General features: G+C 36.6%; 6 protein-coding genes, 1 long non-coding RNA gene and 1 other non-coding gene across 17 annotated transcripts; 4 read left to right on the top strand and 4 right to left on the bottom strand.

Annotated features, from left to right (window-relative positions):
- Positions 1–10350: 10350 nt before the first annotated feature.
- Positions 10351–16180, top strand: LOC110665867 (uncharacterized). 4 transcript variants are annotated; one of them, XM_058145272.1, is made up of 9 exons: positions 10351–11110; positions 12700–13206; positions 13311–13460; positions 13563–13703; positions 13854–13958; positions 14094–14198; positions 14354–14467; positions 14683–15212; positions 15360–16180. In XM_058145272.1, exons 2-9 carry the CDS (start codon positions 12702–12704, stop codon positions 15969–15971), a joined length of 2262 nt encoding a protein of 753 aa, XP_058001255.1. In that variant the 5' UTR covers positions 10351–11110; positions 12700–12701; the 3' UTR covers positions 15972–16180. The 4 variants fall into 4 exon arrangements, with proteins under 4 accessions (XP_058001255.1, XP_021681848.2, XP_021681846.2 ...); XM_021826156.2 differs by lacking the exon at positions 10351–11110 and having other exon boundaries at positions 12191–13206; positions 15360–15717; positions 15799–16180; XM_021826154.2 differs by lacking the exon at positions 10351–11110 and having other exon boundaries at positions 12196–13206.
- Positions 16181–17228: 1048 nt separating this feature from the next.
- LOC110665868 (uncharacterized) lies at positions 17229–21701 on the top strand. The gene is made up of 8 exons (XM_058145265.1): positions 17229–18010; positions 18095–18244; positions 18425–18574; positions 18710–18829; positions 19340–19456; positions 19673–19948; positions 20230–20702; positions 20899–21701. Exons 1-8 carry the CDS (start codon positions 17398–17400, stop codon positions 21529–21531), a joined length of 2532 nt encoding a protein of 843 aa, XP_058001248.1. The 5' UTR covers positions 17229–17397; the 3' UTR covers positions 21532–21701.
- Positions 21702–22410: 709 nt separating this feature from the next.
- Positions 22411–26655, bottom strand: LOC110665866 (uncharacterized). Of its 6 annotated transcripts, none has more exons than XM_058145268.1 (4): positions 26516–26655; positions 25541–26267; positions 23576–24978; positions 22411–22867 (listed from the first exon to the last, which is right to left on the bottom strand). In XM_058145268.1, the coding sequence occupies exons 2-4, from the start codon at positions 26190–26192 to the stop codon at positions 22808–22810; spliced, it is 2115 nt and encodes a 704-aa protein (XP_058001251.1). In that variant the 5' UTR covers positions 26193–26267; positions 26516–26655; the 3' UTR covers positions 22411–22807. The 6 variants fall into 6 exon arrangements, with proteins under 6 accessions (XP_058001251.1, XP_058001253.1, XP_058001249.1 ...); XM_058145270.1 differs by having other exon boundaries at positions 25541–26223; positions 26516–26621; XM_058145266.1 differs by having other exon boundaries at positions 25541–26223; positions 26432–26614.
- A 2031-nt stretch (positions 26656–28686) lies between these two features.
- LOC110665865 (myosin-binding protein 3) lies at positions 28687–35890 on the bottom strand. 2 transcript variants are annotated; one of them, XM_058145264.1, is made up of 4 exons: positions 35040–35890; positions 33725–34868; positions 29077–29212; positions 28687–28983 (listed from the first exon to the last, which is right to left on the bottom strand). In XM_058145264.1, the coding sequence occupies exons 1-4, from the start codon at positions 35746–35748 to the stop codon at positions 28924–28926; spliced, it is 2049 nt and encodes a 682-aa protein (XP_058001247.1). In that variant the 5' UTR covers positions 35749–35890; the 3' UTR covers positions 28687–28923. The 2 variants fall into 2 exon arrangements, with proteins under 2 accessions (XP_058001247.1, XP_058001246.1); XM_058145263.1 differs by having other exon boundaries at positions 35031–35889.
- Positions 35891–42979: 7089 nt separating this feature from the next.
- On the top strand, positions 42980–45855 carry LOC110665864 (receptor like protein kinase S.2). Its single transcript, XM_058145262.1, has one exon. It carries the CDS (start codon positions 43202–43204, stop codon positions 45704–45706), a length of 2505 nt encoding a protein of 834 aa, XP_058001245.1. The 5' UTR covers positions 42980–43201; the 3' UTR covers positions 45707–45855.
- Positions 45856–46201: 346 nt separating this feature from the next.
- LOC110665907 (probable calcium-binding protein CML22) lies at positions 46202–61845 on the bottom strand. Its single transcript, XM_058146198.1, has 5 exons — positions 61830–61845; positions 61426–61669; positions 61152–61335; positions 46531–46702; positions 46202–46432 (listed from the first exon to the last, which is right to left on the bottom strand). Exons 1-5 carry the CDS (start codon positions 61843–61845, stop codon positions 46320–46322), a joined length of 729 nt encoding a protein of 242 aa, XP_058002181.1. The 3' UTR covers positions 46202–46319.
- Positions 47496–53489, bottom strand: LOC131179187 (uncharacterized). Its single transcript, XR_009148162.1, has 2 exons — positions 53360–53489; positions 47496–48357 (listed from the first exon to the last, which is right to left on the bottom strand). It is a non-coding gene; the product is annotated as an uncharacterized LOC131179187 (long non-coding RNA).
- On the top strand, positions 58595–58701 carry LOC131179575 (small nucleolar RNA R71). Its single transcript, XR_009148466.1, has one exon. It is a non-coding gene; the product is annotated as a small nucleolar RNA R71 (small nucleolar RNA).
- Positions 61846–70881: the final 9036 nt, after the last annotated feature.

Raw genomic sequence — 70881 nt, 5'->3', positions numbered from 1 at the left:
AAAATCCATAAAATCTACTATGTTCCAATTTAGTTTAATTTCACTATTTTAAAATATTTTGCCATAAAAATAAACTAAAATAACTAAAATAAATCTAAAATCTAATTAAACCATGCAACTACTATAAGTTCGAACTCATATGAAAATAAACTTAATAATTGTTAAATTAAATATTTAGATTTAGATTCATGCAGTACTTATATATATTTTAATTAATTATGTATAAAACTTGATACAAATATTAAATCTAATAGTTATTAAATATATTCTTATATAAGTTTAAATTTATATTAAATGCATCAAAAAAAAAATATATGTAAATAAAATATTAAAGTTTTCTCCATGCTTTTTTTTTTGTTAGAATTCTCCATGCTTAATGTTATTGGTTTTTTTTTTCTCTATTGATTTTAGTCAAATGTTAATTGTTGTCCTTTAGAAAATGTTAAATTCTATTATTTAATTCACATATTTTAATAAAACTAACTATTTGATTACTGTATTTTAAAAAATATACTTTTTAATCTATATATTTTACTTCCTTAAACTATTTAGTTTTTCGTCATTTTTTTCGCTAGTCAATATTGATTATATTACTATTTAGTCTCTCTATTTTAATGAAACTAATTAGTTAGTTACTATATTTTAAAAAAATACATAAGTAGTCTATGTAAATTGACTCCATTAATTATTTAATCTTATAATTATTTTTTTATAACTAAACTATCTTCTTATTTCTCTCTTTCTCTTTGTTTCTTCTCCTCTACACATGCATCATTCTTCCCTTCATTCTTCTTTGACGCATGCACCCTTCTTACCTTAATTCTTCTTTGTTTTCATCTATTAATAGAAATGGTATAAACTGTTTGTACAAAAAAGTTAATTAGTTTCCTTAAATTTATAAGTAATCAAAGCAAATTATTTCCTAGTAAAAAAAAATGATGTCCAAGAAATTAGATTTTTTTAAAAAAATATAAATTTAGATTTAGTCTTTATATAGTAAAATTTATATTTTTATTTAATAATATATTTTTCAAAATACAAGGTTAAATTAATTAGTTTCACTAAGACAGAGAGATTAAATATTAGTGCTTTTTAAAATATATGGATCAACTAATTAGTTTCTTAAAATAGAGAGACTAAATAGTAATTTAAATAGCATGAATAATATAAAATTTGACAAAATGACTAATAATTTAATGAAAGCAAAATATAAGGACTAAAAAGTGTATTTTTCAAAATATAGGAACTAAATATTTAATTTCATTAAAATACTGTCACGACCCAACCTATGGGCCGGACCGGCACTAGGACCTGGGCCAGCCTAAAGCCCCCGAGGCCCGTAGTAAGCCTAACTGTTCATTAACCCAACTCTAAGGCCCATTTGGGCCCAATATCAAGAAAACAAACGGACAGAGTCCAGCCATAAAATGGACTTACCAACGGGGAGTTTTCGACTCACCCGACCTGTAAACACAATATATAATCAATTGGGGAGCTCAGCTCACCCTCCACATACTCATCAACATAATAATAAATGGGAGCTCAGCTCCCTCATCCAATCCATCAAACATGCATAGCATATTAAGTTTACAGATCCCAAAATAATAATTTAGTTTACAAACCCAAATCAAATAACATTTCTAACACATGCGGAAATTCTAAGATTTAACAAGTTTATACAAACAGTAATAATTGACCTGCGAGGGAGAAAAGCAGGTTAACCAAAATAAAATCCTCCTATAGCCTGAAAAAATATTGAACAGGAGTGAGTGTTCGACTCAGAGAGTAAAATATCAATTTTAACCATAATCTCTATAACTATCTAGAACTAATGCACCCTGTAGAGTGAAATGCAACATCAACAACATTTTCACATCATAACATCAAAAAGGTAATTTGGAGCACTCACACACCCTGTAGTATCAATCATAACATATGGGAGCTGATCCCCTATACAGCTCTCTTAAATCCAACCTGGTGCCAGCGAATTACTCAAGCTCGGACTTCCACTTAATAACCAAATCGAGGGTCCCAGCGAATTACTCAAGCCGTGACTACCCCTCGAAGGATCGGGTCCCAGCGAATTACTCAAGCCGTGGATCGCCTGGCCCTATCCATAGTCCACACCACATCACACGCACGCCAACGCACGCACACTGCTCCAAATTACCACAACAACAACCATGGCACATCAACAGTTATGAATGCAACATAAATCGTGCCTAGAGTTTAACTACATAAATATATGCATATAAGTGATGCATGGGCATGCTGAACATATAATAATATCGAAATTACAATTAAAATTAATATTCTACTCACAGACTTGACGACAATCACTGTGGCGGCTGGGCGGAGGAAGAAGGCTGTCCCGGCTCACCTGACAATTATATTACAATTATTTAATACAATTTGACTCAATACAAACAAAGAAAAGACCAATTACGTCCTAAGTCGTGCCGAAAATCCGGCAGAGTCCCCCCTATACCTAGGACCTACCCAACCTGCAAAAGGGCTAAAAACGCACTTCTATATTCACAATCCATATATCAGCTCAATCATATCACACAGCCCTCCCGCCCATCAAATCAGTCATCCATCACAATATGTAAAATTTCAATTTAGTCCTTATTATTGATCATTTTTGCAAAAACTGCCCAAACAAGCTCTAAAAATTGTAAAACTTTGCCCCGCGGTCCTTAGCAATATTACTAAGCTATTGCAAAAAGAATCGTAATTTTCTAAGCTACCATGAATATTTTATGGATTTTTAATCCTATTTAAGCACTAGAAAATTACGAAAAAGCAAGGTTCGGGTTTACCTTTGCCGATTCTGACTTTCGAACGCGCCGACGTCGACAATGGGGGCTAGCCAAAACCTCGGTCCCACCGGAGACTTTTCCAGAACGGTCCGTTCGCCCGAAATTTGCGCATCTTGGCCAATCGTCGAATTTCTGCGAATCGAGGATACCTACACGAAGCCCATAACACGGGGGTTAGTACATAAATTTTTCAGAATTTTCTAAGCTCATTAAATGCTCGGAAAAACACTGCGAAGTTTCGTGGGACCCACCGAAAAACGGTGTCGAAAAAATTCGAAATTTATGTCGTTGCGAAGCTCTCGACGAATGGAGCGTCGGTGGCCTCGGTTTTCGTGGGATTCACTTGCCGAGAAATCTAGCCCAAAAGTCGAAATGGGCTAAAATCTTCCCGAGCAAAAATCGGACAATCCGCTTGATGGATTTCGGCGTTCTTGGTGTCTATGGAAAGCTCTCGCCGAGTAGATGATTTTGGACACAAGACCCGGTCCAATTGGTGGCCGGACGGCCGGATTGGCCGGAAGCTAGAGCGGCGCGCAGTAGCGGCGTTGCGACGCGCTTTTTCCGGCCGTTGGCGGCTGGCATACCGGGCTGGCGCGGCGCACGGCTGGCTGGCGGCGCCGGCCGGGGGGTGGAGAGGAGAGAGAAACGAGAGAGAAAAGGGAGAGGGACGACGCGCGCGGGGAAGGGAAGAAGAAAAAGGAAAAGGCCGGTCCGATCCGGTCCGGTTCGATTCGGCCGGTTCGATTCAGAATACAAAATTTTGAATTTTTACTCTGCCTCGGGACCGAAAACGAGGTCCAAAAATTCCGAAAAAAATTCCAGAAAACTCGGAAAAATTCGTAAATTCCAAATATATTTTTAGTTTTGCCACGTGGTCGTTAAATTAATTTTTTAAAAATCATCAAAGTTTATATTTTCGGAAAATCGAACCCGATTTTTAAAATCCGAAAAATCTCAAAAATTTCCTAAAATTTAAATAAAATTAAAATACCAATAATGCTCATAAAATAATAAAATTTCTGGTGTTACATTCTTCCCCTTACGTAAAATTCGTCCTCAAATTTTTACACAAGGCGTAATAAAGCACATGATTATACATTGAGCAGATAAGGGTACTTGCTACGCATGTCCCGCTCGACTCCAGTGCATTCTTCCACCGATCGACTCCTCCACAAAACCTTAACCATAGGGATCTGCTTGGATCTTAGCCGCCTTACTTGGTAGTCCACTATGGCTACAAAGTTGCTCCTCAAATGTCAAGTTCTCTTTATCTCTATCACATCCTATGCAAAGACATGAAAAGGATCGGGAATGTATTTCCTGAGCATGGAGGTGTGAAACACGGGATGAACGTGAGAAAGGTTGGGTGGTAGCTCCAACCGGTAGGCAACTGCTCCAACTCTATCCGTGACCTCAAAAGGTCCAATATACCGAGGTGCTAACTTGCCCTTCTTTCCAAATCTCATGACTCCCTTCATTGGAGAAACCTTCAGGAATACATAATCGCCCACTGCAAACTCCACATCCCTCCGTCTGGGGTCTGCATAACTCTTCGCCATCGAAAGTCAAGCTGCTCTCGATTAAGGGAACCATCACTGAAGTGTACTGCACCAGGTCTACATCATGCACCTTCGCTTCCCCCATTTCTGTCCAACACAGAGGAGACCTACACCTTCTTCCATATAATGCCTCATAGGGTGCCATCCCTATGCTGGAATGGTAACTGTTGTTGTAGGCAAACTCCACCAAAGCTAACTGCTCATCCCATTGACCTCCAAAATCCAAGACACTCATGCGAAGCATGTCTTCTAGTGTTTGGATTGTCCTTTCGCCCGTCTGGTTCGAGGGTGGAAAGTCAGATCAAGTTCAATCAGGTGCCAAGTGCCTCCGCAACTTTCTCCAAAACCGAGAAGTGAATCAGGCCCTCTCGCCGATATTATGGAAGCCGAAACTCCATGCAATCGACTATTTCTCGAATGTAGAGCCGCATACCGTGCTACGCAGTATGTAGTCTTTACAGGTAAGAAGTGAGCTAATTTGGTCAAGCGGTCTACAATTACCCATATCGAATCATATCCTCACGTGGTACTATGCAACCCAGTCACAAAATCCATAGTGATCATTTCACACTTCCATTCTGGGATAGGAGCTTGCAGCTTCCTTGACGGTCTCTGGTGTTCAAACTTCACCTTCTGACAAGTCAAGCACTTGGACACAAAGTCCGCTATGTCTCTCTTCATGCCATTCCACCAATAGCTATCTTTCACATCATAGTACATCTTGGTGGAACCTGGGTGGACACTGTACAGTGTGTAGTGTGCCTCTCGCATGATTTCATTCCTGAGGTTGTCTACATCGGGCACACATATCCTAGAACCTTGTACTAGGGCACCATCATTGACAAATCCAAACTCACCACCTTCACCTTGTCAGACTCTTTCTATGATCTTCATCAATTGTTGGTCTCTCAGGCCGGGAAACTCTAACTCTGTCCCTTAAGTCCGGCCTCACCGAAAAGTGAGCCAACAATACCCCTCATCCGAAAGATCTAGGATTAAACCTTGATCCATCAACTCATGTACCTCCCGAATCAATGGTCTCTTCTCTCTTTAAATGTGCGCCAAATCGCTGTAAGATTTTCTCGCCAAGGCATCTGCTACAACATTGGCCTTTCAGGTGGTACCGAATGGTGCAATCATAGTCTTTCGTAAGCTCCATCCATCTCCTCTGCCTCAAGTTTAAATCCCTCTCATGGAAGATGTACTTCAAACTTTTGTGGTCGGTGTATATCTCGCACACTTCACCATACAGTAGTGTCTCCGATTTTAAGTGCAAAGATTACAAACGCCATTTCCAAATCATGGGTGGGGTAGTTCTGCTCATGCCTCTTCAAATTGCCTTGAAGCATAAGCCACTACTTTTCCATTCTCGCATCAAAACACACCCTAGGCCAACTCGAGGCGTCACAATACACGGTGTATCCTTCACCACTCACAGTAGTGTCAACACAGGCGGTGGTTAGACACTCCTTAAGCTTCGAAACTCACCTCACAATCATCCGTCCAAATGAATGGAACATTCTTCCCGGTCAACTTAGTTAGGAGCCGCTATCCTGGAGAAATCTTGTACAAAACGCCTATAGTAGCCACTAAACCCGTAAAACTTCGCACCTCGTTGATCGCTGTAGGCCTAAGCCAATCGCCATTCTGACTTCAATTTTCTTGGGATCCACTTGAATGCCGCCACTAGAAACCATGTGTCCCAAGAATGAGATGCTTTCTAGCCAAAATTCACATTTTGAAAATTTGGCATATACCGGTGCTCCTCAACGCTTGCAACACCATCCTCAAGTGCCACACGTGTTCTTCCTCGGTCCGAGAGTATACCGAATGTCATCTATGAATACGATGATAAAACGGTCCAAAATGGCTTGAACACCTGCTCATCAAGTCCATGAAGGTCTTTGGTGCATTAGTGAGTCCAAAAGACATCACCAAGAACTCATAATGACCATATCTTGTCCTCGAAGCCGCTTTGGACACGTCCTCATTCCCGATTCTCAATCGATGGTAGCCTGATCGCAGTCTATCTTGGAAAAGAATCTAGCTCCTTGAGCCGATCAAACAGATCATCGATCCGAGGAAGTGGATACTTGTTCTTCATCACACCTTGTTCACCGTCGTAGTCAATGCACAACCTCAATGACCCATCCTTCTTTCTCACAAATAGAACAGAGCACCCCAGGTGAAGTGCTCTGACGTATGAAACCCTTGTCCAAAAGCTCCTGTAGTTGCTCCTTCACTCTTTCACTCACTGGTGCCATCCTGTAAGGTGGCATGGATATGGGGTTTGTACCCTGACAACATCAATACAAAACTCTATTTCCTTCCCGTGGCAACCCCGAAGCTCTTCAGGGAAGACATCAATAAATTCTCTGACAACAGGAACATTTTCCATGCTGACACCTTCTACAGATGTATCTCTCACCAATGCCAAATACCCTTGGCATCCACGCCTCAACATTTTTCTAGCACTAATTGCTGACACCAAATTATATGGAGCCACGCTCCTGTCACCATCAAAGCTAAACTCTTCCACACCAGGTATGTGGAAATACACCTTTTTGTTCCTGCAGTCTAAAGTGGCATAGTGAGTTGCCAACCAATCCATCCCCAAGATTACATCGAAATCCATTACTGGTAGAGGAACCAAGTCTGCTGGGAGGATCTTTCCATCCACTACTACTGGGCTACCCGGAAAAACCATATCTACATCTATGTTGTCACTAAGTGGGGTAGCTACAGACAAAGGGCATTCTAAAGTTGTAGGGTTTCTACCCAACCTCATGGCAAACACAGGGGAGACAAATGAGTGCGTAGCACCCGGATCTATCAAAACACGAGCCTCATAAGAATGTACGGAAGAATACCTGCCACAACTGCATTTGAAGCTTGAGCATCCTGGTGGGTCAGGGTGAAAACTCGAGCTTGACCCCTACCCTGAGTGGCGTAACCCTCGACATCGACTTCTACCTCTGACCGCCTCCAAATCCACGCCCCTTGTCCTCGGCCTGTTGGCCATCGAATCGATCGCCGCCATGTTGGAAGTACCAGATACAATCAAGCGAGGAACATTTGCAATGTAACTCGTGACCCCATCTCGTGGCTCGCCGAACATGGGGCATTCTCTAGCAAAGTGACTCGTTGGCTACACTGAAGCATACTCGATCCCATCAAACAAGGTCTGAATGTCCTCTTCCTCACTGTGCACAAGGTGCCAAGGAGGATCTCAACTGCACCTAATCGCCAGATCTCGAATCGTGACCACCGCTGGATCCGCACTCGGTCCAATCCTCGTGGTCCGTGTCTAAAACCACTTCTCTTGCTCCTACCCTTTCCTCTGTAATTACTCGCCACCACTATCCGGAGTACCCATTTGGGGAACACCAAGAACCCTCTCGCTTTTCTTTGCTCTTCCATGTCATCCACAAAGATAGCTAATCTCAATGCCTCGCTCGATCAACCACCACATCAAAAGATCGATCCGACATCATGGCTGTGTTCGCATACCTCCCGTCAAGCCCCTTTAGGAACCTCTTCACCTTCATAGTTTATGTAGCTATCTGTAGGGGCATATCTGCTCAATTCTAGAAATTGCAGAGCATATTCATCTACTGCACTGCCATTCTCGCCTTAAGGCCTCAAAGGCCCACGCTTCGATCTCAAGCTTTACGCACAAACCGATTGATAAAAGTTCCACAACCGAGCCCATGTCAAACCCTCCATCCGAGGCAACACGTAGTCATTCATCCATTGTCAGGCATAGGCCCCATGACATGTCGATACACTCTATCGCCTCCTATCACCAATCAGAATTCTATTCCTCGCCGCTTGCGTGAATCCAAAACCGATATGCATCGCCCGACACATCATAAGTTCCGTGCACCAACTTCTTGAAATTGATGATTTGTTTGTAAGGTTCCCCTCTTGGTGCGGTGGATCGCCGCTGTGGAGGGTGGACCATATCTCGCGCCATCATGTCGATGGTTCTCTCGCACACCTAGAGTAGTCGCCATGGGGTCCATGGGACCTGTGCCATGAAAGACGTTTCTCGACCGTGGGTAGTCGCTTCTTCTACTTGAGCAGCTCTAGGCCTCCTACCCCGCCTCCTGGGCAGCGCTCATCCTGCGCCGATACCTCGTCAGCACATCCGTTCTCGTGCAAGGCGCCTCTCCGCTTCTACGCATTTTCTCAAATTCAAAGATTAGCCCACAAAATTCAAAACTGCACATTGCACAGCTCTATAGACTCATATTTACACACAATATATGAAGCAGAAACTAGAAGCAAAGATGACAATGCAAGACGAATATGGACCCTATTTTTCCGCATGTGACTCCTATTAGACTTTTCCCAACACTTTAGACAACATTCCCTAAGAATCTGGAGCCTAAGCTCTGATACCACATTTGTCACGACCCAACCTATGGGCCGGACCGGCACTAGGACCTGGGCCAGCCTAAAGCCCCCGAGGCCCGTAGTAAGCCTAACTGTTCATTAACCCAACTCTAAGGCCCATTTAGGCCCAATATCAAGAAAACAAACGGACAAAGTTCGGCCATAAAATGGACTTACCAACGGGGAGTTTTCGACTCACCCGACCTGTAAACACAATATATAGTCAATTGGGGAGCTCAGCTCACCCTCCACATACTCATCAACATAATAATAAATGGGAGCTCAGCTCCCTCATCCAATCCATCAAACAGGCATAGCATATTAAGTTTACAGGTCCCAAAATAATAATTTAGTTTACAAACCCAAATCAAATAACATTTCTAACACATGCGGAAATTCTAAGATTTAACAAGTTTATACAAACAGTAATAATTGACCTGCGAGGGAGAAAAGCAGGTTAACCAAAATAAAATCCTCCTATAGCCTGAAAAAATATTGAACAGGAGTGAGCGTTCGACTCAGAGAGTAAAATATCAATTTTAACCATAATCTCTATAACTATCTAGAACTAATGCACCCTGTAGAGTGAAATGCAACATCAACAACATTTTCACATCATAACATCAAAAAGGTAATTTGGAGCACTCACACACCCTGTAGTATCAATCATAACATATGGGAGCTGATCCCCTATATAGCTCTCTTAAATCCAACTTGGTGCCAGCGAATTACTCAAGCTCGGACTTCCACTTAATAACCAAATCGAGGGTCCCAGCGAATTACTCAAGTCGTGACTACCCCTCGAAGGATCCCAGGACGGTAATCGAAATACCAAAAAAGAGACACCCATTTTAACAGCAGCAAGGATGGGAGTGACTGAAGTGGTGAAAAAGATCCTTGATACGTTTCCAGTGGCCTCTTGGACTTGGACTCTGAAAGCAAAAATATGGTGCTGTTAGCAGCTGAGAACAAACAAGCCGAAGTTTTTAAGCTTTTACTAAAGATGAAACCGCTAAAGGAAAGCATGTTCAGCCAACTTGACTATCAGGAAACAGTGCTTTGCACCTTACCGCAACATTCACTGAGAACCTGCCTTCCCATTTTCCAGAGGCCGCAACACAAAATGCGATGGGCAGTTGAGTGGTACCAGGTGCTTGTACTCTTTCTCCATCTTATTATTAGGGCCGACTGATTAAAAAAGTAAAAATTTTTTGGCACATTAGCAATTTTTTTTCTAAATTGTTTTTTGAAATTGCAATTTTATCTAATCTAATTATGCAGTTTGTTAAGCACTCTATGCCACCGCATTTTTTCCCCTCCACAACAATAAGGGCAAGACGCCAGAGGAAATCTTCACAAATACACACAAAGAACTTGTCAAAAGTGGTAGTGCATGGCTTGTCAAGACCTCTGAATCATGCTCTGTTGTTGCAGCACTCATTGCAACAGTAGCCTTTGCCAAATCGGCAACTGTCCCTGGTGGTAACGATCAATTCAACGGTCTACCAATCTTTGTGCACATGATCATATTTGATGTTTTCGCCATCTCATCACTCCTCGCCCTCTGTTTCTCTGTAGTGGCCCTGCCATATTTCCTTGCTATTCTTACCTCAGGTTTCAAGGAAAAAGATTTTGCTGGGGACTTGCCTAAGAAACTTTTTGTTCACTTGACATAGCTCTTCGCATCTATGGCTTCTATATCGGCCTCCTTCTGTTCCAGACATTCTTTAATGCTTGATGCTAAATTGAAGTCCATATCCCTCCCGATATAGTATGTTTGATAAGGCGTTGGTTTGGTCGGTCGAGGTCGCTCTTCGCGAAAAATAAAGTAGGGTACGGACATTTAGCGTAGATAAGGAGTCCGGCGATCGGCAGTGAGGTGAGGCGAACGACGAAGAGCTAGTGAGTGGATAAGACAAAGCGTAGCGCAGGCTGGTCAGCGCATCTGTCATTGGCTAAATGGCTCAGTAAAGTAGCTACTGGATTGGTAGCTTCGTTTTTGCTGATTCGTGGGACCCAAGAGAAACAGAACAGGGACTCGACGGGCAGAAAGTAAGCAGGCGGAGCCAGTTGGAGAAATAGCTATGAGCAAGTCAAATGGGCACATGAGCTCAGTTTAGTTCATAAGTAACAACCAGCACTCACGTAGCTTAGAAGAGGTGCTGGTTCTCTTCCTCCTAATTCGAGGTGAGCTTCAGCTCAATTTTTAAAGCGTAGAACAAGCCTTTCTGATCCCAAACCCGGCCCCAAGGGGGCCATTTCCCTAACCAAGATCTGGCCATAGTTTTCAAGGCTTTTCCCTTTGTCTGCTCAAAAGCGAAGCATTGAGAGGTAATCTTTCATTCTTCTTGCCTCGGCTTCACCTAAGTACACCCTAGAAAGGGGTTTAAACAAAAGAAGGCATATTCAACTTTTAATTTATGGGATGATTTTCGTTCATTCAAGTGTCCATTTTGTAATGCTTTTAATTCGTATCTTTATTTCACTGTTTATTTACTTGTTTGCTATGTGATCGAGAACCACATATTGTGTAGTTCTGTGGACGATTCTGTTCAATCCAATTAGTCCTATTAAAGTGTCATCAAATCCTGAATCTTGATGATGGGGCAGGTTGGTTAGTTCCAATGAAATTTAACAGTGCACAAGATTCTTAAAATCTTTCATCACAAAATTTAGTGAGGTACTGCAGTGGTTTCAGACATGAGAAATTTCTTGAATCTGTAACTAAGTTACTGATTTAGTACTTCTAATCCAAATGCTTGAATGTGAATAAATCTTGCAGATAAGGGGTTGTTGCAATAGCTTGGTGATATGCAGAGTTCTTAGAGATGAAGAGAGGAAGGGATACCATACCCCATTAATTTAAAAACTATTTTAGATAGATCTCTGAATTTCCAATGAATATTCCAGGTCTTTCAATTGCTTTCGTTTACTATTATAGACGTTGCTTTTGGACCATCATGACCATTTTCTTCAAACATACAATGCCAAGAAGAAGTCCTTGGAACAAACATAGATGATGGATTAAGAAAAAGATTAAGCAAGGAAGAAAGAAATTCCATCGCGAATCAATAGTACAAAAGTAGATAGATTGCTTCTGCTTCTTTATTTACAGTAAAAGATACCGTAATGATGGTGTTTACTAGTTGGCAACATTATCTGCAATGCCTTCTTTAGGAAAAGAAACATTAAAAAAATTACAAAACCTTTACAATTGAGACATTTAGGGGCTAAAAGGAAAAGAAATTATTCTATTGTATATTAATTTACTTACTGCAGAAGGAAAGTGCAGTAATTAAGCAAGGTATATTAATTAATTAATATTATTCACTAACGCCCACGAATGATGGCTTAACGGTTAATGATTCAACTCTGAATGCATCCTATCTCCAATTCAAATCCAATTATTAGAGCTTCTCGTAGTTGAGCGACTATAAATCCCCAGTGTAGGCTCTCCCTGGCCTGGGGTGGGAATTTACTACTCCTAAACTTTTTCCTACCAAAAATAAATTATTCAATAACAATGTGTTTTGTGATACTGGAAGTATTTAATTGACGAAAATGCTTGGTTCATAATAGATCAGAATTAGATAAATTTTTCCTTAACGGACATGCCTTTCTTCACTTCTTCCCCCTCCAATTAGAGGCAAACATGGTCTTAGAAGTGAATCAACCGACAAGTGATGATGATGGATGGAACAAAAGTAAAGAAACAAAGATAATTTCCACGCTGATTAGGCAAGAATTTAAACGATGAGGAAGAATTAGATGCTGGAAAAATGGGAGATAAAGAGTGAAAAGATAAAGAAAAGGAACGATTAATTATTCTCTCTGCAGTGAAAGCTCAATCTTTATCAGTATATATTGATCATTAACACTTCAACTTGAAATCTCATAAACATCCCAAGCCTTTTGAACAGATATGATGAGTTCATCAGAAGTAAATACAGATGAATTATTTGAATATGCCATGAATGGGCAGTGGAGTAAAATAGTTGAAGCCTATCAGAATAATCCCAGAAATCAAACAACCAAGATCACAGATTCAGAGGACACAGCTCTGCACATAGCTGTTGAAACTGGTCAAACGGAAATTGTATCCCAACTTGTGGAAACAATAAGAGAAAATGCATCAACCGTCCTGGGTTTAAAGAATAAGAGAGGCAACACCGCTCTCCACATAGCAGCGGAGATTGGGAACGTAAAAGTGTGTGATTGCATGGCTTCCAAGTCCGCGCAGCTTATTAGTGATCGGAATGAGGAGGGTAGGACTCCTCTCTTCTTGGCAGTCTCTCGTGGAAAGATGGAAGCCTTCATTTGTCTACAGGAATTTAGCAAGGGAATTGTGGGTTTTAATACAGCATTCAGAATTAGAGACAACGATGGTAATACCATCCTTCACTCTGCCATCATTGGAGAAAACTTTGGTAAGTTCAGAACATTATTGTAATGTAGCAGAATAGAGTTCTTGGATGTATGTATGTATATATAATAAACGTTAATTGATTTGAATAATTTTGGTTGTTGATAGACTTGGCGTTGAAGATAATGAAAGATTACCCAGAACTAATGGACTATAGAAATCGGAGTGGTGAGGTTCCTCTCAATATTCTGGCAAGTAAGCCACATGCATTCAAAAGCAGCAGTCGCCTTGGGCTATTTGATACTGCCATCTACAATTGTAAGGATTTCCATCCTAATCGCTATCCACTAACTACTATTAAACGTATTATTATTATTATTATTAATTTGTGTTTAAAGTTTATCCAATTTTATTTGGGAGGTATTATTGTTGGTAAGCCCAAGGAGGCGGCAGAAAAAGACAGTCGAGCTTCAGGAATCGAAACTTATTGCCGTTGCCCACCTAATTATGGAACTTGCATGAGCTTCATTGGAATGATGGAGTGGTTCCTTCATATATCATGTAGGTTTAAACGGGAAAAGATGTCAAATTTTGAATTATTGATTTTCTATTAATGATGAATGCAATGCAAGATTTAGACATAGAAAAGGCGAATGCATATATACTTGATAGAAATCAAACAACTGATTCCCACTCACCCACCTCCTGCAGTGGTACTGTTGAAAAAATTATTTGGAGGTCCCCTTCTAGCCAACAGCCAAAGCAGAAATTGCAACGTAAGTGATCTGGAGAATCCCAGCCAGAGAAGGGGTTTAGGTAAGATTTTTTTTTTTTCTCTCTCCAATTAATATTATCTTAGCATTATTATAACCAAATGAATAATTAACAACACAATGCCAATTGAAGGCAGAAATGAGCTACAGTGTGTGTGTGTCTATATATATTATATAGGGGCAGGCACAGCGGGATCATCATCATCCACAGTAAAATGCAAATCAAACGCAGATATAGAAATAGAAGAATCAACCGCAACAAATAGATCAATTGCAAACAGTGGTGAGCCGCATTTAAGTTTTCCTATTTCATTCAGTTGTATTTGAATTCGAGACCTTTTGATGGAGATCTCAAGTATTTTCTGATTTCATGATTAATATGAATATTTATGGCTTTATGTTAGCTACTACACATTTAATGGAACATAATTTGTGAAGGAACTGGCCTAACAGAAAAGGCAGGGCAAGAGGATGTTTTCCCTCCTAATTATGTAACACCAGTTGTTCTTTTCAAGCTCGTGATGACCGCCATTATGGTGATTCTGGGACTGGGTCAGTATTAGTATATATCCATTGTTTTATTCTGTCATTGCCAGGAAAAACAACATGCTGCTTGACACATGAAAAAAGTGGAATGTAATTGAGCTTTATTAGCTGAAATTCAATGGCTAATGGGTTCAAAATCTTTTATGGTTTTTTGGATTTCAAACTCATAAACCCTACTTGATAATACAGTGTATGTTCACATTTAATGGCATCACATGTAGGGTTTTCGAGGATAAGGAAGATTAAAGAGAAGAAAGAGATACACAAAAGGGCTACTCAGGTCATGAACCAACTGGTTCAGCATGCTTCTAATTACAAATACAAAGACAATGGCAAGGAGCCTGCTAGAACTGGGTCAGGCGAAAATGGAATTTCCCAGCCACCTGAGACTTGTGATAGAGAGGTGAAGAAGGAAACAACTATACCAGAGGTGAAGAAGGAAACAGCTATACTAACTGCAGCTAGGATGGGGATAAGAGAGATGGTGGAGAAAATCCTGGACACATTTCCTGTGGCTATAATGGATGTCGACGCTGACAATAAAAATGTTGTGCTCTTGGCAGTAGAGCACAGGCAGACCCAAGTTTATACCATGTTGATGAAGAAGGCAGTACCAAAGGATATCATCTTCTGCCAAGTGGATAAAGATGGAAACAGTGCATTGCACCTTGCTGCAAAATTTGGAGATTACAAGCCTTGGCTCATTCCAGGAGCTGCCTTACAAATGCAATGGGAATACAAGTGGTACAAGGTATTTTCTATCTGTTGCCTTCTGTTTCTTACTTGTCTTTTCTCAAAGGAGATTTCAGAACTTCAAATGCTATTCTTCTGGGAAACTGAGTATTTATATTTAAGATGGTTCTATTTGAGACTAATTACACTGTATTGTCTCGAGCAGTTTGTTAAGAAATCAAAGCCACGAAATTTTTTTGCTCGATATGATAAGAAAGGTCTAACTGCAAAGCAAATATTCATGGAAACACACAAGGAGCTCGCTAAAAATGGCAGAGAATGGTTAACCAAAACCTCAGAGGCCTGTTCTGTCGTTGCAGCACTTATAGCAACGGTTGCATTTGCAACATCAACAACTATACCAGGTAGTTTCAATGAAAATAACGGTGAACCAAATTTTGCAGATGAAGCTCCATTCACCGTCTTCGCTATCTCATCAGTTGTTGCTCTCTGCTGTTCGGTGACAGCCCTTGTGTTCTTTCTTTCAATTCTCACCTCTCGATTTGAAGAAAAGGATTTCGCCAGTGAGTTGCCAAACAAGCTCCTTCTTGGATTAACTTCGCTCTTCTCATCCATAGCTTTCATGCTGGTGTCATTCAGTGCAGGCCATTTCTTTGTTCTCCAAGAAAAATTGAGATATGCTACATATCCAATATATGGTGTAACATGCTTGCCAGTGACCCTTTTCGCTCTGGGACACCTCTCCCTCTATTCCGATCTTACAAAAGCTATATTCAAAAGGGTGCCTCAACGAAGCTTCAAGGTGTTTGCTCCTTAGGTTTCTGCAAACTTAGTTTTGTTGAGTGTTTGCTCATTACGTCAATGTCTGTGTTCTGTTTTGTCTAGTCTGTTATCAATTTGAAATTCAGAGATGTTCGACATTGCTGCTAATGGGAATGTTTGGAAAATTTGTTGCCATTTTGTCAAGAGTAAGGAGCCTATTTTCTTTGTGTTTTTTCTATTTTAATTTCGATGAAGTTTCTTTTCCTTGGAAACAGAAGATTATTTAGTTTGAAGGATTGAACAGAACAAGACATAATCCCACCGGACGTTTTATCAGCTACACCAGCGATTATTTATGAAAATTAAACATATAAATAAATCGATATTTATTTTCATTATATTTTAAAATTAAATATATAACTTTTTGATAAATTAAAATATAATTTTATGAGAAGTTATGATTAAAATTTAAAAAAATATTAAGAAATATTTATTTATTAAATATATTTATTTATAATAAATAATGTTTTATATATTTCAATTGGTTCATTATTTCTTTAAAATTATATATTAACTTTTTAAAAATTAATCCAATCAATTAATTTCTTTTTTATCTGACTGAACTGTTTATTAGCCCAATGTTTTTTTTTCTTCTTCTTTATTATTATTTTTGGTTAAGTGATAGCTAGAGGGAGGTCTGCTGAACTGGAGGAGAAATCCAAACTTCTGTATGTGTGTTTTTATAATTCTTGTAATAAATTTAAAAAAATTTAAAGGAGAAAGGATGTGAAGAATTGATTACTGAGCTGATAATTCATTTATTTTTTGTTTTTGATTGTCTTCCACAAAACAAAATAAAGAAATTGAAGAAAATATTGAGACAAGTCAAGAATTGAAGCCTGCAAAAGAATAAATGGATCGCTTCATTGACAAGAAAAGAGAACATAGTTAGAGTTTAGGTTAAATATTATTATTATATGTTCAATGCCTTCGCTTCAGAAAGAAACATTTAAAAACTGCACAATCATTATCTTAGCAATTTTAGTTAGAGCTGCAAAAAATCAAAAAGGTTTATCTACAGATGGAGTATCAGTAGTTAGTTCTTTGTATTAAAAAAATAATATTAAATTGTGGGAATATACCTTACCTGTGTCAAGAGATGAGAACAGTATGGAAGCAATTCCAGATGATTGGCATGCTTGAAGCAAACCTCAAGTAGATTCAATATTTTTTAGATTCAAATGCCCTTGTTGAATTTACAGTGCCATAAAGCCATTGTTTCTGGAAATCAATCTGGTATAATATATAGTCTCACAATATAAATGGTTAACGATGATTCCTCAAAATGCAAGTAACTAATTCAGCCAACCCCAATTAATAGATAATAAGGAATCTATTATCAGAATAGTGTGTAGGGGAGGGATAATCTTTTCAGCTGATACTCTGAAGGATTCTGATAAACCAGACCTTTGTTTGGTTAAATGTGGAAGCATCCTTATATTATACATTTAAAGATAAGAAAAAAGTGGACTTTTATGCAGCATATATATACATGTGTGTATTCCATTGACGAGGTGCAGGAGGAGGAGGAGATGAAAGTTTTGGAAATGGAAGCAAATGGCATATTTGAAAGCGCCATGAAAGGCAGGTGGGATGAAGTTGTCGAGGCCTACGAGAAGAACTCCAGTTTTCAAAAGGCCAGGATAACAAGATCAGAAGATACTGCATTGCACGTAGCAGTATCTAATGGCCAAACTGCTGTAGTGTTGAAGCTTGTGGAAATTGCTAGAGAAAATGCATCAACCATCCTACATATAAAAAATGATAAAGGAAACACACCTCTCCATCTAGCAGCAGCACTTGGTAATGTGAAAATGTGTCATTTCCTAGCTACAAAAGATAGAAGCCTCATTAGAGCTAGAAATTTTGAGAGTGAGACCCCCCTTTTCCTCTCAGCTCTCCACGGCAACAAAAAGGCTTTTCTTTGCCTTCATTCTCTTTACAAAGAAGCATATAGAGAAATTGACTATTCCTTGTGCAGAAGAAGTAATGGGGACACCATACTTCACTCTGCTATCTCTGGAGAATATTTCAGTAAGTTTTTTTCCTCTCCAACTCTTATAAATTGAACTATATGATGATTTACAATGACTGAATCACTACAATATCTGTTAATAGGTTTGGCATTTCAGATAATACATGATTATCCAAATCTTGTCAATTCTATTAATAAGGATGGTCTATCTCCTCTGCATATCTTAGCCAGTAAGCCTAAAGCTTTCAAAAGTGGAACACATCTTCCACCACTGGCACGTCTCATTTACCGCTGTAAGAATCTTAGCCTGAGCCATCATGTTTTAAAGAGACAGACAGAGAAGAATAAGCTGCATTCTTGTTGCTTACTTTCTGCTTCTCTCAAGCTGAATTGTTTCGAGAGCAATATTTTCTTGTCTGTTATATTGTAAAGTTGTTGAAGAGCAAATGAGCTATAGTTTTTATCTGTCATAGGTCTAATTGTTCATGAGCTTCAGGAAGAAACACATGACCCTGAAGAATGTCAAGACAATTTAGGAGTCAAAACAGGTCTCAAGTATCCGCAAAATTATGAAACTTGCATGATCTATTTCCACACGATCAGGAGTTGCTTTCAAGTATTAAGTATCGGGAGTTGCTTTCAAGTATTAAGTGAGTTGATTTATACAAATTACACATTGGTTCCACACTCATTTCTGCAAGTTATATGGGATGCACTTTCTTCTTTTTTTTTAACTCTTTTTTTTTTCTCTTTTCCAGCTAGAAAGCGGGAAAATTGCATAGGTCATCAAGTGAGGCAATTTCTTTTTCCACCAAAGACTGAAAATGATAACTTAAAGGACGAAGAAAATGCACAAGAAACAAGCAGATTGTCTCACGGTAATAAAGATTTTTAGGCTTTATTGCTATAGTTATAAACAATATAAACCAATATTGCACATCAAAATCAAACTAGCCACCTTCTAATGCAAATAGAAGATACAATGTTCAACCAAGATTTTCTCAAACCAAACAAATGATATTTTGATAAACAAGGCATTAAAAGAAAATGTAGAACAATTTGCATAAATATCAATATCACTAAGGTAATTTTCATCTTATAAGAATTTATTTACATACATTTTATTGGCATCTTATCTTTATTCTTTATTTTCATTTTCAATTTATATTAATTTTTCGTATTTATTTTCTTTATATTTTCATGGTTGCTTTTATAAATATTTCTTAAAACATTTCAAATAAATTAAATATAAATATAGGAGACACTATATAGCCATATCTTTATTCAGTTAAATAATATATTGATAATGATCATATCTACGTAACTCACACGCAAAAGCCTAGTTGAATAAAATTCTAAAAGTTAGATGATTTTGTGTTATTCTGCAGATAGGAACATACCAAGGAAAGAGTACAAAGAAAAACGTTTGTATCCTCCCAATTATGCAACAATTTCCCATTTCTTCAAGTTTATGGTTAATGCCTTACTAATCATTCTTGGATTTGGTATGTATTTTCTTCTACAGCATTTTTTTTTTACCTCTTATTTGATTTTGGTTTTGGTGCTCAGGCTAAATAAAATCTGTTTATGCACTTTGCCTTCATCAAGAGTTAATAACTTATAAAGGATATTAAAAAAAAAAAAAAAAAAAGCCTAATAAGTAGAGATGGAGAAACATTCTCATCAAAAGATCATTTTATATTTTTTTATTTGATCTTTAGGCATTTCAAAGATAAAGAACATCAGAGAAAAGAAAGAGCGACACATATGGGCTGCTCAAATAATGAAAGAACTGGTTGGAGGAGCTTCTTTGTACAAGTATGAAGATAATGGCCGCGATACCAAAAATTCATGGCCTAAAAGAGATGGAGATCCATCTGAAGTTTTTACAGAGGCTGACAAGAAATCTCAGAACACAGATGCAAAGGATATTGGGTTAAGTTCCTTGACTGCAAACCAAGAAAAGGACCAAAATGGAAGAGATGAGCACAGAAGAGGTAAGCTAATTCATTTCAGCTCACTAGGCACACACCTTTACTTGCCTTCACAATTAGAACATATCAGGATCACTAGCAGCTTTCCCCGAAACTAGACCTTAAAACATTTGTCCTACAATTTTATTAGTCTGAAAACACAGAAGATACTCAAGTGAGGTATCTTTTAAGTACATGAGTTACTTTTGAGGAATTAACTAGGCAAGTAGGCGCAAGTATCTTCTTTTTATGGTTGTTTAAGTTCCACTGGAGATTAACCCTGACTTGTGAATGCACACAAACAGAGAAAAATCACAAACACACACTAATCACCGCGAACCTTGGAGTGACTGAAATGGAGAACAAGTTTCCTGAAGGGTATCCATCTGCAATCCAAGAGTTGAACACACCTCAGAAAAATCCTGTGCTCGTGACATTTGAGGACACTCAAAAATCTTGGAAGAAGGAAACGCCTATACTGATAGCAGCTAAGATGGGAGTGACTGAAATTGTGGATAAAATCTTGGACACGTTTCCTATAGCTATTCAAGACCTGGACTCTGACAAAAAGAATGCTGTGCTTCTGGCAGTTGAGCACAGACAAACGGATGTCTACAATCTATTGCTGAAGAGGGCAATGCTTAAGGAAACCGTGTTCCGTCAATTGGACAATAAAGGAAACAGTGCATTACATCTTGCTGCAAAATTTGGAGATCATAGGCCTTGGCTTATTCCAGGGGCTGCCTTGCAGATGCAGTGGGAAATCAAGTGGTACAAGGTATATTCTATTTTTTGTTCTACACTAATGATTTTCTGTCATACTCCTCTTCTAATTTCTACCTGTGTTTTAAAGGTTATCTTAGGGAACAAAGGAAACGACATACTTTGACTTTGTAAGACTCTAGGAAGTAGGTAAACTGGTCTGGCTTCTCTGAGCAAACTGGGCATTAATGTGTGCATACTCTGTTGTGCAGTTTGTCAAGAAATCCATGACACCACATTTCTTTGTTAAACGCAACCGCAAGGGCCAGACTGCAAAAGAGATCTTCACAGTGACACACAAAGACCTTGTAACGAAGGGCAATGAATGGCTCACAAAAACCTCGGAGTCATGCTCAGTTGTTGCAGCACTCATTGCAACAGTTGCATTTGCAACTTCAGCAACTGTACCAGGTGGCGTCAATCAAGACAATGGTGCACCAACTCTTAAAAATGAACCTGCATTCAATGTCTTTGCCATTGCATCCATTATAGCCCTCTGCTTTTCTGTGACTGCACTGATCTTTTTTCTTACAATTCTCACCTCCCGCTACCAAGAAAATGATTTTGCAATGGACTTGCCAAGGAAGCTTTTTATGGGTTTAACATCACTCTTCACATCCATAGCTTCTATGTTGCTCTCATTCTGTGCAGGCCATTTCTTTATCCTCAAAGAAAACTTGAGATATGTAGCTTTTCCATTATATGCTGCCACATGCTTGCCAATGACCTTTTTCGCTCTTGCACAACTTCCTCTGTACTTTGATCTTGTAAGGGCTATCCTCAATGAGGTACCTCAACGCAGCTACAGGCACAAGGTTTCTTTGACCCACTCTATACATACTTGAGGTTTCTTTAGATTTCAAGATCAATTTTCTATTTTATTTCTTTTATGGAAATGTTAAAGCGTGATTTCTGCACGTTGTTTGAAGTAACTTCTGATCTTGTGTTGTAATATTGAAATCAACAATGTAATCTAGTTTCTATTCTGTATTTATGATAGGGCTTGCTTCCTTTTTCATGGTTGTAGAGGGACTTCCTATCTTAGCTATGCACCCAAGATCCTTCTACTCAACCACACAATATTATGGGCCGGCTGGCCAGTAACTAATAGGTTTTCAGGTGCAAAAGATAACTGCGAAGAGAAAGGTTGAAACTAGGCATAAGTTCAAATCATTACGGAAATTCTGTACTGGAACTTAAACTAGGAATACTTTCTTCTATCTATTGGCCCCAACTTGTTTTTAACCATGTCTAGCTAATATTTTTAGGTGATTAGCATGATGGTTAATAAGCATAAACGCAGTCCTCTCCATATCTCCCAGAGCTACCGAAACGAGGCCACAGTTTGGACTATTGACGAGTAAGAGCAAAATGGCAGGTGGAGTGGTTGACTGAAGAAGGTTTGATGAATTGAAAGATTCCGAGAATTGATTAGGCAGCTATCAAAATTGATTGATTCTGTAGGTTAGATGAAACACGGATCAACCTGAAATAGCACAAGATGCCACCACTGGCCAATCTAACCAGTTTATCTACACCTAACTATGCACTAATCAATGAGTACATTCTTCTCGTTGACAATTATGCAATTGATAGATATATCATACTTTAACAAAAGCAAAATTTTAGGGGGACAATAAGCTATAACAATTCAAATTTATGCAAACTATGGTAAGAAAATTTCTAGGCCAGACCCAAATACCCTCAAAACTTAAACCAAAAACTTGAAACAATTCATCTTTATTGCAACTGTAACCCAACAGATTGAACCCAAAAATTATGGAGAAAAAACTGTTTGTTCTTTGTAGCATAAATTTACTTCTCAAGTGGTACTTACATGAACTGCTAGCAAAATATGTGTAACTTCTCAAGTGGCAGCTACAAGGCAGATAGGAATACAAACTGCAGTATAAGAACAATAAAACTGATCTGCAACTACTGGCATCTCTTTCATGTAATCCTTCTGGCAGCTTCTAACAAGGTCTGGCGATACTGTTTACTCTGCAGATTAGGTGTCAAGAAAATTTGTCATATCTCTGCCCTGTAATATCCAAAGCAACTACAAGTGATTTCTTCTTACAAGATCTTGATCCCCACTATCTTAACGATAAAGAACATTGTTTAAGTGCTTTTGTGCACTTCTAAAGAAACACTTCGCCAGCGCCTTTTCTTGGACATGATCTGAAAATATAAAGCTTCTTGATCAGCGATAACAAATAAGGAACTAAGTTGCTCCACAAGCATCATCAGCAGGTATAAGAGAGCAAAGAAGTTGACATCGAAACTCCAATGTTATGACTAAAGATAATTGTATATGTTGAATATCCACACACATCTACAGGCAATTGGCTCAGACACCAACATTATCTCACCATTCTCTGCAAAAAATTTTTTGCAACCTATTCAATACAGAAATAGCGAGGACACATATGCAGTATTGTTAGAGGATTAAACTTAGGAATTATATTCATTGTAGAGTTAGGAAGTTTAGAGTTTTATTATTTTAGAATTCTATTATTACGTTTATTATTATTTTTCTAGTTTGTTTTATTTAAGATTCCCAATTAGTATTAGGGTTTCTTGTTTAAGGATTTGTAATCCTAGTAGTAATAGGAATAGTTATTTTACTATAAACACGTATTATCTAGGGAATTGAGTAGATATAGTTATTACGAATATTATTGAGAACTAATAGGAGTATCTGAGAATTTGTTTCTCTTTATTGTTGGATTGTTCTTCTTGTTCTGCAACACAAAATGAATGGAGAAGAGGTGCATTTAACTACGATACTTATTTATAAATTTAAAAAAAATGGAGAAAACAAAATCACATATATTATACATCAGTCAGTCATGTAAACCATACTAAATGAATTAATAAACACCGCACCTTACAGGATGGAGGAGGCAAGGAAACCTGGCGAACTGTCTTTCCAGGTTCTTTTAATCGTCGAACCTCTCGAAGCTGGCTCACAATATTCTCCAAAAGTTCCAACCGAATTTTTTCTTTTTCCCTGTGCTCCATAGATTTATTGAGCTTCCCTCTACCCTCTTGCACAACTCTTAGTCTTTCCCATAGCCTTCCAACTTCATTGTCAATTTTTAACCTTTCATAATCAACTGCAGACATGGAATTTCTCCGGAAAACAGAAACCAAGGGTTTTCTTAAGGAGCAACCCACAGGTGGCAATCCACTAGTTATGTCTGACCAACTTCCGCTGATGTCCTGCTCAGTTTGTGAACTGCTCATGGCAGGACCATCACATGATACTGGGATGTCTACAGCAGTTTTCACCAACAGTTTTTCACTTCCATTTCCTCTGACTTCACCACACGTATTAAATTTATCATCAATCACATGAACATCATGAACATAATCATCCATGTTTAACATTGCATTCTGTGAATCTTGATCATGCTTCTTTGAATCATCACAATTATATAGAACATTCTCAGTTGTGTTGCAAATCTGAATCGTCTTTGATGCCAATCCTCCAGTTGTACTAATGATATCACTTTGTTGCCGTACTTCCCCAACATAGGCAACAGTTTTCTCATGCAACTTATATCCTTCTGCAGTTGACAAGTCAAATTGTAATTGCGTCTCTCTTTCCTGAGGACATACTTCATCCAACTTTGAGATTGGTAACTCTTTCCCGAAGGCTAGAGTATGGTCTGGATTTTCCTTCTCGCAAATGGATTCACTAATACTCTGCATCATCTGCAAAGGATTCTCACCTGAATATTGCAATGAATAACCCCTTTTTTCATGTGAGGTTCCCATGTCTCGTGCATCATAATGCAGCTGCTCACTTCCAAAAATCATTTGCCTGTAAGTTTCAACTTCCTTCTCCAAGAAATGCTTTTCCCTTTCCCTTCTTAGTAGGATCTCTTTAAGAATGTTCATTTCTTCAAAATCATAAGCAGATTTTTCTTCTATCATCCTCTGGTATTGCCTAGCTTCCATTTCTATTGATGCCTTCTCCTCCTGTAGACGCAGAATCATTGCCATGGCCTCATCTGCAGCAGTAGCAGCAGCACTCCTCTCTTTCTCAAGTTCAAGATACAAAGCAGCACGAGCTGCATGCTCTTCTTCTAGTGCTTGTTCCAAGACACTAATTGCATTGTTTTCATCAGAATCAAAGAAAAGCTTCCCTTGTGCATTAAATTTCAAATCATCTTCGGGTGATGCAACCCCCTCTGTTGATTTATTTTCATTTACAGTTTCATTTGATTCAAAATCAGGCGGCTTTCCCCCCAGAAAACCCATGCCCATTGTAGATTCCCCGCCATCTAAAATCACATAACCATGCACATTAGAAAGAGCATCAACTATTCAGAAATAATATTAGCATGTGCATACCATGTTCAAAACATTTTTTTTCTTAAAAATGCAGGGGTTGTGTAAAGTAAAACTCTCAAAAGTTAAAACTCAAATTTGAATACTATCACTGACAAAGGTATAGTCCCTGGAAGATACAAAGTTCTTACTCTGCTGACATATTAAAACGGGAAGAGAAGGGAAATCATAGGCTCGAATCTGGATATGCTACTTCTATTCTATATTTCAACATAATATTATAATTGGAAGGTTCAGTTCTACCATTTGGACCTACTCATGGGCATTGGAAAAGAAATAAAATCCAAACCCACTAAATTATAATGCTGTAGAAATCTTTAAATTCTCTTCAATATGCCTATAAATTCTAAGGACATTAAACACAAACTATTTATCTTCTAAAAGTGGTCAAACTTTAAAAGCAAAATTAGAAATAAGAGAACCATGAAAATATGCACTTGAAAAAGATTCTATAGAAATAGAAAATATTAATGCCAAACTTATCTCCACACTTACAATTCAGAGCAAGGCCGCCAGAACTATCAAGTACCATGCTGTCTTCATTACCCTCATTCACCATTTTACTGACGCTGGCAGGAGACGGACAAAGAGATTGTGCATCCCACTGAAAAGTATCATATGCTGAAACAGAAGGCGACCTCCCATTGTCGGTAGCACCTTTCCTACGACGCCTAAGAGCATGTCTCACCTTCTGATTCAAAACCCCCTTCGCCTTGGTATCAGATCTCTCTTTCTTCACATCCCTTGCATACATTACACCACACCCAATACCCACTTCACTCATCTCATGTAATGAGCTACACGAAGCTTCATCATCTAAACCAAAAAATTTATTTTCACAAATTTTCTGCTTCAGGTTTTTATCCCATATTGAATCAAAAGGGAACTTGCCCTTAACAGAGAATTGAACAGAGGATATCTTCTCTGATGGACAGTCTAAAAGCGCTGTTTGCCAGCAGTTATCACTATTAGGGTCACCAAAAAGTCCATTGCAAGGGCATGGCAGAGACAATCCAAATACACCCAGAAATTTCGAGGCAAAGTAAGCAAGGGTTGATGCACAGAGCAGAAGATAGGCAATGGAGAGATCAAGAAATGCACCCACTAGCCCACTAAACGTCCATGATTGTATCTCATTACACGGCATTTTACCAGAAAAATATTCTTCAATAACCCAGCTGACAAATCAAACAAACCGGTTTACTGTTCGATTGAGAGAAAACTGAAGAAAAGCAAAGAGGATAATATGTCAATTGTAAGTCTAACATTTGCCATCAAACTTTTCATTGAATAATCAAATTAAAAAAAAAAAAAGCTAGCAAATATTGCTCAAGAAAATACAGAAAATTATGAGAGAGAGAAAGAGGGATTTTTCCATTCACCGACTTCATTTTTCTTTCAGTTTCTCAGCAACCAAACAAATCCCAAAAAGAGGAAGTTATCATTAGTATGGTTTACAAGTCGACTGACCAAGTGGCTACCAAGCGGAGTCAATCATGAATCATCTTGGATTATCTGCCCATGAGAATTGCTATGAAGTTTCGTTTCACAGAAATGGACGAAGCTGCTCTCTTTCCAAATAATAAGTTTGTAATTCAAACCTCTCGAATTGGCAACATTCCCGATGTAGATACGACGCCGTTGCCTGCGCCCACAGACTTTTGATTGTAGTCAAGATTCGTCAATCTCACGCGCCATTTGTCCGTTCCCCGTTCTTCAGGATCGTGTCTGTCAAACGCCATGAGAGAGTTGGATTGATTATCGTGTGACTTGCGTTACCGTTAAAATAAAATAATAATTATATGATAGGGAATAAAATAATAATTATGCGATAATCTTTAAATAATTTTATTGACTGTATTAATATATTTATTTATTTATAATTAACTTATCATTGTATAGAAATTGCCTATATGATTCCTTCAAAAAATAAAAAGGGCTAATCAATGGCGTTGGATTGAATGTTCTCCCCGTTTGGGTGAGGCCCAAAGCGACATAGCGAGCAAAAGGACTCGAGCCAATTCAATTTTATTCGGCTCGATTTTTTAGTTTCCACTTTCATATCGGTTTATTTATTTATTTATTTTAAACTCATTTATTTGTTTTTAACTCTTAATTCTAATTATATTTTTATCGATTCTTCTAAAAATTTAAATTAAATAAATTAAAATTTTAAATTAAATTAATTCAATAAATATTTTCTATTTAAACTCAATTCTGTCAGCCGTCAACGATGCAGCCGGCTCTTAACTCTTGATTTTCAAGGAAAAATGGCTGAAAAAACCTTTTTATGTGAAGGGATTGAAACCCACAAAACGGGTTGATTTCTCCATGTCAGAAGAGAAATCAGCAACAAAACTGAAGAAAAAATTAAAGAAAAGTAAGGAAATAAAGAAAAGAAATTTTAGAGGGTATTTGATTTAGTTTATAAATCGATCAAATTTGATATATTTATAAGTAGATTAGTATTTAATTTAACTTATAAATTAAAAAAATATTTAAAATAAATTAAAAGTCATAAATAAGGATACTTTACTTATGATCTATCTATTTATTTTAAAATTATTATTTAATTAAATAAAATATTATATTATTCTAATATTTTTAAAAATATCAATATTATCCTTATTTTAATGACTACAATCTTAATTAAATATTATTTTTGATAATTTCAATAAATTAAATTACTTTTGGTCCAACACTTAAAATGTTTAAAAATTATTCTTAAATAATTTTATCAAATAATTATTTATTTATTTTTAATGTGACTCATAAGTTAAAAAATATATTTTAAATTAAAAATTAAAAATTAAAAATAAGTAGTCAAACTAAACACTTTCTTAAAAAATGGTTAAACTTATCCTGTCTATTCGGAGAGAGAAACTAAAGATTTTTTCTATATACAAAAAAGAGTTATTTTTGAGAAATTATATTATAAAGCTACCATATTATTTAGAATGACAAGTTAATAAGAGTTCAATATATATAAATTTAGTTATTAAATTTAAAAAAAATAAAAACTGTTTAATAATTATTTTGTAATTATAATTTTGCAAGACTTATATATATATATATATATATATATATATATTATTATTTTTTAAAAGCATCTGTTCAACTAACCTGCAACAAACAAATAAATAGTGATTTCCAACAATGTAACTACAAGTGCAAGATGTTCATAACTAATTTTATTACAACTATTAAGCCAGAAAAATCAACCTTATTTCAAGAAAAAAAATTTATTGTTATGTTTGGATTTTAAATTTTAGATTTCAAGTGCTTAATTTAAAATTTAGAATTTAAAAGTAAAAAATTTAAAATTTTTTTATTTGACTAATAAAAGGAATTTTCATAGAAATACATAAAAATTATGATATCATTATGTGTGATTGTGGTATGTTGATTTAAACTAATAAGGTAAAAATAGTTATTTTAAATATTCAGTTTTTAAAATTGCCATTAATACATGAGGTTTGGACCAAATTTAAATCAATTTTCATTTAGTCCAAATCTAAATTTATAGGATCAAATCTCTCTATCCAAAAATAGCAAAAATTCTCATACATGTATGAATTTTATTTCTTCTGAAATATTTTTTTTTTAAATTAAAAAAAAAATGAATTTTTTCATTCCAAAAATAAAAATAAAAAAAATATCACTTCAATTGAATTCATACAAAATTATAGTTTCCAAATTAACAGCTCTATATCCGTACAGGAAATTTACTTGTCAAGTTAATTGTTATCCACCAAATTATCACCCTTCATAAGTTCACTGCTCAAGTAACAACTAAATTAAATACAACTCTGTAAGAGATTGAAGAAATCAAATAATTGCAGGTGCCATCCAGAGCCATGAAAATTCTCTGCACTATCCTAGATGCTTCCTTCAACCAGCAAAGGACCACTACGCCAACGTCTTTTCTTCGACTTAACCTGAAATTTGATGCAAATTTTAATTTTTCTGTTAATCAAAAAGTAGCAGCTCTATTACAATAATGGTAGTAATAAAATTAAAGGAGTAAATACATTGGATGTTAGAAGAGGCAATGAGGCCCTGCGGGCAGCCTTTCCAGGTTCTGTTAACTGTCGAATCTCTCGAAGCTGGCTGATGATATCCTCCAAAGTTTGTAGCTGAATTTTCTCTCTTTCCTTGTTCCCTTTGGTTATGTTAGCATAATTACAGCAATCAGCATGATTATAGGAGATTTGTGTAACATAATTACAGCAATCAGCATGATTATAGGAGATTTGTGTAGCATAATTATAGCAATTATTATTCTTGTCCAAATTAGTTCATATTCTCATGTATAAATAGATGTAATATCTCTGTAAATGTGACACAGACAAATACACAATCCTTTTCTTCATTACTTGTATTCTTTCTTCTAACATGGTATCAGAGCCATAAAACTTTTATTTCTAGTTTTTTGGGGTCTCTCTGCTCTCTCTACAACCTGCTTCATTCTTTCATACCTATTATTATACCATTTTTTTTCCTCCTCTTGTTCTCAATGTAGAAATCAGATATTTCAAAACCTATTGCAACAGTTCTGACTGGTTCCAACTATAATCTTTGGGTTCAAGGAATGAAAAGTTTTTTGATAGGTCGCAAGCTTTGGCGTATTGTTACCGGAGATATCACTACGCCGACAAGAGAGAACGATGAAACTGATGCAAAATTTGCTGACCGTCTTGAGGATTGGGATAGTAAAATCATCGATCATCACCGTTTCGCAATACCTCTGCCTCGCCCATCCACATCCGCTTGCTAATTATGACTCGCAAAAGAAATCGGGATTTTTGGCTAATCGATATCGTACCACCGACTTGCCCACTATTATCGGTTGTGGACTACTCTTCATAATCAAACAAGAAGCGTGTCAATGCGGAATGATTTTCTTGCCCGTGTCCAACCTATTTGGAATCAAATATCTCGTGCCAAAATCGTGAAGATCATCTTCATCTCATTCAAGTTCTAATGGCTCTTCGATCGAATATGAGGCCGCTCGAAGCCCTGCTACATCGAAATCCACTCCCATCATTGGAAACCGCTATTCAAGAGATTATTTTTGAAGAGACTCGCCTCGCTTGATAAAACTCCTCAATTTGAAGTCGCTCTTGCAACTACTCGATCCTCACATCGTAAATCGCAATCAACTCGTAAGAATTGTAATCAAATTGGTCATGCTTTTGCATATTGTCCTACCATAAAATGCGATATTGTCATGGTTACGGTCATATTCTTGAACATTGTCCCACACGCCTCCAAGATCAAAAGGAGGGCATTCTAAATTCAAGAATGTCTCAAAGCCCGGATCTTCCTCTCACATCGCTGCATCGAGGGCTCTACCGCCATCACCATGAGTGATCTTGAGGCACTATTCAAACAGTTATCTCTTCTAATTCTCCCCGCCGCCATGTCCGCCACTCCGTAATTCTTATTGGCTTTTTGACTCGCATGTTGTAATCATATGACCACTAATCTTAAATTCTTGTCTTCTCAAAACTCAGATCTTCCTTACCACCAATCCATACTGCAAATGGTACTAAAATGAACATCACACATACCGGTCATGTGTCTACCTCAAATCTTCATCTCCCTGACACCTATTATATCCCTAATTTGGCACTCAATCTTATTTCATGGTCATTGTGTGAAAAAGGACTAAATGTTATTTTTCTCACCATGGTGTCCAGTGCACAGATCCACAAACGGGACAGATTCTTGGGGAGGGTCGCAGAGTGGGTCGATTATTTGAGCTTACATCTTTACATCTTCCTCAGAGATTTGTGTCTGCAGCTACAATCCCTAATTCCTCCATTCACCAATGGCATCTTCGTCTTGGTCATGCTTCTACCAGTAAAATTCAAACTTTAATTTATCGTGGATTATTAGGAACTACTAAATTTGAGTCATTTAATTGTTTAAATTGTCAGCTTGAAAAACAATCTACATTATCTTTTTCTCATAATAATACTACTTCAGACACTCCTTTTGGTTTAATTCATTCTGACATTTGGGGTCCTTCTCCTATTTCTTCAATAAATGGTTTTCGTTATTTTGTAATATTTATTGATGATTATTCTCGGTTTACTTGGATATATTTTTTGAAACATCGATCTGAGTTATCACAAATTTACATCACATTTGCAAAAATGATTAAAACTCAGTTCTCTTGTGACATTAAAATTCTCCAATGCATAATGCCATGGAATATCGATTCTTCTTTGCTTCAGCTTAGTCAACAAGGCACCGTTGTTCAACGCTCTTGTCCTCACACCTCTCAACAGAATGGCGAGCCAACGCAAGCATCGCCATATTCTTGATTCTCAGACGTACTCTTCTTCTTTCGCCTCATGTCCGTAAAAATTTTGGGGAGAAGCATTTTCATGCCGCTTATGTTATTAATCGCCTTCCTACCTTGGTTCTTCATAATTTATCTCCTTTTGAAAAGTTGTTTGGACAACCTCCTGACTATTCCATCCTTAAACCTTTTGGATGTGTTTCTTTTGTTCTTTTACAACCTCATGAACATACCAAATTAGAACCCCGTGCTCGTCTATGTTGTTTTCTTGGTTATGGCATTGAACACAAAGGGTATCGTTGTTGGGATCCTGCTTTCTAATAAGTTACGATCTCTCGTCATGTTACCTTTGGGAAAATACTATGTTCTCTTCTCTTTCCAAATTTCATCACTCACAATCGACTCTCTATTTTTCACCGACTCTCCAAAGAGTCGTTTCCAAGTCCCGATCCAGTGATTGTGATGTGCTCAATATTAGCCCAACTACACCGCCTGTTGAATCAAGACCAGCTTGTTGATCCAAGACTGCGCCGCATCTCCTCCTAGCACTACTCTTCGTCGTTTCTACCCTGTAAGAGAAACTCCTCATTATCTTTCTGATTTTCATTGTTACTCTACTATTGCAACCCTTCATGAGCCTCATTCTTATCGTGAGGCAAATCGACCTCTTTGGCGACAAGCTATGACCGATGAACTTCAGGCTTTAGAGAAAACTCATACTTGGGATTTAGTTGATCTTCCACCAAACAAGACTCCTATTGGTTGCAAATGGATTTACAAAATCAAGACCCGTTCTGATGGAACTATTGAACGCTACAAAGCTCGCTTAGTAGCCAAAGGGTACACTCAAGAGTATGGTATCGACTATGAGGAAAATTTTGCTCCAAAGGTCCGATTAACATCTATTCGCAGCTCTTAGCTATTGCTGCAGTCAGAATGGAAACTTTTCCAGATGGATGTTAAAAATGCTTTTCTTCATGGTGATTTAACAGAAGAGGTTTATATGCATCCTCCTCCTGGTTATCATTCTCCTCATAAGGTTTGCAAACTTCGGCGAGCCTTATATGGATTAAAACAAGCTCCCAGGGCCTGGTTTGCCAAATTTAGTTCCACTCTTGCTCAACTTGGTTTTCTCTCTAGTCCACATGATTCTCGCATTATTCACTCGCCGAATCGATGGTATTGTTCTTCTACGCTTTATGTTGATGATATGATAATAACAGAGATGATTCATCTGGTATTTTAGAGTTACAACATTATCTCAATCAACATTTTGAAATGAAAGACCTGGGTTCTCTCAGCTATTTTTTGGGCCTTGAAGTTTCTCAAAATTCTGATGGCTATTATCTATCTCAAGCCAAGTATGCATCCGACTTACTTTCTCGAGCAGGCATCACTGATAGCAAAACAATATCAACCCCATTGTAGCTCAATTGCAAACTTACACCTCTTGATGGCACTCCTCTTGATGATCCTACTTTATATCGACAGCTTGTTGGGAGTCTTGTTTATCTCACAGTTACTCGACCTGATATTTCATATGTCGCTCATCCGTCACCGCTTTATGTCCGCTTCCGCTCAACTCATTTCTCTGCAGCATAATCCTTCGTTATATCAATGGGACTCTTTTTATTGGTTTGCACTTTTCCGCTACCTCCTCCCTAGTATTATCCGCTACTCGATGCCGACAATGGGTGATCCGGCATCGCCGCTCTACAATCAAGTTATTTTTTCTTCTTGGGTAATTCTCTTATCTCTTGGCGTAGCATAAATCAAACTGTTGTTGCACGTTCTAGCACGTAATCGAATATCGTGCTTGCTGATGCTACATCTGAATTACTTTGGTTACGGTGGTTATTAACTGATTTGGGTGTCACTCATTCTTCTGCCACAATACTCCATTGCGATAATAGAAGTGCCATACAGATTTCTCATAATGATGTATTTCATGAGCGTACCAAACACATCGAAATTGATTGTCATTTTGTACGTCATCATGTTGCTCATGGCACCATATGTTTGATTCCTATCTCCTCCGCTACCAAACCGATATATTCACCAAAACGCATCCTCCCGCCGCTTCAGATCTCTTAAGCAAACTCAAGTTGGCACCTGTCCTACCAACTTGAGTTTGAGGGGGGGTGTTAGCAAAATTACAAAGAATCAAGATGATTATAGGAGATTTGTGTAACATAATTACAGCAATCAGCATGATTATAGGAGATTTGTGTAGCATAATTATAGCAATTATTATTCTTGTCCAAATTAGTTCATATTCTCATGTATAAATAGATGTAATATCTCTGTAAATGTGACACAGACAAATACACAATCCTTTTCTTCATTACTTGTATTCTTTCTTCTAACAGGTTAAATGTAGCTTCTCTCTTCCTTCTTGCACAAATTTTAGCTTTTCTCTCAGCCAAATAATTTCATTGTCAATTTTAAACCTTTCAACATCAAATGCAGACATGGATTTTCTTCGCATGTCATAACGCAAGGATCTGCTTCTTGAACTACCAGTTGGTGGTAATCCCATGGAAATGTTAGGATTTTTTGAGGTAGCAGCAGCATTAGTCGAAAGTTGCCTATTTTTGTCTCTCATGACCTGCTTATAGACACTGGCTTGATCATCAACGACATGAACATCATGAATATCACCTTCACTTTCTTTGTCATCAATAGCTTTCTGATGCAAATTATGTGGGGGAGGAATATTAGACTGAATGAACTTTGAAGTTGCATTTATTTTCTGCGCTTTCTTTTCCTCATCAGGATTTTTTTCAGGACTTGGATGCCTTGGAATGTCAATTTGATTTGAACAGTTTTTATCTTCACTATATTTCGTACTTCGTAAATCTTTCCAGTTTACATTTTCTGCCTTCTCCTCCTCGCCAATGTAATCACTACTCTGTGGCAGTTTCAGCACCGAATCTTCATCGCTAGTATATAATGTTATCTCTCCCTTTGTTGCTGACATACCATACATTTCAGCATACAACTGCTCATTACCAGAAATTTTTTGCCTGTAGGCTTCAACTTCCTTCTCCAAATAATACTTTTCCCTCTCTCTCCTTACTAAGATCTCTTTGAGGATGTTCATTTCTTCAGCATCATATGCATATTTCTCTTCTATTATCCTCTGGCATTGTCTTGCTTCCATTTCTATGGACGCCTTCTCCTCTTGTAGACGCAATATCATAGCCATGGCCTCATCTGCAGCAGAAGCAGCAGCGCTTCTCTCTTTCTCTAGTTCGATATAGAGGACAGCTCTAGCAGCATGCTCTTCTTCTAGTGCTTGTTCCAAGAGTCTTACTGTATTTTTTGCATTGCAATCAGAAACTTGATTTCCATGTGAATTGAACTCCTCAGCAGTTGATGCATTTTTTTCTGCGGGTTCATTCTCATCTACAGATTCATTCAGTTCAAAATCATAGGAAAACTTTCTCTTCGAACCAATATCCACTGAGGTTTCCTTTCCATCCAAAATTTCACAACCATTCACATTACAGGCTGCATCAGCATGTGAAAAAATAATGAGAAACATGCTTTGAAATTCCTGTCATAATTTTTCTTTCTACGTTCAATATTTGCTTAAATTAAGTGCTCAAGCGCGCGGCCAAAGAAGAATGAAAATTTTCGAGCACATTGTAAGCCAACAAACAAAACCATCACCTGATTCACCTTCAAAGTTATTAGCAGGATCCTTGCAGCCTTTGTCTGTGTCATCCTCTGATTCACTGATTCTGCCAGGAGCGGATTGACGAGTTTCTGCATCCGACCATAAAGTTTTATGTGATGGCACCCAGTGCAACTTCCCATTGTAATCAACAGAGCCTTTTCTGCGGCGTCTGAGGCCATTTCTTGATCTGTGACGAGTTACCCACTTCCTTTTCAACTCATATCTCCCTTCTTTCACATCCGGCAAGTTCAATGTACCCATCACAAAACTCTTTCCTTTCATCTTAGCCAAATCTTCGCCTGTAAAATTGTCTGTCCTCCTCTCTGAAGATGAGATGCACGAGACCTCACCCTCCGATCCAATACCCTCATGTTTATCACCATTCCCGTCATTTTCCTTGTTGGAATTGAACTGTAAATCGTTCCTTAGCGTACCAAAAGGGAACTTGCTCTTCGCAGAAGATTGAACAGAGAAAATTTTCGGTAAGGGGTAATCAACTAATCGTTTTTGCAAGCCGGTATTGTTGGCGTTGTCAGGAACTCCAAAAAAGCTATTGCAAGGGCAAGGTAAGTCCAATCCAAGCAAGCCAAGAAATTTGGAGGCCAAATAAGCAAGGGTTGAAGCGCAAAGGAGAAGGAAGGTAATGGAAAGACCAAGAAATGCACCAACTAGCCCACTAAATGTCCATCCGCGAATGGCATGGCAAGGCATTTTTTTCCCCTGAAAAATTTTTTGTTGCTTATGATATGGATGGAATCAAGGAATTAATCCTTTGTTTGGTTGCAGAGAAACGCCAAAGGAAGCAACAATTGCCATCGCCTTCATTGGAGGATTAGGCAGTGAATGGCCTAGTATCTGTCAGCTTACTACGACCACTAGTTTTGGACGGTTATAAATTTGGCGAATTTTCGGACAAGGCGTACGTGGACAGACACACACGGTTCTAATTGGACAGAAAAAAAAAAATGAAGTTCTGTTTCAGACACACACAGTTCTAATTGGACAGAAAAAAAAAAAAATTTATTTAATGTAACCATTTTATATATATATATATATATATATATATATATATATATATATGAGATTCACAATAATTAATATTACAGTAATATCAATTTAATTAGTATTTATATATTTTTTTATTAAAATCATATAATAATAAATGCGTTGCTAAATAGATTATTAATTTATAAATATTTGTTTTCATGACAATGCAGAAAATTAAGAAAATTCAATAATATTAATTCCAAGCAGCTTAATTATTTCATATTAATTATTTCTCTTAATTGTGTAAGATAAAGAGTAATTTAATTAAATTAAATAATATTTATTATAATTTAAGTGATTTAATTATTTTTTTAATTATTATAAAAAAATTTAAACATAAATAAAAGTAAACGATGAAGTATAATTTATATAGATTAAAATATTTCCTTTTATTGCTTGTATCAAGCATTGTGTGTGTTTTCATACATAAAGGTTGCGGGTCGCCCACCTATCACAACATGAAGAAAGAACATCCGCCAATGCTCCTAATCCTAATCAATTTGTAATAATGCATCATAATCCAAATGATACATTGATTAATTTGATTTTTTAATATAATTAGGCGCAAACATATATTTGTTGTCCACATTTAGGTTATACTATGTTTGATATAACGAAATATAATAAAACGTAACTAATTATGTAATAAAATTAAAATTATCATATAATATAATATAATATAATATATTAAACATTACATTATTTTGTTTAGAAGAAAAAAATATTATATTAATGAAATGTAATTAAATTAATAATAAAATTTTAATATATAATATTATTTTAATTTAAAATTATTAATATTTTAATTATTATCACTTTAATGGTAATGATTAGGTAAAAGTGATGGTAACGATATAGTTAAATGGCTGTAGTGATAATTTTTTATATTATCAAATAAAGTAATAAAATATTTAATATAATAATAATTAAATTACATGTTTATTACATCGTATTAAATATAATCTTAATTTATTACAAACTTAATAATATAAATATATATTAAAAAATATAAATTTTGGGTAAGCTTGGCTACTCTGTGAAAATAAAGAAATGCTTTGAGAAAGGAATTTATATTAATTATTGTAAGATTTTTAATTTTGTATTTGATGATTGCTTTAAATTTTTATAAAATATTATTTTTAAAATTAATGAGTCGTTTACCAGTTACCACTTAACCATTTCATTTACGGTAGAATGCATCATCATCATTCATCCTATTGGCATATATATTTTTTTAAAATTAATTGGATTCAACAAATCCAACCTGTGCATGTTGATAAGAATGACACTCCTAATAAGATTAAATAGAAAAATACATTAATAAATTTTAATTTAATAATATTAAAATTATTTTCAAATTTTAATTAAAATTAATTATATAAAAAAATTAAATAAAATAAGTGTTAAATTTTATTTTAATTAATTAACAAGTGATTAAATTAATGATATGTAACTAATCTCTAGATTTTTTATAATTTTATTATAATTATTAATTATAATGAGATTTATATAGAGCTTACGGTATTCTTATAATCATTGTATTTTATTTATAATTTTTCAATTCTCAGGCAAAAATGTGGGAAATTTTCCTTTCACATAACCACCAAGGTGCAATTTCAATGGCCATGTACGACGTCGGAGACAGAGATGTCCAAATTAAAAAGCAATTGAATTTCCATGACATGACATAATACACGTAAATTTTTAATATGTAAGAACAAATAAATAAAAAATAAAATAATTTCATCCAATAACAAGAAATATTGGACAATATAGAAAAGGTGGCTCCCACATGCTTACACTCTGTAATTTTTTTTTAATATAGAACAATATGTACCCTTAATAAAATTGTATTATTTTTATCAAATCTAGCCCATTAGAATTACAGGGTTAACTTGAAAAAAAAGATTGTTTTATTAATTTAATATTTTAATAATTAAAATTTATTAAATTGAATTTTAAATTATTTTTTAATAGTATCTAATTAATATATTTAAAAAATATATTTTTGTTTCATGATCAATGATATCAAACATATTCTAAATTTGAGTAGGTAAAATTGCAGTGGTTGGAGATCTTGTGGTGGTTGTTGAAACTGTATAGACATTAAGTGCAAAAAAAAATTAGTTTATATCATCACAGCCATTTGACTCATCTTCTTAATTCTTATTGAATTTCAAGTAGTTTGATTTTTATTTTTTCTAAGATTTTGAAATAATTATTGGGATATAGCAGTGTTGAAGTGGAATAAATTAACTGCTGTGTGTCAATAAGTCTTGAATTTGCACCTAATTAATACTATTAGATTCTATCCCATATCCTACCAAAATCTCAATGACATTAACATATGGAATGCTTCCTTCTGGATGTATCCAAAACAAAATATATCAATTCTATGGAAATTAAAATATTACATATAATAAATGGATATTTTTATGACAAATATGCATTGATTTTTTTTATTGATGGTCAGAAGTATTATTTAATTATCTTTCGTGTGTTGAGATTAAATTTATTTTTTAATGTTTATATTAATATGTTGCATTCAAATAAATAATTTTAAAGTATTTTTTTAATGAAATCAAACCCTTATTAATAGAGAAAAAAAAGGGAGAATTTCATCTTTATCAATTGGTGGAAATGAATACAATAAGACTCAATGTTTGAAAATTTTTCTTTTCAATTTTCCCTCTGGAGATAAAATATATATATATATATATATATTTCCTGCACATCAGCAGAAAGGCAGGAAGTGAACCCAGGACTCAAAAATTAGACCCTGAGAGCCCTAAGACAAAAGGGAACACTTCAAATTCCAATTACCTGGCAACCCACATTGAAACTAGCTGCCGTCTCTACATCTCAATATTCAACATTATCGTGGAAGGCGAAAGCTATGTGCCAACAATCGCCTGCTCAGAATTTTTTTTTTTATTTTTTTATTTTTCTAAACCACCATAATCCAAGATGCCAGCGTCCAACTCTCAATTGCTGTGCCCAAATTGACTTTTTAACTCGGTATTTTTTTTTTTTTAGCTCAAATTCGATTTAATGTCGGTTTGTATTAAACTCATTTATAATATAAACGAATAAAACTTGAGCTCGGCTCATTTATAAACTTAACTCAAACTCATTAATATTATTATATTAAAATAAAATTTTATTTAAATAAAAATTAAATTAATTATAATTAAATTTATTTATAAACTAAATTCAAGTTCGTTAAAATTATTATACTAAAATAAATTTTAATTTAAATAAAAGTGAATTAAAAATTAAATTAATTATGATTAAAATACATTTAATTTTAATTAATATAAATTTAAAATAGAAAAAATAAAAATACTAAAGAGCCCATTTGAGCCCCACCCCACGTGTTGGCTTGCTAGCCAACTAACAAAAAAACATTTAAGTTGGGGTTGGGGGTGAGTGACTTCCTTTTTTAATAGTTTAGTATTAAAATTAAATATTAATTTTTTAAAAATTTAAAATTTACATAAAAAAAATTAATTAAAGAGATTGAAAGTGAGATTACATATAGAAATGAATTAATAATAATTATTAGATATTATTGTTAATTTTAAAATTTAATCTTTTATAAGTTTAAATTTTTGATAGAGAAAGAAGAAAGGGAGAAAGGTATAATTCATGTTTCAAATTACACTAACACCAAAAGTATGTAATTTTAATTTTTTTAGTAATTTAATATAGATAAAATAGTTCACAATAATTTTTATGTATTTATTATCTAATATTCTAAATTTATTCTCATATAAAAATTAACTTATTTTTTTTAAAAATTAAATCTAAAGTATAAATAACTATATAATTATAAATATATTTTATATATTGTTTATATTCTATTTTTGAAGAATATATTATTTTAAAAATAATTAAAAACAAAATAAATATATTTATAATATTATAAAATTATAATAATTAATATAAATATTTTTGTAAATGAGCCTATAAATGAACTTACTCACGAACCTGTTTAACGAGTCAACTCATTAGTCTATTCAATAAGCCAGCTCGCAAACCTGTTCAACAAGCCAGCTCTCAAACTTATAAATGAGCCGAGCTCAAACTCGAGCTTCAGTCAAATATTGCCGAGCTCGAGTTCATCTCGTTTATTAAACGAACTTAATATTTAAGTTCGAGTTTAGTTCGTTTAGAAATCAAATCGAACCAAGTTGAGCTTTTATCTAGCTGAACCTCGAGTAGCTCACGAGCGGCTTGGTTCATTTATACCCCTATAGCCCATATCACTGCTTGCGCTTGTGGTTGACAGGTTATGCTCAGGTGATTCCCATCTGTTTTGATGGGAACTTAATATCTCGAATTAGTTTGAGACAAGAGTATTGATTTAGAATAAGAGTAGAGATAATGTGCCATTTATAAGATTTTGGTACTCATCTTTCCTTCAATTAATGTTTAGACTTTTTATGAGTATTTTACATTTCAAGTGTTTAATTTTTGGCATGAGAGGTGTGTTAATACCTCACATTGATTTGAGTATAGATAGGGATAAGGTGCTTCTTATAAGGTTTTGGCACTCCTTTGCCTTTGAACTAGTTTTTAGAGCCCATTTTACTAAGAACTATGGCTTGCTTTTAAAAAATTATATATCATTTAAGATAAATTATTGAATACTTTTAATGCATGTGTACCCTCACTCATAGAACTATAGATCTCGTACTCTTAAATTTAGAGATTAACTGATTTTCGAGAGTGATGAGTGAATCCTATAATTTGTCATTATTTAAAATATTGTTAAAAAAATAATGTTATTGTTTTAATATTTTTTATGATTAAATATATTAAATATAATTTTTATATTTCTTAACTAATACATTTAAAAAAATAATAATTTTTTCAAAAGTTAATCTAAGTAAAAGATTATGAATTACTTTTTGGTTAATTGCTGAAAGTCAAGAAACATGTCTAAAACTAATGGTAAAATGTGTAAATTAACACCTAATTTTTATTTAAAAAATTAATGATATTCTTAACTTTTATTATTTTTATTTAATTTTTAAATTCTTATTTTTAGAACCATAAGATTCTTTGTTGAATAAATTTTCTAATTTATTTATCATCACATATTGACATAAGTAGATATCCTTTTTATTTTTATTTTTTTCAACTTTTTAACTTATTTTTATTGTATGTCTCACATCTCTCACTCTCTTAAATGATACTTTTTATCTATATTAATATTTTTATAAGATTATCTCAATATTTTTATAATTATATTTATTTATTTTTATATGTGTGGCTGACATGATTAATTAAATATATTTATATTTAATAGACATAAAAAATAAAAATCAAAGTTTTTAATGGATAAAATAAAAATTGTTGTTACCACTAAACTTTTCAATGAAAAAATATGACATATTTGATGAGAGTGATGAATAGTTTGATTTGATTCAATGGCTAAAAGTATATTACTCATCTATTAAAGTCAGGTTTGAGTCCCATTTCTCGCCTTAAAATTGCTTTTGGTCGTGTTAGTCAAACCTCGAATCACATTTCAGCATTTGGGATCTCAACCAAATCACAAAGCACTGGCTATGGCTAAGGTGGTGATGTGATTGAGAAAGGTTTTGGTGTTAATCCCTTTTCAGATTTCCCAGCATACTCATAGCTTTTACAATTTATTTGGAATTTCGAATTCAATTACGTCTCTATACTCCAATGGAAAATAAATATTTTTCCCAACAAGCTTCTAGTCAATTAGAGCATAAATTGGCTCACAAGATAGAGCCGTGTGCTAAATTGAAATAAAAAAAAAAAATGGAAAAACAATTTCAATCTAATCATTATATGAAACTAATTAAAAAAAAATCATAGATTTGTTTACTAAAAATGATTATATTAGCTCAATCTTCTGTTTAATTGCAGGCTTAAAATGTGATCTCATCCTCCAATTGAATTTATGTTTGTTGACATTTTGTAAGGAGCTAGTGCATGTCACAATCATTTTCCACATATAATCCCAGCCTCCAATTTCAACTTAAAATTTTTGAAAAATCATTTGAAACACAATATTTCCTTACAATTTTCTCAATATCTTATTTTTCATATTTCCTCTGGAATAAAATATGAAAATTGTGATGAAAATCATAAATACCACTTATGATGTTAATGTTGAGTATGTCTTATTTATATTCAGATGTATATATTCAATTAATCAATAAATGTTACATTGTATAAAATTATGGTAAGTCAGATATAAAAATTTCACTACAGATTTGATTAGTTTTTAAAAAGAATATTATGAGAAATAATATATTTATGATTATTTAACTTAAATATGTATAAAAATTAAAGAGTTTAACATAAAAACAAATCTGCAACCTAATCCTATTAATTGCATATCTACTGCTGCTCAAACTAAATGCAATCCACCTAACCCACTTTAACTAGAAGTTCTATTCATACAAAATGTACAGTGAAGAATGAATCAAACTGACTTTTAACAATTAACACATTTTTTCACCATTTTAAGATGTCTTCCAATAAGTGTCAAATGTATAAAAATAGTTAGAGGTCGGAGTAACTAAAAATTCCAAATTAATCCTGACAATCTTTCCCTTTAATTTGGTGTACCAAAAAGAAATGTAAAATGTTGGACAATTGTTTCTTTCTTTTGATCATTGATAATGTTTTCAGATTGTAAAATCTCAAGTTGAGTCTCAATAGAGTTATTTATTAAAAAAAAAAAACCTCTCCAAGACTATGTCCAACGCGCTCTACCGGTGTTTGTGTTAGACCAGGACACCCGGTGTGAACAGAAAACAGACGTGGAATTTTCAGGTTTGTCCAGAAACTATAGAATATAAAGCTGTAAGGTTCTGAAGATTATGGTTTTCTTTCTTTTTAACTGTTTGAGAATCTTCCATGGTGATGTATGCGTGGTAGGTTCCTTGTTGGGAGGTTGATGAAATGCTATTCAACCGTGCAACCTAACAAAGTTGAATAAAAGCACACCTTCAAATAGATACCAAGCTTTCGTTCACATAAATACCGGTCCAAGAAATTACTCTATATTTTCTTTTGGTTACCTTTCCTTCATTCAATGCCTTTCTAGCCGCTCCCTGGCACAACCGCCATGAAGATCAACCGCCTTTGCATCATCTTGCCAACTGACTTGGATGAACTCACACCATATGACCACCCCAAGGTCCCTCCACGTCCACCTCCACCTGCCAAAGCAAAGGTGAAAAAACACCACCACCATGGATGCGGACGTCAAGTTCTAGCTTTCTTTGGGGATTCACTAAGCCGATTGTATGACTCGAAATGGGTTGGTTGTTGTCAGCCTGATAAGCCAAGGAAACAACAGTCTGGTGCGTTTTACGACCTTGACGGAATCCAAATGTCTGAGAAGGTTGGTGGTGACAATCCGAGAATTTTCAGTTATTCTGAGCTTTTTATAGGTTCTAATGGTTTTAGTGAAGATGAAATTCTTGGGAGTGGAGGTTTTGGCAAAGTCTATAGAGCAGTTTTACCTAGTGATGGTACTGTAGTTGCAGTGAAATGCTTGGCTGAGAAAGGGGAACAGTTTGAGAAGACTTTTGAAGCCGAGTTGGTCGCTGTGGCTCACCTACGACACAGGAATCTTGTCAGGCTAAGAGGATGGTGTGTTCATGAAGACCAGTTGCTTCTGGTTTATGACTACATGCCCAACCGCAGCCTTGACAGGGTCCTTTTCAGAAGGCCAGAAAACTTGACAGCAGCACCTCTTAATTGGGAGAGGAGAAGGAAAATAATTGGTGGCCTAGCAGCTGCACTACATTATCTTCATGAACAATTAGAGACTCAGATCATTCACCGGGATGTAAAGACGAGCAATGTGATGCTTGACTCCCACTATAATGCTCGGCTAGGGGACTTCGGGTTGGCGCGGTGGCTGGAACATGAACTTGAGTACCAAACCAAGATACCTTCAATGAGAAACCGCCAATTTCGCTTAGCAGAGTCAACTAGAATTGGTGGCACAATTGGTTATCTGCCACCTGAGAGTTTCCAGAAAAGAAGTGTGGCTACTGCAAAATCTGATGTTTTCAGCTTTGGAATTGTTGTGTTAGAGGTGGTGTCCGGGAGGCGGGCTGTGGATCTCACATATCCAGAGGATCAGATCATTTTGCTTGATTGGATCAGGAGGCTATCTGATGAGGGGAAGCTTTTACAAGCCGGGGACAATAGGCTCGCAGATGGGTCCTATGCACTCTCTGATATGGAACGGTTGATTCATCTCGGGCTCCTTTGCACCCTTCATATCCCTCAACTTCGGCCCAATATGAAGTGGATTGTGGAAATACTTTCCGGAAACATTTCAGGCAAATTGCCACCGCTCCCATCATTTCAATCCCATCCTCGGTACATATCTTTATCATCCCCATCTAATACTAGCACAAGTAACACCAACACCACCAGGTCCATCACCTCCACCCCCAGCTCCAACACTACCATCACATTCACTTCTTCAACCTTTGTCACAGCCTCTGGAGAAAGTTTATATGCAACTGCAGAATTCGGAACCAATGACTTTAGTTCTTCTAACAATAGAAATCATCGACGAAGCACACATTTCATGGTGGAAACTCCAAGAGAAATATCCTACAAGGAAATTATTTCTGCTACAAATAATTTTGCTGGCTCACACAGGGTAGCAGAGGTGGACTTTGGAACTTCTTACCATGGCATCCTCGATGATGGCCACCAAGTTTTGGTTAAGAGGCTTGGCATGACCAAATGCCCTGCAATCAGAACACGATTTTCATCTGAACTTCAAAACTTAGCTAAGCTCCGCCATCGAAACCTAATACAGCTCCGTGGATGGTGCACCGAGCAAGGAGAAATGCTTGTTGTATATGATTATTCAGCAAATCGTCTACTAAGTCACCTTCTTTTCCATCACGATAACAGAGTTGGTCATTCTATCCTGCAATGGTGTCACCGATACAACATCGTCAAATCACTTGCTTCTGCCATTCTTTATCTTCATGAGGAATGGGATGAACAAGTTATCCATAGAAATATCACCTCTTCCTCTGTCATTCTTGATCCAGAAATGAATCCACGACTTGGTAACTTTGCTCTAGCAGAATTCTTGGCAAGAAATGACCATGCCCATAAAGCAGCCACCAAGGGAAATAAATCAGTTCGTGGGATTTTTGGTTACATGTCACCAGAGTACATGGAATCTGGCGACGCAACCCCAATGGCTGATGTCTATAGCTTTGGTGTGGTAGTGCTTGAGGTGGTCACTGGACATATGGCAGTAGACTTCCGGCGACCTGAGGTGCTAGTGGTCGATAGAGTTCAAGAGTTTGAGGCACAGGAAAGACCGCTGGAGGAGCTCGTTGATATCAGGTTGAACTGCGAGTACGATCATAAGGAGCTGACGAGACTTCTCAATTTAGGAATTGCATGCACTAGGTCCAACCCAGAATCAAGACCAAGCATGAGGCAGATTGTAAGCATTCTCGATGGCAATGATCAATTCTTCGTGGCAGCAGAGCAAGAGAAGGAAAGTAGAGCGGGATGGAAACAAAAGAATGCTTGTTCCTTGTCATTGATTAGGAGAATCCAAGCTCTGGGGATACAATGAGCAAACAACAGTAACAAACAGATAAAAACTGCTAGGTTTTGAGGCAGTTAAAAGTTCTTTTTTTCTTTTTGTTCTTTCTGTTTTTGTAACCTCTGTATACTACTCTGTAGATGCTTTATTTTACAATAGATCTGTGTTTGTTAAATATACCACTCATGTAGTACATTTTATTCGCTTCTCAGTATATAAGATTCATCTATACAGATATCATCAGCTATACACAAAAAGCAGTATGCTTTGAGATTGAGAGAAGCTTGTGTAGTTTCTTCCATTAAAATGCAGAGAAATTTGGTTACACTTGCCTACATGACTTACATTCATGCACAATTCTTCGAAGATTATTTTTGAATAGTAGATCAATACTAGAATCAAGAAAAGAAAAGAAACAATGGCAAGGAAGAAATGAAATAATGCCACTTTTTATCAAAGACGATTCATAGGCTGATTGAAACTTTTATCACTTGAAAGGAAACCATAAAATACATGAGCATGACAAGTACCAACAGTTCTGAATGATAGACTTGAATTTTTGAGGTATCTACATAAATGTTTTGATCTGACCTCATGTTGGACTATTATCCATCACATTTATTTGAATTTTCCTGCACTTAGTTTAACTTCCCATTGCAGGAATTTCCTCATCAGTATCAATCCCAACCCAGTTTATTAAAGCAAAGAGGAACTCCCTGAAGCTGACCTTCCCATTCCTGTCCCAGTTCATTTCCCCTGCATTGGTTCACAGGAATCACTAGAAGATGGTTAAAATAACTTACTATCGGTACAAAATCATTCTTAGAATTATAGCATGTAAAGGAGATTAATACTGAATCGGAACTTGGTGATGTGGGCAGGTGATTTCTCCCAAGAGGCCTCATTCAAAGCTTTGAGCACATCTTTCTTGCTCGGCTTTCCATCACCGTTCTTGTCAAGAAATAAGAATGCTTCAACCAAAGTATCAAAAGTGGCCTCAAGCTCTGGTGAACCCATCTTTGACGTCTGAAACAAATCCACAGGCCATCAAATATGTTGAACAGAAAACCATACATTTAACAAAATTGATGCTAGAAAATATTGAATAAGACAAAGTTCGAGTTTATCCTCGACCTGGCCCAACCGCAAGTGCACGGGTCGTACAAGTAATATAGAAAAGATATCGTTCCCACGAATAGTTGTGTTAATGATCGAATTTTTGATATAAAAATTGACTAATTTAAACTATTTTTGAAATTAAAGTAATAAATTGATAGATATTTAAGTGTGAAATCTATATATGCAAAATTAATAATCTATTCAACAATGTAATGATTCAACGAAACTTGCGTCAAATTAAAATAAATGAATTAAAATATAGCAAGATTTAAAATGGCAAGCAATTAAATTCGATTAGAAATTAACAATGATAAAAGGGGCGATTCCGGAGTTTGGGAGTTCATATTCAAGTTATTTTGGGATTTTTAAATTGGTTATCAATCTTATGGAATTTACGGGTTTTAAGGAGATTAATCCTTAAATCCTTTGAATACTTTTTCGAGTGAGACGAAGAGTGCCTTAATCAATCTAATCCTACTTTCGTGGAGTTAAAATTTATCAAGACATATTAAGTTTCTTAATTAATCTGTAAATCCTCTTAATCCTTAGTCTATTTTTAAATCTAAGTTAATTAAGTCCAATTCCTTAATTATCTATCATAAGGTTTTCTCCTTTTGGTGCTTCAACCATAGATTAAGAACAATACTTAATGAGATCCTACACTAAGCATGTCATTGAGCATACAAGAAATGAATAAAACTTCATTAAAACTACAAAATATAGATTACCTAATCAAAATTCACAAAATATCTCAAATATTACATCCTAACTCCAGAATCTAATGAAAACTACTCACTATCCATAATATTTACAAGAAATTATGAGTTAATATGGAAATAAAACTTGAGTCTATGCTAAGAACTAAGAAACCCAATACAAGAAAAGTGTGAAATAGGGAAGAAAAGAAGAAGAAGCCAAATCTGATCCAAAAAAGGGAAGTGGTGCCCCCTTGCTCTGTTTTCTAACGTTTTCTCTGTCTCTCCCCACTTTCTTCTTCTTTCCTCCTTTTTTTGAAATGGGATAAGGACTTATTTATGTCTTTTTTTGACAACTAGCCCTAAAATGGTGTGTTTGAGGTGAAGTTCACGTGAGGGAATCTTCTGCCAGCTCATTATGAAGAGTTGCACATGTTATGCAAGTTTCTTATGCAGATTCCATGCAAAATTGGTGGTTCCAGGTGTTTTTCGTGATGTTGCATAAGCTATGTAGGTTGGTTGTGCAGTTTTTTTAAGCTTTGGAGACTTTATAAAACTGCATAAGTGGACTGTACAAATTATGCAGGCCCTTATGCAGTTTTCGGCAGGTTTTGGGCTCTCTGTGTGAAGCTGCATAAGCAAGGAGTAAGTCTGCATAAGTCATGCAGTGACTTATACAGATTTCGGCGGGCTTGGAAAATTGCTTCTTCTCCCTGTGTAGAACTGTATAGCTTATGCGGCAAGTTATGCACATTTTGGCCACTTTGCATTCTTCAACTTTCAAGCTTTGTTTTTGACATCTTTGGCTATAGGAATCACTCCTCACTAGCATAATTTCTTTTTAGTCCCTCAAAAATACCATTTTACCTACAAAACAAAACAAAAATTACAATTTAATCCAAGAATTGATAATCATGGAAAATTATCTAAATAATTAATAAAATTAGCTAAAAGCAGCTAACAAATAAATAAAATGGCCACGAAATTAAACATAAATGACTATGCAAAATGCATGTATTAAATACTCTCAAACTCAAATGTTTGCTTGTCCTCAAGCAAACTTTAAAATATAATGCAATTTTTTAGGGGTGCCTTGTCCAAAGAGCTATGAAAATCACCTATTAAAGTAACTTAACACCAATAATCCATATACCCATCCTTCAAGATGAAAAGAATCTAATGCTTATCCAAGCTTTCACCGCTTAGCTATCAAGTCAATTATCATCCAAAATTCTCAAACCAACCAATCAAAAGAGAAAGTCATGCTCAAAAGGAATTCTAGAACAAGCAATAACCAAAGTGTCTCTATGATGGAATTTAATGAGTGAATGAATAAATTTCCAATCCCATAAGCAAACTTCTTACTCCTATCTCCACCAATATAGCAAGTACTATCAAGAGATCAAAGGTCTTTTTAGGAATGTAATGGGGCTATAGGATTCAAAATGTGGTTAAGAAGGAAAATGGTAAAAGGAATTCAAAGCATAAGAATATTTTCAATCTTGAAAACATAAAGTACATATATATATATATATAAAGAGGTGAGAGATATACAATGGGAATTTTTTTTTTCAAATGCTAGCATATTTTACAAAATACATAAAATGGAGGGACATTTTGATACTTTATACTTGTATCTTATATTTTCTTTTGATAATTGTCCCTAAAAATGCCACCCCCAAACTCATTTCCTTTAATTATTTTGGGTGGATTTCTTTCAATTTGAATGACAATAGTGAAAAACACATATACTAGCACTTTTACAAGATGACAAGCATTTCTTCTCCCTTTCATTATTTTATATATATATATATATAGCATACCTAATATTATAAATAATTATTCTCATGAAAAGGATTGGAGTGCTTGGTTCATTGGCTAGGTAGCAATAAGGGTTTCAAGAAAAATTTAGAATACAAAGGCTCAAAGGGGTTTACAAGAGTTAGTTGTAATAAAGGGAAAGTTAAAAGTTTAAAATAAGAGGTTTGCAATAAAAGAATGCCTAATCATCTTTCTTTTCAAGTACAAGCTAGTATTTCGCCTTGAAAGGTTTAGAAAATTTATTCTAGGATTGGTGAGACATCGCTTGACTACCTTTTATCCAATAACTCCCTCTAAACACTCTAATGTCTAAAGGACTAGTTGGGTGGCTTTTTGGCTAAGAAGATATAGGCAAGGGATAAACACTTCAAGACTTTGCATCTCTTAGAAAAATTTCAATCCACAAATCCAACTTAAGGTAAGTCAAATCACTCTCATAGGCAACTTCTCATTACTCAAGGGATTTGGCAAAAGATTTTATTTCATGATGCATGATTCCTAAAAATGAGCAATGCATTAACTAAATGGAAGAAATCTATTTGTGTGCAATGTTTACAATTTCTAAGTGATGTATAATGTGTATGTGAATGTGTTATGTATATGTATGTATGGATGTCTATGTAAAATATTTACAATATATATATATAAATGGAATGGGATGAGATGTTCCTATACTCAAAATGTGAAAAATGTAGCAAAAATCAAAATGCACACCCCCAAACTCAAAATTGGACATTATCCTCAATGTCTAAGGCAGTACAGCATGAAAACTCAAAGCAAAGAGGAATAACCAGGAATAGTTAAATTTAAAAGCAAAAAGAAAGAGTTACTTGGTATAGAGTAGTGTTTTATCATCTAAAATGTGAATTTAAAAGATGATGGTAATGCATAAGAAAGCTGCACAAGTTATATAGAATAAATACTTTGCAGAACAGGTGCATAAGGAGACTGCATAAGTTGTGCAGTTTAGCATGAGTTGCATAAGGGACGGAATAAGTTATGCAGAATAGTTGCATAAGGAGAAATATAAGTTGAAAAGCAGCTACATAAGCAGTTTCATAGCCTGTGCAGTATATTGAATAGCTGCAGCATAATGATATATCAAGGCAAAACTTGAAAACACTTGCAGAGGTATGTAAATATATACAATGTATTGACAAGTATGCATAAAGGAGCAGCAAAGGCAAAGAGAAGCAATGAAAAACCAATGGAATAGCCGTCCAATTGTATTTCAAGAAAACAGAATTCAAGACAGACTAAAATTGGTCCAGCACATCTAAAAAGAAAAGCTCCTAGAAGTTGAATAAGAGCAAGATAAAAACTAATCTATTTCTATGGTCTTGCCCTTATCCAAAGGTGCTGCTAGAGGACTGGATAGAGCTGGCTGCTACTGAAGGGGTGGTTCTGGAGGAGGTGATGGAGGTGGAGGTGGCATACCCAGAAAAACCATGAACTGCTTCATCATCTCTTTCAACTCTTTCTCCTTGTCTCTGGTCTCCATAACAAGATCAAAGAGTTGATCATGACGATCCTTAAGGTTATCAAGACCAAATTCAAGCTTCCTATCCATAAAATATACATCATCACTAAGCCTCTCAAGATAAGTGAATAAGGCTTTAGTGTTGAAGGGAGGAGGTGCTGTGGAGGAAGAGGGTCCAGCTGCAGATGGTGTTGGCAGTGCAAATTCTGCTGGGGTATCCTGTGTAGATTGAGTAGGTGGTGCAGGTTCAGCAGAAGGCTGTTGGACTGCTGGTGTAGATTGTGCCTCTGGTTATGCAGATGGTCTTGTCTCTGCTACTGGTTGTGCAGTGTCAGATAGTGGCAAACTGAATCCAGTCTTGTATAAGTAAGAAGCATCAAAATATAGAGTGTCTAAACGTGTTGGTAGAGGATGCTCTTCCGGATCAAAACCAAATGTTTAGCTATAATAGTTATAAACCTACCCATGACTATATCACCTACAGATTTGGTAGCAATGTGCAACATATGTTCACAGAAGAAGTAACCAGAAGATACTTTGACTTTGAGAAAAGCATACCATAGCATGAATAAGTCAGATTTTCCAACAGCACCAGAACTAGTCCCTCGGCCTAAGATAGTGTTAGTAATAAGCCTATGGATAAATCTAAGTGCTGGTTCTATTATTTGGGAGGTCTTGGATCTACCTGCATAAAAACCCTGAAATTGGTTTATAATATTTCTCCAGAATTGAATAGCATTCCAAACACCTTTATTTGCTACCTCTATGCCTGTATATGGGACCCTAAATAATCTATCAATAGCAAACCCAAAGATACTATGAAATTGGTCTAATGATAGCTCTCTATTTTGCCCTAAGCACCTAAATTTCATAGTTGGCTTGTAATCTATCTCATGCAGTTTCATAGTAGCGAAAAATGAGGAAATAAATACCAAAACTAGGGTTGGATAAACTAATTCTTGTTTATGCACAAATTCCATCCAACCTTAACCATCAAGGTAGGCAACAACATTATCAAATAAACCAACAGATTGGAAGGCATCTGCAGAAATGTACCTAGTGGGTTGCACTTTTCTGTCTTTTAGCCTCTTAAAAGTTGCCTTATGGGTTGGATCAAGAAGAGGCCAAGGTAATTTAGATACCTGTGTTGCCGCTGCTGAAGGTTACTTCTTACTAAAGGAGGGAGATTTGGTTTGTGGGGTAGAGGTAGAAGCATTGACCCCTTGTCGTGTGGAAGCCGAAGTTCTAGGGTTGTTAGGTGGAGTAGCAGGTGGGTCCTTGCGTTTTATGGGAGGTGGTGCAAAATGGGAGGTGGTGCAAATGCGATGGGTCGGGTTGATTTAGACCATATTCTCCTTTTATAGGTGGATGTAGGAGGAGGTGGAGGGGTTTATTGTGGAGGAGAATCGGGATTGGGGGCTTGCATAGCGAGGGGTGTGACTTGGAGAGGAGAGCCTTGAGGGGAAGGGGGAGGCATTTCCATAGTAGTAGTGGTCGATGATGGTAGGAATGGAGGAAGGAAGAAGAAAATAAAAGAGATAGAAGGGAAGTTAGGGTATCGGTCGGCGAAAAGGTAGGGGGGTGAGGGATCGATACCGAGAAAAATGAGAAGGAGGGTGGTTGTGAACAATAATGACGGGAAGTGGGAGGTGGGAAAGTAGGTTGTGTGAAAATTTTGATTTGCACAGGATATGCGAATTTCTGCATAAGGGGAAATAGGTGTGCATAACTTATGCAGGTACTTATGCAAGTTTCGGCAAGAATGGGGATTCTGAAAAGTTAGTTGTGCAAAAGTGCATAACTTATACACACACTTATGCAAGTTTCGACAGAAAAGGAATCCCAATAAATTTGGTTATGCAATAGTGCATAAGCTATGCACTTGGTTATGCGGAATTCGGCAGAAATGAAAATTTCAGGATTTGACGTTATGCAAGAGTGCATAAGTTATGCATGCACTTATGCAAGTTTTGGCAGAAATGGAAATGACAAAAATTGTGGCGGTGTAGAATTGCATAAGTTATACATGCCCTTATGTAGTTTTCGACAAGAAATGAAATGGCAAAAATTTAGTTATGCAGGATTGCATAAGTTATGCAAGAGCTTATTCAGGTTTCGGTAGGAATGAAAATTAAGGCAAAGTGAGACCTGAAAGCTGCATAAGTTATGCAGTTACTTATGCACATTTCAACAAGATTCAGATTACAATAAAAAATGCTTTGCAAGCTTGAAAAATACATGAGAATGAAGAAATGTAACCCTGTGAAGCATAAACCATGAGAAATTATCATAAAAAAACACATCAATATATGCAGAATCCATCACAATTGCACCATATAAGCTTGTAGAAGTAAGTTCTGCATAAGAGACATTTGTGAATTATGCCATTTCAACTCAAACCCTGCAAATTAATATTCTAGCACATTAAAGCTCAATAAAAATCTGTACAAAGTCACACTTATCCACAAAAGAAAATAGGCTCTCCAAGTTATGCGAATAAAATATAACATGTGCACATTGAATCACATAACCCAATTAAGTTCAGAACTACTAAAATGACCCACTTACCATCACATCAACATGATAGGCACAGATATATAAAAGATACATGCCCAACCTCAACAAAGAAGCAAATAACATATGCTGCAGACCCTTTTTGCTGAAAAATTTTTCTGCATAAGCCAAGAGGGGTCCTGCACAGGAAGCAATGAAAATAAATCAATCTTGGGAGAGTTAATGGATAAACTATCAGATTAAGAGTAACTCCCCAGCAGTGCAACAACCTTCATCCATTGAAATACATCTACAAAAGACAAAATTCAACAATGTCAAAAATTGAATTTAGGGAGATTTAAGACAAAAACAAAAGTAATGCAAATAAAAGTGAATCAACAAAAGCAAAATAAAAGAACTTGGGGTGCCTCATAAGAGCGCTAATTTATAGTCCTTAGCTGGACTCTTCATGCATTTCACTAAAAAGGAGTGTGGGATCAGAGAGCTTGTAACAGCTTGCTCCCTTTATTGGGTCTCCAGTTATGTAATGCTTCAATCTATGCCCATTGACCTTAAAATTCCCAGATTTTTCACTCCAAATTTCAATTGCTCCATAAGGGAAAACTTTAGAAACTCTTTATGGACTAGTCCACCTTGATTTAAGTTTTCCTGGGAACAATTTCAATCTTAAGTTGAACAACAAAACTGAATCACCTTCTTTAAATTCCTTTTTCCTAAGATGCTTATTATGCCAAACTTTAGTTCTTTCTTTATAAATACGGGCATTTTCATAGGCATCCATCCTCAATTCTTCAAGCTCATTAAGTTGCAATAGCCTCTTCTCACCAGCTTGCTTGAGATCAAAATTCAAGGTCTGAATGGCCTAATATGCTCTATGCTCTAGCTCCACAGGTAAATGACAAGACTTACCATACACCAACCTAAAGGGTGTAGTTCCTATAGGGGTTTTGTAAGCAGTCCTATATGCCCATAAAGTATCATCTAGTTTGACAGACCAATCTTTTCGAGAATTGCTCACTGTTTTCTCCAAGATATGTTTGAGTTCCCTGTTAGAAATTTCAACTTGTCCTGAAGTTTGAGGATGGTATGGGGTAGCTATCTTATGCACTACACCATACTTCCTCATTAAGCTCTCAAATTGCTTATTACAAAAAAGTGAACCCCCATCACTAATTACAGCCCTTGGAGCTCTAAATCTACTCAAGACAAATTTCTTCAAGAATTTTTTTACTACCTTAGCATCATTAGTTGGAGTTGCAACAGCTTCTACCAACTTTGACACATAGTCTACTCCAACTAGAATGTATTTGTTACCATATGAAGGAGGAAATGGGCCCATAAAATCTATTCCCCATACATCGAATAATTCCACCTCAAGAATATCATTTAGGGGCATTTCATCTCTTTTCAACAGATTTCCACTCCTTTGACATTTATCACATTCTAACACAAATTTCCTCACATCCTTGAAAAAGTTTGGCCAAAGAAAACCAGCTTGAAGAATTTTACTAGCTGTTTTAGAGATTCCAAAGTGTCCTCCATAATCAGAAGCATGGCAATGATGCATAACACTCTCTATCTCCTCATCAGGAATATATCTTCTTATTAAACCATCACAACATCTCCTAAAGAGTAAAGGATCATCCCATCTATAAAATTTTGCCTCATGGAAAAACCTTTTCTGTTATTGCAATGTCATTCCTAGAGGTAAAACTCCACAAGATAGATAATTCACCAAGTCTGCATACCAAGGTAGTTTAGCAACAAGAGAGAAAAGTTGTTCATCCAAGAAAAACTCATCAATAGAGACTGCATGTATTTCTTTATCATCCAATTTCAACCTACTAAGATTATCTGCAACTACATTTTCAGCTCCTTTCTTATCTCTAATTTCCAAATCAAACTCTTGTAGCATCAGAATCCACCTAATGAGCCTAGGTTTAGCCTCCTTTTTATGGACTAAATACCTAATAGCAGCATGATCTGAAAATACATTTACCTTTGAGTCAATAATGTAAGGTCTGAACTTTTCCAATGCAAAGACAATTGCTAAGAATTCCTTTTAAGTTATTGCATAATTTGTTTGAGCCTCATCCAGTGTTCTACTAGCATAATAAATAGCATAAGCCCTTTTGTCTTTTCTTTGACCAAGAACAGCTCCAATTACATAATTGCTAGCATCACACATAATTTCAAAAGGTAGATTCCAATCAGGCGGTTCATGATTGGTGCAGTAATAAAAGCTTGCTTCAATCTATAAAAGGCATCCAAACACTCTTGGTCAAATACAAATGGTGTGTCATAACTTAACAAATTAGACAAAGGTTTATCTATTTTAGAAAAATCCTTGATAAAGCATCTGTAGAACCCGGCATGCCCTAAAAAACTTTGAATTCCTTTGACATTGGCATGAGGAGCCATCTTCTCTACTTCAACCTTGGCTTTAGCAACCTCTATTCCTCTGTTAGACACCAAATGTCCAAGCACTATCCCTTCCTGAACTATAAAATGACACTTTTGCCAGTTTAACACAAGGTCAGTATCTGCACATCGCTACAAAACTTTAGAAAGGTTAGCCAAGCATATGTCAAATGAAGATCCATAAACAGAAAAGTCATCCATAAAAACCTCCATTATATCTTCAATGAAATCTGAGAAGACTGCCATTATGCACCTTTAAAAAGTGGCTGGTGCATTACACAACCCAAATGGCATCCTTCTATAGACAAAGGTTCCATATGGACAAGTAAAAGTAGTTTTCTCTTGATCATTTGGATGGATAGGGATTTGGAAAAATCCCGAATACCCATCTAAATAGCAAAAATAAGAATGCCTAGCTAGTCTTTCTAACATTTTATCAATGAAGGAAAATGGAAAATGATATTTTCTAGTGGTAATATTTAATTTTTTGTAATTTATGCACACTCGCCAATTAGTCACTATTCTGGAGGGAATTAATTCATTATTTTCATTTTTGACCACTGTCATTCCACCTTTTTTTTTGGGAAAACATGTACTGGACTCACCAAAGTACTGTCTGAGATAGGATATATGATCCTTGCATCAAGCAACTTTAAAATTTCCTTTTTAAAAACTTCTTTCATATTTGGGTTCAATCTCCTCTGATGTTCAATAGATGGCTTATAATTTTCTTCTAAATTAATTCTGTGCATGCAAAAGTATGGACTTATTCCCTTAATGTCATCTATGGTGTATCCTAAAACTTTCCTAAATTGCCTTAACACTCTTAATAGCTTATCAACCTCTAAAGTGCTCAAGTTTGCATTTACAATTATTGGATAAGTATTATTAGGGCCAAGAAATTCGTACTTGAGCTGAGAAGGAAGTTGCTTAAGTTCTACCTTTGGTGCATCTTCTTCTTTGAATGATGGTTGCTTAGATTCAACTTTTTCCTTCTGTGTGAGTTGAAAAACTGGAGCAGAAATGAATGGTGGACTACCCTCTAAATGTTGAGCATATGCAGCCACATGAGGGTTGTCCTTGTCTATGCTTCCTCCATGAACCAAGCAATTTTCAAGTGGATCTTCCGGACATCTCTTTTTGAAGTGTTCTTCAACCAGCTCATCAATGATATCAATTCTCAAACAAGTATCAGCTTCAGAATGATGCTTCTTCATGGTGTTATTAATATTGAAAACCAATTGATCTTCACCAACTCTAAGAGTCAATTTTTCTCCCTTAACATCAATCAACACTCCTGCTGTAGCTAGAAAGGGCCTTCCCAAGATAATTGGGATATTAGAATCCTCTTCAATGTCTAAGATGACAAAGTCAACAGGTATATAAAACTTCCCAACCTTTAGAGGCACATTCTCCAAAATCCCTTCAGGATACTTAATTGATCTGTCAGCTAATTGAAGAGAAATGTGGGTTGGCTTAATATCTCCCATATTGAGCTTCTCATAAATGGAGAGGGGCATAAGGCTAACACTAGCCCCTAGATCACATAAAGCTTTTGTAGAACACGACTCTCCAATATGACATGGAATTGAAAAACTTCTGGGGTCTTTAAGCTTAGGAGGAAGTTTCTTCTGGAGTATGGCACTACACTCTTTTGTCAAAGCTACAATTTCATGGTTTTCAAGTCTCCTCTTGTTTGAGAGAATTTCTTTTAAGAATTTTGCATAAGAGGGCATTTATGAAAGAGCATCAATGAAAGGCACATTTATGTATAGCTTCTTCAAAACCTCTAAGAACTTTCCAAATTGCTTATCAAGTTTAGCTTTTTGAAATCTTTGTGGAAAGGGAAGTTATGGTTTGTAAGGCTCTAGAGGTATATACTTATCTTCCTTCTCTTCAATTTTCTCTTTACCTTTTTCTGCACTTTCTTGTTTTTCACTTTCTTATTTTTCACTCTCATCAATTTCTTTCTCATTTTCTCTCTTCTCACTTTTTTCACTCTTCTCATTGTTTACAACCTTCCCACTTCTTAAAGTAATAGCTTGACACTGCTCTCTTGGGTTTTCCGATTAACTTGGAAGTTTTCCAAAAGACTTGGTACCTGAGGAAGATGCTTGTTGTGTAATCTGATTTTTCAACATTCTGTTATGTGTTTGCATCTATTCTAGCTTTGCTTTCATCTCTCTCATCTCTTCATCATGCTTAGTTTGGTTAGCAAGAATCTGTTATAATAAAGCTTTTGTGGTGGAACTTTGCTCTCACTGTTTTGGTGGAGGATTAATGTTTCTCTGCTGAAAATTAGGCAATGATTACCTATTTTGCTGATATGGAATTCCTTGTTGCTATTGTGGTTGAAGATTCTGATTTGGGACTTGATTTTGCTGATTTTCCCATGAAAAGTTGGGATGATTCTTCCAAGCTGGATTATAAGTTTGAGAGTAAGGATTCCCTATTTGTTTGTTTCTATAATTGCCAACATATACAGCTTGCTCTCCATAGTCTACTCCACAGCTGGTAGTTCCTTCTGCATAAGCAACTTATTGTGAACTTCCAGATGATGATGATGAACTAACCAACATACTTAAATCTTCCATCTTCTTTGTCAAAACATTTGTAAGTGCATCAAACTTTGCATTAATCATGTTAAATGGATCAAGGTCATACATTCCAGTAGCTTGCCTATTTTGAGTTGGAGCTGTTTCTCTTGGACTACTCCAAAGATGAGTATTCTTTGCAATTTTCTCCAATAGCTCATAAGCTTCATCTTCTTGCTTCATAATAAATTCTCCTCCTGTTTGAGCATCAATAATATCTCTAATTGCAGGAGTAATATTGGTGTAAAAATTTTGGTTTATCATCCATTTTGGAATGGCATGATGTGGACATTGTCTCTCTAATTCCTTCCATCTCATCCATGATTCATAGAGAGTTTCATCTTCTCTTGGTTTGAAAGCTGTCATTTGATTCCTCAATTCTTGAGTTTTTCCAGGTGGAAAATATTGTGCAAGAAATGCATCAGTGAGTTGCTCTCAATTTGTAATAGAGTTGTGAGGTAAAGAATCAAGCCAATTCAATGCTCTATCCTTCAAAGAGAATGGGAATAGCTTCAATCTTGCTGTATCATCAGATACTCCAGGTTGTTTTTGCATATCACAAATCATAGCAAACTTCTTTAGATGTGTGTGTGGATTTTCGGAAGAATGTCCACCAAATTGGAAATTTTGAATCATTTGAAGAACCCCAAAATCCATCTTGTAGCTATTTGCATCAATTCTTGGTCTTGCTATACTCTCTGTCAAGTCATCAAAACGAGGAAATGCATGATCCATCATATTTTCCCTAGGCACATTAGCATTTACAACCTCTTCACCTTGGGCTGCATTTTCATTGTTTTGATCATTTCCAACATTACTACCACCAATTCTAATTCTTTCATCAGCCATTTCTGCTTCGATTTCAGTTACTCTCAAGGCTTCTTTCCTTTTTCTGGTTTCTTTCTTGTTGGCTTTATAAAATTTCTTAATTTCAGGATTAAACAAAAAGGATGTGTCACTTGTGCTTCTAGCTCTTCTCATAAAATATTAAGAGTACCTAAAAAGAACAAACAAACACAAAAAAAATGAAAAGATAACAAAAAAAAACCTATGAACAACTAAAATAATCAAAAATTCAATCTTAAACAAACAACTTCCTAGCAACGGCGCCAAAAACTTGATGTGGCCCAACCGTAAATGCACGGGTCATACAAGTAATATAGAAAATATATCGTTCCCATGAAGAGTTATGTTAATGATCGAATTTTTGATATAAAAATTCACTAATTTGAACTATTTTTGAAATTAAAGCAATAAATTGATAAATATTTAAGTGTGAAATCTATATATGCAAAATTAATAATCTATTCAACAATGTGATGATTCAACTAAATTTGCGTCAAATTAAAATAAGTAAATTAAAATATAGCAAGATTTAAAATGGCAAGCAATTAAATTTGATTAGAAATTAACAATGCTAAAAGGGGCGATTTCGTAGTTTGGGAGTTCATATTCAAGCTATTTTGGGATTTTTAAATTGGTTATCCAATCTTATGGAATTTACGGGTTTTAAGGAAATTAATCCTTAAATCCTTTTAATACTCTTTCGAGTGAGACAAAGAGTGCCTTAATCAATCTAATCCTACTTTCGTGGAGTTAAAATTTATGAAGACCCATTAAGTTCCTTAATTAATCTGTAAATTCTCTTAATCCTTATTCTATTTTCAGATCTAAGTTAATTAAGTCTAATTCCTTGATTATCTATCGCAAGGTTTTCTCCTTTCGGTGCTTCAACTATGGATTAAGAACAATATTTAATGGGATCCTACACTAAGCATGTCATTGAGCACACAAGAAATGAATAAAACTTTATTAAAACCATAAAATATGGATTACCCAATCAAAATCCACAAAATATCTCAAATATTACATCCTAACTCCAGAATCTAATGAAAACTACTCACTATCCATAATATTTACAAGAAATTCTGAGTTAATATGAAAATAAAACTTGAGTCTATGCTAAGAACTAAGAAACCCAATACAAGAAAGGTAGGAAATAGGGAAGAAAAGAAGAAGAAGCCAAATCTGATCCAGAAAAGAAAAGTGGCGCCCCCTTGCTCTGTTTTCTAACGTTTTCTCTGCCTCTCCCTACTTTCTTCTTCTTTCCTCCTTTTTCTGAAACGGGATAAGGATCTATTTATGCCTTTTTTTGACAAGTAGCCCTAAAATAGTGTATTTGAGGTGTTCACGCGAATGAATTTTCTACCAGCTCATTATGAAGAGTTGCATAGGTTATGCAAGTTTCTTATGCAGATTCCATGCAAAATTGGTGGTTCCGGGTGTTTCCCGGGATGTTGCATAAGCTATGCAGGTTGGTTGTGCAGTTTCTTCAAGCTTTGGAGACTCTATGAAACTGCATAAGTGGACTGCATAAGTTATGCATGCCCTTATGCAGTTTTCGACAGGTTTTGGACTCTTTGTGTGAAGCTGCATAAGCAAGGAGTAAGTCTGCATAAGTCATGCAGTGACTTATGCAAGTTTCGGCAAGCTTGGAAAATTGCTTCTTGTCCCTGTGCAGAACTGCACATCTTATGCAACAAGTTATGCACATTTCGGCCACTTTGCATTCTTCAACTTTCAAGCTTTGTTTTTGACATCTTTGGCTATATGAATCACTCCTCACTGGCATAATTTCTTTTTAGTCCCTTAAAAACACCATTTTACCTACAAAACAAAGCAAAAATTACAATTTAATCCAAAAATTGATAATCATGAAAAACTATCTAAATAACTAATAAAATTAGCTAAAAGTGACTAACAAATAAATAAAATGGCCATGAAATTAAATCTAAATGACTATACAAAATACATGTATCAATCTTGAATACACTATGAGGAGAGGAGGAAGGTTCCACTAGGAGATAGATGAAACACAGAAGAATGATGAACTCAATGAATTGCATCCCCCGGCTCCCATCAATGTCACATGAATGAAATAGATCCTCAACCTCCTGCTCTTTTAAATTGAGTTGTAGTTTCTGTAAACATCTTTTGAGTTCCTCACGGTTGCATCTTCATCTATTAGATAGAGTTACTTAGAGTAAATATACAGCTTAGTCCATTACAATACCTCTGGCAACATGAAAGAAACCTTGTTGAAACTCACTATGTTGTTCAAATACACCTCTGATGTTTTCCAGTCCCTCTTTGAACTGAGAAAACCTCAAAATTATGCTGTTAATAGATTTAAAATTTGCATGCCCTGATGAACTTTTCATGACTTCAATCATCTTCTTTTCAAGCTTTGCATCCAACCTCTTGTATTTGTTTTGTGAACCACAATGGCAAAACAACCCTAGTATTTTGGATGACAATGACTTCAGAGAAAGGCAAGAATGAGATGTGCCTTAAAAAGGACACAAGGATGAATCAAATATAGGCTCAGCAAAGGAGAGAAGATGTGCATGTAATTACATAGTTCTATGGCATGGTAAATTTTACGTACTAACATATGTTAAATAGACAATCTATATTTGCAAATATCTATATTTTTAGTGTTGATAAACAATGAAAATTCTCCATATCTATTGAAGAATTTTCTACTAAATTAATTTATATAAGAGGATATTGTCTGTCGACACCATATTTTGGCTGATCGCTGAGGTCAAGGGACTTTAAATTGACTCCCAGCCGACGTCCTTCGATCAACAAATGACTTTTCCAAACACATCGATTGCTTGATCGTGAAATAAACCGATCCTACACTTAATAAATTGTTTTCCGATCTCTTATCAGAGGGGTTCGAGCTAATTTCAGGTCTCCATACCCTCCAGTCTTGCCTCCCGATCTCTCTCTTTATAAATATTGTGGAAAGTCGTTTAGCTAATGCTAGAATCAGGTTCCTCACTTATATGTCTTAGATATTCCTTAAAATAAAGTTAAGGTTTCTATCCGATTTAATAATGATTCTGATCTTAAGAATTTGAGTCAAGTCTTTCCAATTCTAATGTTCTAAAGTTATACCTGGTGTTTGGTCATAGCTTAGTCTGATCTCATGCTTACAATGTTTTTCCAACCTCTTATACTTAGATTAATAGTTGCTTTTAAGTTCGATGTTCTAATATGTTCAAACAATCAAGTACTCATACAATTGGGATGCTTTCCGATCTCATCAAGAAATTAAACAAAAGAGAGAACTTCATTTCATTTCAAAATAAAAATTTACAAGTCATTCGGCTGGAGGGTCTCCCCCAACCTGTTTTCTAAGTACATCATCATCTCTCTCATTTCCTCTCTCTCTTTTGGGCTCCTCGTCGCTCTTGTCTTCGGCCTCTGGGGCGAGCTCGTTCATCCAAGAGAAGTCTTCTTTAGGATACCATTTCTTCAACTCGAACATAAGGTCATTATGGGCGTTCACATAAGCCCGAGCCTCCTTTGTAGTGCTCTCCTCTTCCTTAGCTTAAAGCTCCTCATCCTTGGCTCGGAGCTCTTCCTCCTTCACCCAAAGGTCTTCAGCATAACGAGCGAGATCGATAGACCAACCAGTTGAGAGTCTTCAAGTTCTCATTCCACCTCAACAATCCTCTCCTCATAATGCTTCATCTGATCCTCCATTCTAGCGATGTAGTCGTTAGCAGAGGAGAGCTGAGGTTGTGCAGCAGAGGCATCTTGGACCGCCTTAAGGATCTCTTTTTTCAAGCCGTGGGCTTTCTCTTTGAGTATATGCTGGTTTGCAATGGCCTCTAAGCCTAAGCTCATTGTCTGAGCTAAGATATCATCAAAGCTCTCCTCTGCCAACCGGTTCCGATCTTCTTGGAAGCAAATGGAAGCTCCCATGACTTTGGCCAGGCCGGGATTCCCCTTAGTAGAGCGGTTCCTTTCCAATGATTGGATCAGAAGTTGTGTGCCCCAGGAAAGTGTCCTGACCGTGGGACCAGAAGACTCCCCTTCTACATTGGAAGAGGTCGGAGGAGGAGGGGAAGGTGGAAGCTCGATTTATTGAGGAGCCGGGGCGATGACCTCTACCTCAAGGATCGGTTGCTCCTGAGACCGGGGAGGAGAGCTCGGCACCTCTATTGATTCACGACGAGGGGTCTGAGCATCAGCAGTGGTAGCCCCCTTCATCGCCCTCACTTTTCTGAAGACCTCCCTCTTTCGTTTACGGCTCTCCTTGGAAGCATCACCGCCCGCCATACCGACACAAAAAAGAAGTCAGTGAGTTCGCTAAGATTCATAGACTAGAGATATGGGTAGTACCAGGGCCGAGGTCAGAGAGCTGAAGCTCGTATTCTTCGTCAGTGATCAGCTGCATCATCCAATACTTCAGTTTGGCCATCACTGCGTCTAAGCAAGAGAATTTCTGAGTGGATGCCTGAGACTTTAACTCTTTCACCATGGTGTCTTCGTCCTTATTTAAGGTAATCTTTTTTGAGATCAAAGTGACCAGGTGTTGCCAACTCCATGGGATGCCCTCAAAGTTGTTCCGAATCTTTCTCCTCAAAATGAAGAACCAGTTCTTCCAATTCTTCAATAAAGAAGGGAGATCGGTAAAGAGAGAACAATGGGGCTTAGCTTGGAAGAACCAGAACTCATCATCCTTCCTTTGGGCGAGCCTATGCAGCTCGACAAAGACTTTGGCCGTGGGTTCCAGTCCCTTAGCTCGACAGAGGCCCCAGAAGGCTATTAGAGTCCACCAGGAGTTTGGATGCACTTGGGCTACCGAGACATGGTGGAATTTTAGGATGGCCTTATAAAATTTGTCCAAGGGAAAACAGAGCCCGGCCTTCAGTTGCTCTTCATACACCATGATGAGATCACCCTCATCAAAGAAGTGGTCAGCCCGATGATCGCCATGGCATTTGATCAGTTGAAAGGAGTTGATCCACAGATTGTACTCTTGGCTTATAGATTGGAGATCGGTTTCTCTCAAGACTGAAGGCAACTCATCAATTGGCAAGTTGTCTCTCCTCAAAGATGCCCCTCGCCTCCGTCTGGCAGCCGAACCAGTTATAGGAATGAGGGCTGTGCTGGTTTGACCACCCGATCTAATCACGTCGCCTTCTTCCGAGGTCCACGAAACGTGGATAAAAGACGGACTCGCAGCTCTCTGACCCTCGACGCCACTCATTTTCAAAGAAACCAAAGAAGTTTAACTAAGAAAAGGATCAAAACCCTTACCGAAATGTGATCGGTGCCAGAAATACTTGAAGAAATGAGAGAATTTTGAAATTGCTAGCAAAGTGCTGAAAGTGACATAAGGAAGCAATCGATTGACCCTTCCCCTATTTATACCCGTCTAAGCATTTAATGCTCACGAAGTCCCAAGCGGCGCTTCAGTTAGTGGAATTGACCGGCTTTCCTGACACGTCATGGGAAGGTTCCAGAAACACAATAATAAAATCGAATAAAATGAGATCGACTAGCTGGGGTTATCGGATTGTGTGAATTTTCAGAGCCGCAGATCGGCTAATGACGATTTAGTTAGAGATCAGATCGGATATGCACATCAGAGATCGAAAAAATAACCAATGCAATAATTAAATAATAACCTTCAAATAAAATTTCATTTCATTTCCAAAATGTCAGATTACATCATTTGGGCGATCTCAAGAGATCAGATTACATCATTAAGAGAACCTTTAAAGGTCAGATTACATCATTTGGGCGATCTCTAAAGATCGGCGCTACATCCAACCTAGTAAGGACCTATATCAAAGCCTAGTCTTGTGGCTGAATCAAAAGATGTGTTTGATCAGAAAGCCCGCCGTAAGTGTTGGATAGATGTGCAGCTTAGATGGGGTGATTATGACTCTCATGATGGTAAGCGGAGACATCGTTGATGTCATCGACCAGAACCGAGCTGCAGTTAGGACGCCTGATGTGGTGAGGAGCCAAATGAACTTCAAAAGGCGGTCACCGATATTAAGATCAAAATTAGCAGTACTCGTGCCCGAGATCGGCCTATCAATTATATTGGTGGACCGATTCGAGATCGGCGCGATCGTCATTTTCGATCTTGGTAGGTAAATTAGTCCAATTCCCTCACTGTCATCAGATATTGTTCTCATGATTCTCCAATCACCGGGATCGTAAATTTTCAGTCGAGGAGCAAAGAAAACAGTCGAAAAAAGATGAAAAGCAATCACCATAGTCGGAATTGTTACCGGAGAAGTTAGAACAGGAGAAGTGGAGAAATGGAAGAAAGAGAAATAAAGTGTGGAGAAGTTTTCTCGCTGGTGTATATATATAGGGCCTGAGCATTTATTGCATACAGAAACCGAAGCGGATGCATCGGTAACTAAAGAATTAAGTACTTTGACTAAGGCAGGTCAGATAAAGAAGAAAGTTCTAGAATGGGAGAGATCGGGAAGCAATAAGGGACCCAATGTGAGAAAGATCGGAAAAGAAGAGGGATATAATAGAGAGATCGGAAGGAATAGAGATCGGAAAGCACGAAGAAGATGAGATGGTTTCCAACAACTCTCTACATAATCAGAGCCGAAGTAGTTAAAGCATTGCAGGCGTGATCAAATCTTCACCACATGCCTCATTTGCAGAATCGCCCACATTGCTGACAGACGCCAAAAATAGTTATGACAGTTCTGTACATCACAATGTCCACCGTTGATCATACTTGCAAGGACAAACCCGGAGCCCTTGGATCAAAAGCAGACGACAGGTCCAGCGCCTTTCATTCCCAGCCTTCGGATCCGTCTTGTAAGGCAAGATCCTGAGTCGTTGGATTAGGAAGAGAAAGGACGGATATTCTGAATAGGATCCCAGCCATCCATTTTGATTCTCTTTAATTCTCAGACATCGGATCATGTCCTTTGAAATTCAAACCTTCCGTCTCCCCAGGAGAGATCCTGACCCTTCATTAGAAGCATTCGTTCCCTATAAATACCTGCATGCAATACTGTAGAATGGACGGGCAAAAAAGGTGGTGGTGATTATAGTGGAAAGGCTCTGAAATCTAATTCAGTCTTGCTACTTTGCCATTCTGAGCTTTCGAGAAACTTCAGAAATAAGTTTTCTTAAGTATCTCCATTGAAGGTGCTTTGGACCCTAGAATTCTTTATTCTCAGTCTGTTCATTACTCTGCTCTACCATTTTTTAGTTTTGTCTTCATCACCCTAATACCAGCATATTAATCTCCAAGCTTGATCTCATTCTGATCCGGTTACCGTCGCTTCATGCTCAACTGCATTCTGACTTGGTTCTCATTATTTCAAAGTAAGCATTAGTCCCTGGACCATCAGCTTCCACCTCTACAAGATTTGTGGACACTAGAGTTCGCTCAAGATCCTCAACCTCCCACAGGTAAGTGTCTAGACTATTATTTCGCTGAATGCTCTTATTTTTTTTTAATTTTTCCATCAAGTTCAATAGCATTAAAGTCCCAATGTAGATTATTCAGGCCAATAGTTATTTTTCGATGTTTACTTCTTCTATTCATCCGTAAACTTTATTTATCCCTTTTCAGTTTTCATTTCCTTCGAAAATAGGTATTCTGGTTGTGGGCAACTTGTAGGTAACTTAATAAAATATTGGTAGAAGTATTTTAACGTGAAAGTTTTTTTTGAACAAATAAAAATAACTAAAGGTTGAATAATAAGATCAGAGGAAAAAGTTATGAGATCGGGCTACTAAACGAGTCTAGGAGATAGCATAATAGAGCGGGAATCAAGATAAGATCGGATTCCAGACTAGTAACCGAAAGAGATCGGATATAGCTAGCCAAAGAATTCTGACAAGGTAATCACCTGGGAGATCAGTGAAAAGTTCGATCTTATATCACGAACACTTTAAGAGATTGGGGGAGAGTTCTTACCTGATTCTTATTTAAATAAAATACGGAGATCGGAGGAGAGTTCTTATCTGAGATCCTTCATTTAAATTTTGAACCGAACACTTTAAGAGATCGGGGGAGAGTTCTTACCCGATTCTCATTTAAATAAAATACGGAGATCGGAGGAGAGTTCTTATCCGAGATCCTTCATTTAAATTTTGAACCGAACACTTTAAGAGATCGAGGGAGAGTTCTTACCCGATTCTCATTTAAATAAAATACGGAGATCGGAGGAGAGTTCTTATCCGAGATCCTTCATTTAAATTTTAAACTGAACACTTTAAGAGATCGGGGGAGAGTTCTTACCCGATTCTCGTTTAACTAAAATACGGAGACCGGAGGAGAGTTCTTATTCGAGATCCTTCATTAAAATTTTGAACAAACACTCTAAGAGATCGGGGGAGAGTTCTTACCCGTTTCTCAACCAAAACCTCAATAAAATATGTAGAGATCGGAGGAGAGTTCTTATCCGAAATCTCCCGCCTAAAACTCTTAATAAAACATACCTAGAGATCGGTAGAAACTTCTTATCTGAGCTCTCTTAACGAAATCAAAATTAAAATAATACAACTCCAATATACAAGATAACTCTATTTGACACCTATTCACTAAAGGGCCGTCTCACGAATTCGTGTTCTTGAGCAACCCAAAATAAGTGAAATATCGAACACTCCTTTATTATGCATAAAGGATTAACACCAACCCTATCCCAACCCTCTAATTATCTTTTTAATTTATAAGGAGCATAACATTAAATCTGTTCACCCTCACTGAGGGACAAGACGGGGTGCCTAACGCCTTCCCCGTCCGTATACGAACCCCGAACTTAGAATCTCTTTTTTCTTTTGAAGTGGCTTCCTTTTAATTTATTTTCACAAAATGGTTTTCTTTAATTTCCCTCAAAATTAGAGTGGCGACTTCTCACACTTCCCACTTCGGTGAAGAGCTTCGTCCGGGTGACCGCAAAATACGTTGCAACAGCTTGGCAACTCCGCTGGGGACTGCTTGGTTTTTTTTTTTTTTTTACCCTGGTTTAGAGGTCCAAGAATAGATTTAGTTATATGCTCATATAAATTGAATTCGTAATTAGAGGGGGGGGGGGGTTTAATTTGCAAAATTCGAAAATCTTGATATGTTGATTTGTTATTGTTCTAACCATTTTTGCTTATCTTATTTCCCACAGCAACTTTCGTAAAAAAAAAAAAAAGTAAAAATCCCCCACGAAGGGAAGAGGTAAATATGTCCCTTCACACACTGAGTACTTACACAATACCCTCACACACTTCAGCCCTATACCCAGGCTTTCTGACCTTTTAGGGAAGTAGGAGGGAGTCATGTAGCAGTACCCATGGGTTTTACCCTGTTAGTATCCGTGAAGGCTTCTGCTCAGATTGAAACTCGTTTCATCTACTGCGATACCCGTGAAATTCTCCCGTTAGTATCATGGTGATGGAATAAGGCTCTACTGTTTACAGTAGGGGCAGTTTGGGAACCTATGGCTTTTAGAAAATTAGATCTTGAGCTAAACTATCACAGTAACTGGAAGCCGTAGCAAACTACCTCATAGGATAGAACTATTCAATTAGGAAGCACTTACCCGGTATTAGGATTCTCCCTATTTTAGGACAAAAGGGACATACTTGCCCTCACCCTACTCTATTTCTGTTTTCTTGTGTTTATTAATTTTGAGGGTAATTTTGAATTATACTGTTAGAACGATCTACACATCTTCCTACTTTGATAGATGTGTAGGTATCGTCCCGCTAACGGTATAATTCAAAATTACCTAAATTTGTCCTGCTAACGAGTTTTCTCCCATAGGCATCACAGAATTAGGGTCTGTAAAAGAATAATCATCAATTTTAACATGGCATCCTCGAGTCAGTCGACAGAAGAAGTTCTTAGACAAGAATAAAATGCTAGATCATGGTCTAGACCACCTAATAGTTCAGTGTCCCCACAAAGTGATGTCACCGGGGCAGATACTAGCCTACTACCTCCATTAGACCCAAGTAAGGTCGAAATCAGAATGACCGGTCTCAAGGGTCTATCCAGTAGTTGAAAATCGCTTCCCGATCACGTCAAGGCAAAGTTTGAGGAAAAATATGGGAAGATTGCTACCTTGATACGGATCAAAGTCCAAATTCTGGCGCTAAAAGCCATGCTGTCAGTTTGGAATCCCAAGTATGGGGTGTTCTCCTTCAACGACATCGATACAACCCCCACTATGGAAGAATATCAGGCGCTGCTAGAAATTCCTTATGTGGCACAGAATCTGATCAACCTACACCTCGAGCATAAGCAGACTTGGAAATGGTTCGCGCATATGTTGGGGCTCCCCCCAGAGGAAGCAAAGGCAAGAGAAACTATCAAAGGGAACACACATGGGTGGTATTGGACCTACCTCAAGAAGCGGTTGGACCTGTACATCCAGGATGAACAGTGGGAGCAAGCTTCATTAGCACTAGCTTTGGGGATTTATGGCCTGATCTTATTCCCTGGGCCTTTGGGAATTATAAGCTGCAGTGTCACAGAGATGTTCTGGGCAGTAGAAAAGCAGAAGGTCAACCCAATACCGGTGATCTTTGTACATACTCTATTGACTCTTACTTATTGTCGACAATAGGGCAGGGGATCTATTAAGTGCTGCTCTCAATTGTTACACCTCTGGATCCTCAGTCACATGTGTCCTCTGGAGACAAAGGGGTTAACTTGGTACCCCGACCAGCCTCTTATCGAGAAAATGGCCAGGTTAATAATCAGCCCAAAGAACGAGCTGCAATGGCAAGAGCGGATTCTAAGCTTCAACAGTCACAATTACTGCTGGAGGAAATTGTGGACGTTGGGTCAATCTATTTTGTTCAGCACAGGGAGTAATTATTCGGTATCTTTGATCGAAGTGATCGGATACACGAGTTACATCCCCGCATTGGTAATGAGGCAGTTCGGTTCAACCTAGTCCGCACTCAGTATTGAAGAATACCATCAAGGTCATTTTTATCATGAACTCGGTAGCAAGGAAGAATTGAAAGTATTCCGCAAATCCTGGGAGAGCATCACTATGATGGAAAGATCACCTAAAGGGCTGGGTGCCATGAAAGATTACCTTAGATGGAGGGCCAACAGGGAGCAAGGATACCCAACTGCCGAGCCTACAGAACCTGAAAATAGCATCCCCCGTCAGAATGTTCTTTCAAAAGAAGCTAATGCTCAGTTGGTCAGCTCTCTACGAAAATCGGATGCCAAGAACCAGCAATTACTAGAACAGATAAGGCAGTCGGAGGACCGACATCAAATCCTCAAAAGGGAGGTAAAAAGGCTCAGGGAAGAAGCAATGACAAAAAAGGCAGAATTTGAGAAATAAGAAATGCGGTGGGAAAGGGAAAAGATCTCCCTCAAAGGCGCAGTAAGGGAGGCAGGAGTTCGGACTGACGAATTGAAAGAGAAAATGAAATACCAAGAGATACTCATAGAAGAGTATAAACAAGAAGGCAAAAAGAAGAAGCTCAAACTAAAGAGCAAGCACAGCTTGTCAATGATATTTTGAAGGAGTGTGCTAAGGAAAGAAAGGAAAAAGAAAGACAAGCTACTCTCCATCAGGAGCTGAGAGAAAATGTTGACCAGCTGGAGAGAATGATAGCTCAGGGGAAACAAGAGCTCTTGCCAGAATTCGAATATGCCTTGAAAACATCAACCCTGCCCGACAAGAGGAAAGGCTCTATGAGTATCTCAAAAGATCCCATTGCATTCTAAAAAGTCTCCCAGAGTCT

Source organism: Hevea brasiliensis, chromosome 4 (genome assembly GCF_030052815.1).
Source record: "Hevea brasiliensis isolate MT/VB/25A 57/8 chromosome 4, ASM3005281v1, whole genome shotgun sequence".
NCBI lineage: Eukaryota > Viridiplantae > Streptophyta > Magnoliopsida > Malpighiales > Euphorbiaceae > Hevea > Hevea brasiliensis.
The sequence above is the reverse complement of the archived record's forward strand: the minus strand, read 5'-3'. Positions and strand labels throughout refer to the sequence as shown.

Bases quoted from the DNA above. Each gene is read 5' to 3' on its own strand.
- LOC110665867 (XM_058145272.1), top strand. From the start codon at position 12,702: ATGATGAGTTCATCAGAAGTAAATACAGATGAATTATTTGAATATGCC. The intron at 14,468-14,682 runs GTCAGTATTAGT...CATCACATGTAG, and splicing joins TATGGTGATTCTGGGACTGG to GGTTTTCGAGGATAAGGAAG. The intron at 15,213-15,359 runs GTATTTTCTATC...TGTCTCGAGCAG, and splicing joins GGGAATACAAGTGGTACAAG to TTTGTTAAGAAATCAAAGCC.
- LOC110665868 (XM_058145265.1), top strand. From the start codon at position 17,398: ATGTGGAAGCATCCTTATATTATACATTTAAAGATAAGAAAAAAGTGG. The intron at 18,011-18,094 runs GTAAGTTTTTTT...ATCTGTTAATAG, and splicing joins TATCTCTGGAGAATATTTCA to GTTTGGCATTTCAGATAATA. The intron at 20,703-20,898 runs GTATATTCTATT...TCTGTTGTGCAG, and splicing joins GGGAAATCAAGTGGTACAAG to TTTGTCAAGAAATCCATGAC.
- LOC110665866 (XM_058145266.1), bottom strand. The intron at 24,979-25,540 runs GTAAGTGTGGAG...ATGTGATTTTAG, and splicing joins TGGCGGCCTTGCTCTGAATT to ATGGCGGGGAATCTACAATG. The intron at 22,868-23,575 runs GTGCGGTGTTTA...TTATATTTTCAG, and splicing joins TGCCTCCTCCATCCTGTAAG to ATCATGTCCAAGAAAAGGCG.
- LOC110665865 (XM_058145263.1), bottom strand. From the start codon at position 35,748: ATGCCTTGCCATGCCATTCGCGGATGGACATTTAGTGGGCTAGTTGGT. The intron at 34,869-35,030 runs GTGATGGTTTTG...ATGCTGATGCAG, and splicing joins TAACTTTGAAGGTGAATCAG to CCTGTAATGTGAATGGTTGT. The intron at 28,984-29,076 runs GTATTTACTCCT...ATCAAATTTCAG, and splicing joins TGCCTCTTCTAACATCCAAT to GTTAAGTCGAAGAAAAGACG.
- LOC110665864 (XM_058145262.1), top strand. From the start codon at position 43,202: ATGAAGATCAACCGCCTTTGCATCATCTTGCCAACTGACTTGGATGAA.
- LOC110665907 (XM_058146198.1), bottom strand. The intron at 46,703-61,151 runs GTATTCAAGATT...GATTTGTTTCAG, and splicing joins CTTCCTCCTCTCCTCATAGT to ACGTCAAAGATGGGTTCACC. The intron at 46,433-46,530 runs GTATTAATCTCC...GAACCAATGCAG, and splicing joins CATCACCAAGTTCCGATTCA to GGGAAATGAACTGGGACAGG.